Source organism: Mustelus asterias, chromosome 5 (assembly GCF_964213995.1).
Source record: "Mustelus asterias chromosome 5, sMusAst1.hap1.1, whole genome shotgun sequence".
NCBI lineage: Eukaryota > Metazoa > Chordata > Chondrichthyes > Carcharhiniformes > Triakidae > Mustelus > Mustelus asterias.
This window is the reverse complement of record NC_135805.1, coordinates 59,172,718-59,244,806: the sequence shown is the minus strand read 5'-3', so window position 1 is coordinate 59,244,806 and position 72,089 is coordinate 59,172,718. Positions and strand designations below refer to the sequence as shown.

General features: G+C 41.8%; 1 protein-coding gene across 1 annotated transcript; it reads left to right on the top strand.

Moving 5' to 3' along the window:
* The first annotated feature begins 18,132 nt into the window (after nucleotides 1-18,132).
* On the top strand, nucleotides 18,133-67,008 carry ufl1 (UFM1-specific ligase 1). The gene is made up of 19 exons (XM_078212645.1): nucleotides 18,133-18,350; nucleotides 22,337-22,482; nucleotides 24,213-24,241; nucleotides 24,941-25,038; nucleotides 27,859-27,973; nucleotides 29,324-29,454; nucleotides 30,337-30,395; nucleotides 34,870-35,016; nucleotides 41,566-41,741; nucleotides 42,716-42,895; nucleotides 44,605-44,728; nucleotides 45,362-45,478; nucleotides 47,960-48,080; nucleotides 53,203-53,369; nucleotides 59,622-59,752; nucleotides 60,263-60,343; nucleotides 63,862-63,947; nucleotides 65,506-65,686; nucleotides 66,586-67,008. Exons 1-19 carry the CDS (start codon nucleotides 18,274-18,276, stop codon nucleotides 66,808-66,810), a joined length of 2,391 nt encoding a protein of 796 aa, XP_078068771.1. The 5' UTR covers nucleotides 18,133-18,273; the 3' UTR covers nucleotides 66,811-67,008.
* The last annotated feature ends 5,081 nt before the right edge of the window (nucleotides 67,009-72,089 follow it).

Below are 72,089 nucleotides of genomic sequence, written 5' to 3'. Positions count from 1 at the left end.
TTTACAGCATGGAAACAGGCCCTTCGGCCCAGCTTGTCCATGCTGCCCTTTTTTTTAAAACCCCGAAGCTAATTCCAATTGCCCGCATTTGGCCCATATCCCTCTATACCCATCGTACTCGTGTAACTATCTAAATGTTTTTTCAAAGACAAAATTGTACCCGCCTCTACTACTATCTCTGGCAGCTTGTTCCAGACACTCACCACCCTCTGTGTGAAAAGGTTGCCCCTCTGGACATGCTAAAAAAAAAATTGCCCTTAGTGTCCTGAGATGCGTGGATTAGTGGATTAATATGTAGGGATATGGGGGTAGGGCCTAGGTGGGATTGTGGTCAGTGCAGACTCGATGGGCCGAATAGCCTCTTTCTGTACTGTAGGGTTTCTATGACTCTTCTATGATTAACTTCATTTTCCGCCTATCTGCCCACTCCACCAACTTGTCTATGCTTTTTTGAAGTTCTGCACTTCACAATGCTTCCAAGTTTTGTATCAGCTGCAAATAGAATCATAGAAACCCTACAGTACAGAAAGAGGCCATTCGGCACATCGAGTCTGCACTGACCACAATCCCACCCAGGCCCTACCCCCATATCCCTACATATTTACCCACTAATCCCTCTAACCTACGCATCTCAGGACACTAAGGGGCAATTTTTTTAGCATGGCCAATCAACGTAACCCGCACATCTTTGGACTGTGGGAGGAAACCGGAGCACCCGGAGGAAACCCACGCAGACACGAGGAGAATGTGCAAACTCCACACAGACAGTGACCCAAGCCGGGAATCAAACCCAGGTCCACTGGAGCTGTGAAGCAGCAGTGCTAACCACTGTGCTACCGTGCCACCCCAAACTTTGAAACTGTGTCCTGCGCATCAAGGGCTAAGTTATTATGAATCAGGAAGAGCAAGAGCGAATATTACCAATACTAATAATGCTTTACCAACACTAATAAAACTTCTTGCTATTAACAAACCTTACTAATACTTATAAACCTTACTAATACTGAGCACAACTTACCAGTGCTTAATTACATTTTACTTAAGAGCAAAAGATAAGACTCAGCCTCTACTCACTTGTTATTGTTGTTAAAAGTGAATATTAACTTTTAAACTCCTGGTTGTGTAGACTGGCTCTTATTGCTGCTTCGGGACTCAATCATCTAATGACTCTCCTACGATACCACCGTTCACCTATTTCAAAGTGAGGGCACTCTTTGGCCTCTCTTCCGGAAGGTAAGTGCTGTAGACCTCACTCTTAGGGCTTCATTTATTTGTTCCCACTCTTGCTTTTTCCTGAAAATCTGCCTCTCACCCTGAAGTTCCTTTGTTAATTTGTTTAAGTTAATTTTGTCAGTCCCAGTCCCTGATTCAATATTCATTTCCTTGCAATTTCTGGCAGGCTGTCCTCTCCCTCTACTGTAAATGCTGATGCAAAGTAATTATAATATGTCTGCATTTCCTTATTTTCATTGGACAAATCATTGCCAGTTTTCAATGGACTCAAAATGCTCCTGATCTGTCTCTGCTTCCTAACACAATACTTTGTAGTGTAATACCCTTTTCCGTTCTTTGTATCTCTCTCACTTGTGTAAGGGAAATTGTACTGGATATTGTATGAGTTTAGTATGAAATTCAGATTCACTTGTAAGGGAAATTGTACTGGATATTGTATGAGTTTAGTATGGAATTCAGATTCATAGGTTTTAGTGAAATAATAAAGCAGATTTAGATAAGTAGTGAAAATGGGTATATAACCTAAAATAACTTCGTGTGACCTAATATAATCAAGTGTAGTCGATATGATCAAAGTGGAGAAACTAGAGAAGTAATATAGCAATCACTAATTAAGGAAAGCAGACAATAGTCACTTAAGAAAACAAGGAAGACTGCTCGGTGGTTCAACTTAATAGTGGACCATAAATCAGCAGGGGGGATGTCTTTTCTTCTAAACACATTCGCCTTAGCCTACAAAACCACGATTATTGTACAAACAGAAAAGTTCAGATAAGAGCAAGAGTTATAACCACCATGGTTTAAGAGACAACGAGATATAACAGGGAGCGACCGATTGCAAAGAAAACAGATAAAGGGTCAACTAAAAATAATGGTGGCCAAAGAAAGATAGGGCTGTAGGGTAAGATAACAACCAAGGACAGGCTGTAAAAGGGAGAGGAGGATCTTGAAATATGAGGCTGAAATGTACATAAAAGACTGTAAGCCCAAGGGCTCTTTGGAGTGTTCCGGACGTTCCCGACTTTATCTCTTGTGCTGAGAAATAAAGTCTATTGCTTGGAAGATCGCTGCTCAGACTCTCTGTTTTAATTGATGTGAATAAATTGTCGTCCTGGGGAACCACGACAAAATTGGCGCTGCTTAGCAGGGTTGGTGAGAGATCGCCCAGAAAAGCATCTGGAAGGAGTAGCGGAGACGGTGGTCCGACCGGAACCGAGAGGTCCCCAGCCGGCCTTCTGTCAACAAGGTAAGCAGACTTGCATGCATGTAAATCCTTGTTGTCAGAAAGGGGTTTTCTCGAGGCCCGGTGCGCCCGGCTCTCTGCTGGTCCTGGATCTCCCCAACCCAAAAAGATATCCTGCACAGGTAAAACCAAATTGTGTAAAAATTTTGAGAGACTGAGTCTGATCCGAAGAGCAGAATTTTTGCATGCAAAAGCGCGCTGCGAATACTGTATTGTCTGTGAATGGGTAAAAAGTGAGACGGGAAAAAGGCCGAAAGCTAAAGTAATGCAATTAGGTTAAGTCAAGCGGTTTGGAGCGGGTTTTTCAGGTCACGACTTGCCCAGAAGAGAGTAAGTGTGGGAAAACCTGCCAGTCCAAACCTACCCAGGACCTCGGGTAAGGGACGTCAACCGAGAGGGAGAGAGATCAGTGAGAGATCACTCTCTGACCTAATACAGTAGTCAAAAGCACAGGAGTGGATTTTAAGCACAGGAAAGGGGAGTAGCAGCTAGAATAGAGGAAGTAAAAGACCAATTTGAACAAACTGGTCTGAGGTAACAGCGTGGAGAACAGAAATAAGAGGAGAGTCGGAATATAGGTAGGGTAATAACTAACAACTTGGAAAGATTACCCTGACAAAACTGCCTGGTGACAAGATTGAAAATAACTAATCTTTGAATAATAACAAAAACGGAAGCAACACTGGATTGGAAAAAGATTACACACATAATTAACTTAGAGGAGATAAAGAATGAGTGGCCGTATGTAAAATGGGAAAGAGTAGTCGATAGGAATTGGATAGACGAAATAAAATTGGAAACCCTAGAGAAATTAATAAAGGGATCTGACCGATACAGGATTCTTATACACATAGACGAGCAAGTGAAAACCTACTACCCTCTGGCCCGGGAGAGGAAAATAGTGCCGGGAAAGGGGACTACGGGGAAGTGGATATCAGGACCCCGGTTAGAATTACAGATAGTGGCAAAAGAAATCCAAAGGAAAGGTAAACAGGGGACTGAGCACGGAAAAACAATACAGCAAGTAATAATCACTGTGATACCTAACTCTGACAGATTAAGTGACAAAAATTGCGACAGTGATCCAAAAAGACGAGTAATGGCGCACCAAGTTAAGACACCAGTGGAGATATTAGGGGATAAGTTCCCAGCCCTTAGGGGAGATATAGAACACGTCTCTAAAAAATGGGCCAAAAGAACAATTAAGACCAATACACAGTGGCCGGAGGAAGGCACATGGTCCATAGAGAGGTGTGAGGACCAGAAGGGAATGATAAAGAACTATAAGATTAAGGATAAATCGAGCAAAAGAAGGGAAAAGCGAGAAAAGGAGTTAGAGATATTAGCCCTATTCCAACAAGGAGGGAAAGAGAGAAGAGGGGTATGGAGGGGAGGTAGAATGCAGATGCCAGTACAACTTGAGGAAAAAGCAAAATTGGAAGATCCAAACGTAGCCCCACCCCCATACTTAGAGAAACAGAGCTCCACGGGACTGTACCCAGTTATATCAGGCACAATGAATTTTGAGGGAGAATATGACATAGAACAGATGACGAAGGAGGGAAGGGCACAAAGGGAGAGAGAAAAGAGACAAGATATAGAGAGATGGAAGGAGAAACAGAAGAGAGTAGTGAAGACGAAGGGAGGCAATCAGTGTTAGGGGTGCAAAGAAAATCAAGGCGGGAAAGGCACCCACCTGTAAAGTTTCCAGATGTGGATAGGAGAGGGAAAAGGGTATTCCCGGTGATTCTGAAGGGTGGCAGACCGCAGTATATCCCTTGGTCAGGTCAGGATTTGCCTAATTTAATTAATGAATTACCCAATATTTTGGATGGGGCTGGAAGGTGGATTGGACAGTTGGAGGCAGGGATGGTGGGAAAAAGGATGGCACTGGGCGACATCAAAGCTCTCCTGACAAAGGTGCTAGGAATGGACCAAATGGCGGAAGTAATGAGACGTGCTGGCATCCCGACCGCAGCTTATGACCCAGCGGTGGATGGGACACTAATGGACCAGTACCGCCAAGACATCTGGCAGGCACTGCGGGATATGTACCCCAATCGAATGGATGTAAAAACCCTAAAGGGAGAGCCACTGGGTGAGGAGGAGAATGCAGCTGTGTATGTGGAGAATCAATTAAAAAGGTGGAGAAGGGACACGGAGAGGGACATTTTAATAGACCCACTGACCAACTCCATGTTCCGGGCTGCAATCCTAGAGGGCTTGCCAGCCCCAGCTAAGACAAGGCTGGAGGAAGTGGTGGGCTTGGACTCAAAAAATTACCGAGAGTTTGTGGATTATGTTGCCCATGCAGTAGAGAGACATCGCAAAGATGAAAAGAATGCAGACAAACAGCTGAAGGAGGTACAACGTAAACTCCTTCAGGCACAGTTGGAGGAGATCAAAAGCAAGGATAAACTGAAGGCAAAAGAGGATCTCGCACCCAGAAAAATAGCACCAATGATGGTGGAGCAAAAGCCAGAGGAAACACCTGCACTAATCAAAGGGGGGAGCGGAGATGGAGGCCAGCCCGTCATAACCTATAACATTTCTGCCTTCCCACTGTCCATGAACCCAGGAGCCTATGGCCTAAATTATCAAAACCCATATGCCCTGCAAAGTCAGACTGACTGGAATAGAAATGGGAAAGGACAGGGAGGTGGTAGGCCACCCTATCAGAATCAGAGAGGACAGGGACAGGTTAATCATCAGACTCCGAGACAGGGACCACTGCCTGGCCCTTCAGGTGTGTGTTGGGGGTGCGGGGAGGCAGGGCACATAAAAAGGAATTGCCCGCGGAATTTCCCCAGACAGGGAGAAAACCAGCAGCAGACAGGCCAACAACTGATCCAAGGATCGCCAAACAGCATCCCGATGTTTCAAGGGCCGGTAAACCATCAGAATTCCCCATAGGGAGGCCCAGAGAACCCCGAAATGGTAGGACAGTACGTACAGATAACAGAAACTGCAGAGCAGGAACCTATAGTTAACGTTAGAGTAGGAGGGATCGAGGTCCCCATGATGATAGACACCGGCGCCACATGTACGTGCATGCAAACGAAATATGCGGATCACTTACCATTGTCAAACCAGTTTGTAAAAACTGTGGGGTTCTCGGGGAAAGTAACATTAGCTCGAATGACGACGCCGGTGCCTGTTACCATTGGAAATAAGACAACCCATGTACCTATTTTAGTATGTGATAAAACTCCTTTAAATCTATTGGGAAGGGATGCAATCCTAGGTCTAGGACTAAAATTAGAATGCACCGAACAAGGAATTGATTTGATGGGAATGTATCCACTTGAAATACCAGGAAAGGAAGGGGTTAATGTATATTGGTTGGGAGATATAGAGGAACAAGTTAAAAAACAGATATGGGAAGTTTGGGGAAAGCTTATAAACACTTGGGTTCCACAAGCCAAATGGCCAAGAACAGAATTACACAGTACAATGATATTTGATGAAGGGCAGGAACCTGAGATACAGGAGAAATGGGAAAGGGAGGCAGGACGAGAACAGGAAATAAAGTCAGGAAGTATTTTAATCGGACTAGAGGGAGTAGCCCTCACCATTGTTAGGAATGAATGGGTTAACAAATGGTTCTCTGTATCTGGGGCGGAGCCACATGTCACATTGAAAGTGAATCCGGGATACAGATCAAAAGACCTAGGACCAATGGTGTTGAGAGCACAAGATTTAGAATTTGTCCAGACAGACAATGTAGATATTTGGACGTCCAGCAATGGACAAATGACGAAAATAATTTTGGATGTTAAAATGCTTGGGAAACCGAAGCAGATAACAATAGGAGTGCAAATCGAGAAACAGGAACTGGAGTGGAGAGAGAGGTTAGAGCAGGATTTGAACTCCCTCCCGCAGGAGTTGTGGTCCAGACAGGACACGGATGTAGGGAGGGTCAAAAACGCTAATCCAGTTGAAGTCAGATTAAAGACAGGATGCCAGGGGCCGTATAGGCCGCAGTACCCAATTAAGACAGAAGCAATTGAAGGAATTAGAGGGACGATTAAGGGATTGATAGAAGCAGGGGTATTAAAAGAAACCCGGAGCAGGTGTAATACACCGCTACTACCAGTGAAAAAGGCGGACGGAGAAAAATGGAGATTGGTGCATGACCTAAGGGCAATTAATGAGGTAGTGGAAGATATGCCAGCAGAGGTTCCAAACCCTTATACCTTGATGACAAATATACCACCTGAAAGTAGATGGTTTACTGTAATAGACCTATGTTCGGCATTTTTTAGTGTGCCACTAGCTCAAGAAAGTCAGTATCTCTTTGCATTTACGTACGAGGGGAAACAATACACATACAATAGGATGCCCCAAGGATTTAAACATTCCCCACATGTATTCAATCAGGTGTTGAGAGCAGATTTAGAAGGAATACAGTTGGAAGGAACACTAATACAATATGTGGATGATTTATTATTATGCACAGGAACACAAGAACAATGCAGGAAGGATAGTTTAAAACTATTGAAAAGACTAGCAGAAGGGGGCCATAAAGTTTCCAGGAAAAAGCTGCAGCTGTGCCAGAAAAAGGTAGAATACTTGGGAAGAGAAATATCAGCAGGACAGAAGGAGATAGCTTCACAGCAAATAGAAGCAGTACTAAAGGTTCCGAAACCACGGACGGTGGGACAAATGATGACATTTTTGGGAATGACAGGATTCAGTTCAGAATGGGTGGAAAGCTATGCCGAAAAAACGCAGGCACTACGAAAGATAATGAAGGAGGCAGGGTGTGACGAATTAAAAGCCAAACTAAAATGGGATAAAGATGCTTCAGACGCATTTGAAAACGTGAAAAGAGAAATGGCACAGGCACCAGCCTTGGCTTTACCGACCTATGACAAGCCCTTTGACTTATTTGTGAGGAACAGAGAAGCTGGATTTGCTACAGCAATGTTAATGCAGGAAAATTGCAAGGGTAGACGAAGGCAGGCTGTAGCATATTACAGTACCAAGCTAGACGACGTAGCGATGGGATACCCTCCGTGCTATCAAGGCCTGGCAGCAGCTTGGTGGGCGTACGAAAAGGCAGCTACGGTCACAATGGGATATCCGATAAACATACATGTATACCATAAGGTAGCTGAATTGATTGAGCAAGGAAAATTTGTGCTGACACCTGCTAGGATCCATCATTATCGAATGCTAACCACATTTCCAGATATCACGATAATAAAGTGCAACAGAGTAAATCCAGCTGATTACATGCCATTACCTCATGAAGGAGAAGAACATGAATGCTTAAGAGAAGCAAAAACATTTATGAAACTGAGAAAAGATTTAAGAGCAAGGGACTAGTGACAGAAGGGAAAAGGATACTGTATGTAGATGGCTCATGTTACAGGGATCACTTAGGAAACCACGCAGGCTATGCCATAGTTGAACAGAAAGGGGAAACACTTGAAGTTATAGAAGCAGAGAAATGTGAACAGCCCTGTTCAGCCCAATTAGCAGAGCTTAAAGCATTGACCAGACCATGTGAGCTAGCAAACGGGGAAGCATTGGAAATTTATACTGATTCGGCCTATGCCCACGGGGTCTGCCATCTGTTCGGGGCAATATGGAAGCAAAGGGGATTTATGAAAAGCGGAGGAGGACCAATACAACACGAAGGTCAAATCAGGGCTTTAATAAGGGCCATGATGGGTCCAAGGGAATTAGCCATAATTAAGTGTCAGGCGCATAAAAAGGGAGCAGACAGCATCACACAGGGAAACACCAAAGCCGACAAGGCAGCTAAAGAAGCGTCAGGATGCATTGAGGCTACGATAGCCCCAGTAGAAATAGCAAGGCCACACCCAGGGCCAGGTACGGGGGATATCGAACCTCAGATCACATTAGAGGATGTAGCACAGTTACAGGAGGAAACCTCTGTAGCTGAAAAGGCAATGTGGAAAGATAGAGGAGCACTACAGGGACAACAGGACAGGATATGGAGAAATGGGGAGGGATTAGTCATAGCACCCACATCATTACTAACCGTACTAATTAGCGAAGCGCATGGAGTGGACCACTGTGCGAGAGGAGAAGTGGCGAGAAAGATCAAGAAGGAAGGATTCTGGTCACCATACCTGCAAAACTCGATTGACTACATACTAAGTCAGTGTGAGGTGTGTGCTCAGAATAACATCAGGAAGGGCATTACTGCCCCAATAGGGCATATACCCATTCCTGAAGGACCATTTAAACATCTATGCATGGACTATGTGGATATGGGAAAGGTGGTAAGAGGGAAAAGATACATGCTAGTGATTATTGATAGATTCAGCAGATGGATAGAAGCAACGCCATCCAAAGATCAAGGATCTGGAACGGTGATTAACTTCCTGTCAAAAGAAATTATTCCAAGATTTGGCATACCTATGCAATTAAGTTCAGACAATGGATCTGCTTTTATAGGAAGGGCACTGAGAGAGACACTCTCGGCACTCCGAATAAAGCAGAAGTTTGGATGTGTATATCATCCTCAATCCCAAGGAATGGTGGAGAGAGCAAACGGGACCCTTAAGGCTAAAATAAGCAAAATTTGCAATGAAACAGGGAAAAACTGGATAGATGCTCTGCCATTGGCTCTAATGCAATACAGGAGTCAGGAAAACAGAATCACACATTTGAGCCCTCATGAAATGATGACAGGAAGAGTAATGCCGGTACCTAAGATCAGGGGATCAGGAGGTCCTACGCTAGAATGTTTAGATCAAAGCACAAAAGAATATATACAACAATTAACTGTTATACATAGAACTATATTTGAACAGGAAAAAGCCAAGGAGGAGGAGAATCCGGTAACAGAACATCAGATCAAACCTGGAGATCGAGTATACATCAGAAAGTTCCGGAGACGTTGGAACGAACCGAGACGAGAAGGACCGTTTGAAGTCACCAAAGTGTCTCCCACGGCTTTGCAAGTAGAAGGCAGTACACTGTGGTATCACTTAAACCATTGTACCAGAACGGTACCAGGGGTGGGGGAGAGAAGGGAAATTGAAGAAGTACACAGAGTGGACAGAAGTGATAGCGAGGAAGAAATAGAAATACACGGGGAGAATCGTGGGGAGGAGGAACAGAGCCAAGGAAGAACAAAAAGAATAGAGGATGATGAAAGTAGTTCTGTACATGAGCTGGCTGATGATACAAATGCCCAGCCTGAGCCTATTAGTCAAGGTGCCGAGGGAGGTGAGGACAGGGAAGGGGCCCCATTCCCCACCTGGGACTTGGAAACTATTTCCCTTAGGGACTTCCGTGACCCATAGAAAAGGAGAATGGGATACAGAAGACATAAGGGTGCAGAATCAGGAAGATAAAGTATTAAGACGAACAAAACGTGAACGATTTGTGAGCACAAATACTATTTGGGAAAAAGCGCAGAAAAACAAATGGTGGAAATGGGCTGAGTATACAGGTCAGAAAAACAGTGATGGGAAAGAGTGTGTAGTATGTGCATCAGAGAAACCTAACACCCAAGTAACTGATATACCATGGGGATCAGGAGACTGTAGAACCAGGAAACAAAGCTGGAGAAAGGAAAATTGCCGTCCATATACCACACATATACGGTATCATATGATAGGGAATCGGAACTACACGTATGAGATGATAAACTGTTCCGGATCCGCATGTGCTAACCTTTGTAAAGGTGAGCCGCCGTTGTGTCAATACCACTGCATCCTGTTTGCTGGGGTAAAAAGAGACATCCAAGAAGCCATCTACAATGTAACCCACAAATGTCCAAAGTGGCCAAAAACAGCAATGGACGCTGTCCCAAAGGAATGGAGGGTAGAGCCCGACTTACGAATCCAAGATTGCTATTGGAGGAGAAGCAGAACAGGAATTAGTATGGGAGAATACGCAGGGGAGTGTGTAAGGATTTGGAATACAACCGACATCCGTAGGCTGATCATGCCAATCAAAGGGGGAACGCCACCCCCTCCTTATGTGTTAGACTATCAAGAAAATCAACTGGCCGATCTCTGGTGGCTTTGTGGCCCGGAGAAAGGGCTATTGGCAAAATTACCACAGAATTGGAAGGGACTATGTGCTCGAGTTATGCTTGCCCAGAGCATTGTGATACTACCGGTGGAAAGAAAAATTAAATCACAAAAAGTTAAGAGGGCATATATCCCTGACCCTACGATAAAATTGGACGCAATCGGACAGCCCCGCGGCATCCCGAATGAGTTCAAAGCTAGGAACGAAATAGCTGCAGGGTTTGAATCCCTCTTTGTTTGGATCACACCCAGCAAGAATACTGAGTGGATCAATTACATCTATTATAATCAGCAGAGGTTTATTAATTATACGAATGATGCCCTGGAGGCCTTAGGAGAGCAGTTGGATGCGACCAGCAAAATGGCGTGGCAAAATCGACAGGCGTTAGATTGGCTCCTGGCAGAGAAAGGAGGAGTGTGTGTTATGTTTGGGGATCAGTGCTGCACATTTATCCCTAATAACACTAATCCAGAGGGGTCATTTACACAAGCCATGAATAAGTTAAAAAATCTTAAGAAAGAAGTGAAAGAAAATGCTGGGTTTGGGCATGAGGTATGGAGTTGGCTGGACAGAATATTAGGAAGATGGGGGGCGTGGTTTGCCAAAGCTGGAGCTGTAGCAATAGCAACAATAATCATTCTGGGATTGATATTTTGTTGTTTTTTACCCGCCCTGAGATCCTTCCTTACCAGAGTGGCAGCGCGGCAGATGGTGACGCGGGTGCTAAGCAGCTCACGCTCGAGAGAAAAAACAGAGGAATGGGAAAATCTTGAGCCGCCCCCGCTGAGTGGATTCACAATGACCTTGGTCGAAGTTGAAACTCGTCACTCTGTAAAATAACTACAATAGTGGAAGATCACCTTGTGGAAACAACAGCACCTTGCTGAAGTCCGCACGAAACCAGGAGAACTTAGTCTGTACACAGGAATCAGTCTTTTTCCCTTCCCTAGACAAGAGTGGGAAGGTTTTTGGCTGATGACTGTCAGGGGCAGGCAATCTGGAGGAGCAACCCAAAAATCAGAACCGGGATAGACAAATTATGATAAAGTTAGAATAGGGACACTGATCCCTGACCAAAATAGTCGGCTCCTCCACATCGCCTGCAAAGAGTGATTAAAATAAAATACAAATGGGATTGAGCGAGGGGATTATTTGAGCTTGGTAATTGGGATGAGGCTAGGGAATAGCCTCAAAGGGGGGACTTGTAAGGGAAATTGTACTGGATATTGTATGAGTTTAGTATGAAATTCAGATTCACTTGTAAGGGAAATTGTACTGGATATTGTATGAGTTTAGTATGGAATTCAGATTCATAGGTTTTAGTGAAATAATAAAGCAGATTTAGATAAGTAGTGAAAATGGGTATATAACCTAAAATAACTTCGTGTGACCTAATATAATCAAGTGTAGTCGATATGATCAAAGTGGAGAAACTAGAGAAGTAATATAGCAATCACTAATTAAGGAAAGCAGACAATAGTCACTTAAGAAAACAAGGAAGACTGCTCGGTGGTTCAACTTAATAGTGGACCATAAATCAGCAGGGGGGATGTCTTTTCTTCTAAACACATTCGCCTTAGCCTACAAAACCACGATTATTGTACAAACAGAAAAGTTCAGATAAGAGCAAGAGTTATAACCACCATGGTTTAAGAGACAACGAGATATAACAGGGAGCGACCGATTGCAAAGAAAACAGATAAAGGGTCAACTAAAAATAATGGTGGCCAAAGAAAGATAGGGCTGTAGGGTAAGATAACAACCAAGGACAGGCTGTAAAAGGGAGAGGAGGATCTTGAAATATGAGGCTGAAATGTACATAAAAGACTGTAAGCCCAAGGGCTCTTTGGAGTGTTCCGGACGTTCCCGACTTTATCTCTTGTGCTGAGAAATAAAGTCTATTGCTTGGAAGATCGCTGCTCAGACTCTCTGTTTTAATTGATGTGAATAAATTGTCGTCCTGGGGAACCACGACACTTGCCAGGATTTTTGTTTTTTTTTTCAGTTTTTATGCCTTTTCTTTTACTTTTATGTTGCCTCTTAATTCTTTCCACATCCATGGTTCTTTCTTTTGGCAAGTTGAGCTTTCAACTGTTTTAAGTTATCACATTATTTTATTAAACACCTCCCTTCTGTTGTTTTAGAAATTAACAGATTTGTTCAGTTTACAGTGGACTGTCTCTGACTCATTGCATTGAAGACAGGCTTCTCTAAATCTAGGGGATGAAGTCAAGAATCCAAGAAATGGATCCTGCTCATCATTTTTAAAGGGCTCCGGAGTCATCCTGACTTACTGAAAATCCAGACGCGTGTCTTAGTTGAATCTGCACCTGAAATTCATTCAATTTATTCCTCATACTCAGTGAATTTGTGTTGAGAACATTTACTTGAGGCACACAGGCTAACTTGTCCATCAACTTTAATGTTTTACTAAGGACAGTGAAAAGAGAGGGAGGGGAAGATTGAGAGAAGAGGAAGCATGAAAGAGATGAAGTGAGAGAAGAGATTGTGTGTGTGTGTGTAGTAAGAGGGGTGAGAATCTGGTGTTCAATGCATTCGAGAGAGAGATCAATAGGTCTTTGAATCCTAAGGGGTAATGTGGAAAGGTAAAATTGAGGTAGAAGATCAGCTGTGATAATAATGAAGGATGGAGCAGATTCAAAGCATTGAATGGCCTACTTTTCCTCCTGTTACTTTCTCATGAGATAATAGGGAATAAAAAGAAGAGCAGAGAAAGAGAGTGGCGGCACAGTGGCTAGCACTGCCATCTCACCGTGCCAGGGATCCGGCTTCAATTTTGGCCTTGGGTGACTGTCTGCGTGGAGTTTGCACTTTCTCCTCGTGTCTGCGTAGGTTTCCTCCGGGTGCTCCGGTTTCCTCCCACAGTCCAAAGATGTGCGGATTAGGTTGATTGGCCATGGTAAATTGCCCCATAGTGTCAGTGGCACTAGCAGGGTAAATACGTGGAGTTAGGGGATAGGGCCTTGGTGAATTGTGGTCATGCAGACTCGGGCCGAACAGCCTCCTTCTGCACTGTAGGCATTCTATAATAATTTCCAGCCTATCTATATCCTTCTGTAGCTTCTGACAATGCTCCTCACTATCTGCAAGTCCTGCCAATTTTGTGTCGTCCGCAAACTTACTGATCACCCAAGTTACACCTTCTTCCAGATCATTTATATAAATCACAAACAGCAGAGGTCCCAATACAGAGCCCTGCGGAACACCACTAGTCACAGGCCTCCAGCCGGAAAAAGACCCTTCCACTACCACCCTCTGTCTTCTGTGACCAAGCCAGTTCTCCACCCATCTAGCCACCTCCCCCTTTATCCCATGAGATCCAACCTTTTTCACCAGCCTACCATGAGGGACTTTGTCAAATGCTTTACTAAAGTCCATATAGACGACATCCACGGCCCTTCCCTCATCAGCCATTTTGGTTACTTCTTCAAAAAACTCCACCAGGTTAGTGAGGCATGACCTCCCTCTCACAAAACCATGCTGACTATCGTTAATGAGTTTATTCCTTTCTAAATGCGCATACATCCTATCTCTAAGAATCTTCTCCAACAACTTCCCCACCACGGACGTCAAGCTCACCGGCCTATAATTACCCGGGTTATCCTTCCTACCCTTCTTAAATAATGGGACCACATTAGCTATCCTCCAATCCTCTGGGACCTCACCTGCGTCCAGTGACGAGACAAAAGATTTGCGTCAGAGGCCCAGCGATTTCATCTCTCGTCTCCCTGAGCAGCCTTGGATAGATTCCATCAGGCCCTGGGGATTCGTCAGTCTTTAAATTCTCTAACAAACCTAACACTTCCTCCTTTGTAATGGAGATTTTCTCCAACGGTTCAACACTCCCCTCCGAGACACTCCCATTCAACACATCCCTCTCCTTTGTGAATACCGACGCAAAGTATTCATTTAGGATCTCCCCTACTTCTTTGGGCTCCAAGCACAATTCCCCACTTTTGTCCCTGAGAGGTCCGATTTTTTCCCTGACAACCCTTTTGTTCCTAACGTATGAATAAAATGCCTTGGGATTCTCCTTAATCCTGTCTGCCAAGAACATTTCATGACCCCTTTTTGCTCTTCTAATTCCCCGTTTGAGTTCTTTCCTACTTTCTTTGTACTCCTCCAGAGCTCCCTCCGTTTTTAGCTGCCTGTACCTAACATACGCCTCTCTTTTCTTTTTGACCAGTCCCTCAATTTCCCTGGTTATCCACGGTTCTCGAATCCTATCCTTTTTAACAGGCACATGCCTGTCCTGTAGCCCTAACAACTGTTCCTTAAAAGACTCCCACATGCCAGATGTGGATTTACCCTCAAACAGCCTCTCCCAATCAAGAGCTGCCAATTTCTGCCTAATCCCACTAAAGTTAGCCTTCCCCCAATCCAACACCTTACCCTTGGGACACCACTCATCCTTTTCCATCACTATCCTAAAGCTAACAGAATTGTGGTCACTATTTGCCACATGTTCCCCTACCGAAACTTTGAAGACCTGACCGGGCTCATTCCCCAGTACGAGGTCCAGTATAGTCCCCTCTCTAGTCGGGCTATCTACATATTGTTCCAAAGAACCCTCCTGTACGCATTTTACAAATTCCTCCCCATTCAGAGTCCCTGCTCTCAGCGATTTCCAGTCTATACCAGGGAAATTGAAGTCTCCCAATACAACAACCCTATTTTTCCTGCACCTATCCAGTATCTCCTGACATATCCGTTCTTCCACTTCCCTTGGGCTGTTGGGGGGCCTGTAGTACACCCCCAACATAGTGACTGCGCCCTTCCTGTTTCTAAGCTCCACCCAGAGTGACTCGTTACACGACCCCTCTGAATTGTCCTCCCTCTGCACCGCTGTAATATGCTCTCCAACTAATACTGCTACTCCCCCACCTCTTTTGGCCCCTCCTCTGTCTCGCCTAAAACACTTGTACCCCGGAATATTCAGCTGCCAGTCCTGTCCCTCTTTCAACCAAGTCTCTGTCACCGCAACCACATCCAAATTCCTCGTGAGCATTAAGGCCCTAAGTTCATCTGTCTTACCTGCTACCCTCCTTGCATTGAAGTATAAGCACTCCAGACCTCCAGGCCCAGTGAGGTCATCCTCCCCCAGAGTGCTCTTCTTCTTTGCCAGCCTTGTCCCAGCCCCAAGCTCGTCCCCAGCCTCTACACTTGTAGACCTAATATTTTGATCCCCTCCCCCCTGCCATACTAGTTTAAACCCCCCCGAACTGCACTAGCAAAACTCCCAGCCAGGATATTCGTGCCCTTCCAACTTAGTTGTGACCCGTCCTTCTTGTACAGGTGCCATCCTCTCCTGAAAACTTCCCATTGATCTAGGAAAATGAAGCCCTCCCTCCTGGACCAGTCCTTTAGCCAGGCATTCAATTTTACTAACTCCCTATTCTTAGCCTCACTGGCACGAGGCATTGGGAGCAGCCCAGAGATGGCCACCCTGGAGGCCCTACTTTTTAGTCTATTTCCCAACTCCCTGAATTGCTCTCGTAGGATCCCCCTGCTCTTCCTATCTACGTCATTTGCACCAATGTGTACAATGACATCCGTTTCTTTATCTTCCCCTTTTAATATGCCTCCTATCCGCTCGGAGACATCCATGACCCCAGCACCAGGTAGGCAGACTACCATCCTGGAGTCCCGTTCGCACCCACAGAATCGCCTGTCTGTGCCTCTAACCGACGCATCCCCCACCACTATTGCTCTCCTAACCCCTCTCTTTCCTTTCCGGGCCACAGAGCCTGACTGTGTGCCAGTGACCTGGTCACTGTGGCTTACCCCTGGAGAGTCATCCTCCTCCACACTATCCAAAACAAAACACTCTGTTCATCCACACTACCAAGTATCTTTCCATTAGCCCAGTACTCTGTATTCCTGTTACTCCTTCCAAAGTGAATCACCTCACACTTTTCCGCATTAAACTCCATTTACTACCTCTCAGCCCAGCTCTGCAGCTTGTCTATGTCCCTCTGTAACCTGCCACTTCCCTTCACACTGTCTACAACTCCACCGACTTTAGTGTCATCCGCAAATTTACTAATCCATCCTTCTACGCTCTCATCCAGGTCATTAATAAAAATGACAAACAGCAGTGGCCCCAAAACAGATCCTTGCGGTAAAGCAGGATATAGATCAGTTGGATACAGCAGGATATAGATCAGTTGGAGACTTGGACAGAGGGATGGCAGTTGGAGTTTAATCAGGACAAATGTGAGGTAATGCATTTTGGAAGGTCTAATACAGATAGGAAATATACAGTAAATGGCAGAACCCTTTTGAGTATTGATAGGCAAAGGGACCTGAGTGTACAGGTACACAGGTCACTGAAAGTGGTAATGCAGGTGAAGAAGTAGTCAAGAAGGCATATGGCATGCTTGCCTTCATCGGCCGGGGTATTGAGTTTAAAAATTGGCAAGTCATGTTGCAGCTTTATAGAACCTTATTTAGGCCGCACTTGGAATATAGTGTTCAATTCTGGTCGCCATACTACCGGAAGGATGTTTAGGCTTTGGCGAGGGTACAGAAAAGATTTACCAGGATGTTGCCAGGTATGGAAGGCATTAGCTATGAGGAGAGGTCGGAGAAACTTGGTTTGTTCTCACTGGAGCGACAGAGGTAGAGGGGAGACCTGATAGAAGTCTAAAGATTATGAGAGGCATGGACAGAATGGATAGTCAGAAGCTTTTTCCCAGGGTGGAACAGTCAATTAGTAGGGGGCATAGGTTTAAGGTGTGAGGGGCAAGGTTTAAAGGAGATGTACGAGGCAGATTTTGTCCACAGAGAGTAGTGGGTGCCTCCCTCCCACCCACTCTTTCCCCCTATTCTTACCTTTTCTCCCTCTTTGCTTCCTCCTCTTCTCAATTTTACCTCCCCCCCCCCCCCCACATCTTCATCTACCACAGCTTACCCTCTGATTTCAGCTTCTCTGCCATTTGGCCATTCACACCTTTTATTCTCTCTATTGACTGCCATTAGCAGCCTTTTCCCCTGGTTTCTGTCGCTATGGCTCATCTTTCATTCCCACACCCTGCAGTATAAATATCTCCCATTTTCTATGCCTTTTAGCTTTGACAAAGGGTCATCTGGACTCGAAACGTCAGCTCTTTTCTCTCCTTACAGATGCTGCCTGACCTGCTGAGATTTTCCAGCGTTTTCTCTTTGGGTTTATACGGAATCACGAGCATTCTTCTTCTTCACGTGAGAACAGTGGAGCACGGGAACAGGCCCTTCGGCCCACCAAGTCTGTGCCGACACAGATGCCTAATATTTTCTTGCCTCTATGTGGTCCATATCCCTCTAATCCCTGCCTATTCGTGTATCTGTCCAGATGCCTCTTGAACGTTGTTACAGAATTTGCTTCTATAACGTAATAATCACCACTCAAGATGTGATGATCCCATTTTCCCTCCAATTATTATCCCAATCCTTTCACCTCCAACAAATCACCAAGTCCAGGCCATATCCCGATCAACCAATCGGGATGCTCAACGGAACGGCCAATCAGAGCGCAGAGAGAACGGACCAATCAGAGCGCAAAGAGAGAATGACCAATCAGAGCACAAAGAGAGAATGACCAATCAGAGCGCAGTGCGAGCGGACCAATCGGAATACAGGGAATGACCGATCAGAGCACAGCGGAGTCGGGCCAATCAGAGCAGCGCACAGTGGTCCCATTGCGGCAGCTGCGCGGAGTGTTGACGTGTGGCTTGTGCTGAATGTGGGCCGAGGCTGAGGCCTAGGCTGGAGCTATGGCTGCGGACTGGGAGGAAATCAGGCGGCTGGCAGCCGATTTCCAGAGAGCGCAGTTCGCAAGCACCGTGCAGAGGTACCACTTGTACACCTTTAATCTCCCCCCACCGCGCCTGTTGTCCAGCTCAGGCCTACTGCTGGGTCGGCTTCCCCCAGGAACCGCAGCCTCCCTGTGGGCAAGGACTGGAGAGAGCTCCCTTCCCAGTCTGTAAACTCCCGGCCTAAAGACCTCTCTCCCTCGGAGGAGGATGTGTGAGTTTAGGGCAGGGAGACACTTCTACTGAACTTTGATGTGTGTGTCAAGTTATTTTCCTGGTTGTAACTCACGGCCTGTAGTTGTTTATGTTTTTTTTGACCAACATGGAAAGTCGAACATGACAGCAGCTTTGGAAATTCACAAACAATTGTATTGGCAGAAGACACAAAGCATTGGATTTATCCTTTTTTTTTAAATTAACAAACCTTACAAATCGAGGAAAAATAGAAACGTAGCTTAAATTAATTTGGAGGTTGTGGCTGCCACCATATGTTTGGAGAAAGTAATTTAAAGTTCTTGGGTATGTAACAGCGGCTTGTGTTAATAAGGGGGTTTAATGTAATAAAATGTCCCTCCAAGGGACTTCAAAAGCCTTATGAAAATAAATTACTGGTTCACATATTTAGTCAGAGGAAGATTTTAAGTGTCATAAAGGAGGATAATGAGGTAGAGAGGCAGATAGGGGTAGGCAGGATCATTCCTGAGCTTAGTGACTCACCAGCTGAAGGCACAGCTACTGATCGTGGAGTGATTCTAAAAATTGAGGGTGTTCAAGGTTTTGAACTGTCTAAGCTGAGTTACAAAGTAAATCAAATTCAGTGTATTAGATTGTGGCCTAAGTTTTCTCCATGGACGCCATTGGGAAGATGGATCCAAAAATTCCCCCATTGTTGGTACCCATTTTGCCAATCTCAAATTATTAAGTATCTTACCAATCTTTTTGGACAAAACTGAAATTAAAAATGAACACCAGGTTAAAGAGTAAGATCCCAATGAAAGCACCAAACCAACACCAGATAAGTCTCATTTTTTACATTTACATTTCAGCTCCTTTTAATCATCATTCATGCACAAGATGGACAGACAGAAATGACAATAGTCCATTTAGTCCTTATTACCTAGGGTTAACAAAAATCAGTAAATCTGATTTAAAAATTAGCAGTTCAGCTGAGTTAGAAACTTTCACTATTTGCATGTAGAAGTGCTCATTAAATCATAGAATCCGACAGTGCAGAAGAAGGCCATTCGGCCCATCGAGTCTGCATTGACCACAATCCCACCCAGACCCCATCCCCATCACCCATGCATTTACCCTAGTTAGTCACCCTGACAGTAAGGGGCAATTTAGCATAGCCTATCCACCTAACCCGCACATCTTTCGGACAGTGGGAGGAAACCAGAGCACCCGGAGGAAACCCAAACAGACACGGGGAGAATGTGCAAACTCCACACAGACAGTGACCCAAGCTGGGAATCGAACCCAGGTCCCTGGCGCTGTGAGGCAGCAGTGCTAACCACTGTGCCACCGTGCCGCTCCAACTTGGCTCCTGAAAGGCTCATAATGTTTAGGCTGTGTCCCTTAGTCCGAAGCTTGTTTGATTTTGATTTGATTTATTATTGTCACGTATTAGTATACAGTGAAAAGTATTGTTTCTTGCATGCTATACAGGCAAAGCATACTGTTCATAGAGAAGGAAAAGAGAGAGTGCAGAATGTAGTGTTACAGTCATAGCTAGGATGTAGCGAAAGATCGACAAAAGCGAGGTAGATCCATTCGAAAGTCTTATGGCAGCAAGGAAGAAGCTGTCCTTGAATTGGTTGGTATGTGACCTCAGACTTTTGTATCTTTTTCCTGAGGGAAGAAGGTAGAAGAGAGAATGTCCGATGTGCATGGAGTCCTTAATTATGCTGGCTGCTTTTCCGAGGCAGCGGGAACTGTAGACAGAGTCAATGGATGGGAGGCTGGTTTGTGTAATGGGCTGTGCTTCATTCACAACCCTTTTTAGTTTCTTGCGGTTTTGGGCAGTGCTGTGATACAACCAGAAAGAATGCTTTCTATGGTGCAACTGTAAAAGTTGGTGAGAGTCACAGCTGACATGCCAAATTTCCTTAGCCTTCTAACAATCGTAAGAGTTTGGACTTTATCAAATGCCTTCTGGAAGCCCATGTAAAATACTTCAGTCACCTTTTTAAAAATATACAATTGAGGTTTGTTGGTCATAATCTATCCTTTCCAAATCAAATAGTTCCATAGAATAGGAATCAAAGAATTCCATAGAATAGAATCCATACAGTGCAGAAGGAGGCCATTTGGCCCATCAAATCTGAACCAACTCTCCTGAAAGAGCATCTTACACAGCACCCGCCCCTGCATATTTACCATGTGTATCCACCTAACCTGTACACTTTTGGATACTAAGGGGAAGGATTTAGCATCTTAATATCTTTGGAAACTATGGGGCAATCCACCTAACCTGCACATCCTTTGCACTGTAGGAGGAAACCGGAGCACCTGGAGGATAGCCAAACAGACTCACAGAGAATGTGCAAATTCCACACAGCTAGTCACCCAAGGCTGGAATGGAACCTGGCTGAGAGGCAGCATTGATAACCACTGCTGCCCACGTTCAGTAATTTCATGGCAGCAGATGTTAAACCAACTGACCTATAGTTCTCTGGTTTCCATCTCTCTGCTTTCTTAAAGAACAGAGTGATGTGCAGTTTTCAATCTGAAGAAATGGTTCTTGAATCGAGAACTTTGAAAGTTTGTAGTTTGTGCATCAGCAGTGCTCCAATCACTTCCTTTGGATGGGAACTGTTTGGTCCTGTACTGGCCCATATAAGCACAGTGGGAGCATGCTTAAATTCAAGAGTTGAGTGCATAAGCCAGCTTTATTTTTATTTGTTCAAGGGATGTGGGCTTCACTGGCTAGGCAAGCGTTTATTGCCCATCTTGTGTTGCCCTTGAGAAGGTGGCGGTGAGCTGCCACTTTGAACTGCTGCAGTCCTTGAGGTGTAGGTACACCGACCATGCTGTTCAGAGAGAGTTCCAAGATTTTAATCCAATAGTAGTGAAGGAGCAGCGATATATTTCCAAGTCAGGATGGTGAGTGGCTTGGAAGGGAATTTTCAAGGGAAGGTGGTGTTCCCATGTATCTGCTGCCATTGTCCTTCTCGCGGATAGTAGTCATGGGTTTGGAATATGCCGCCCGCATCTTGCAGTTGTGTACGTACGGCTGCTACAGTGCATTGGTTGTGGAGGAGTTGAATGTTTGTGGAAGGGGTGCCAATCAACAGGCTACTTTTCCCTGGATAGTGTTAAGTATCTTGTGTGTTATTGGAACTGCACTCATTCCAGGTAAGTGGAGCATATTCCATCACATTCCTGACTTGTGCCTTGTAGATGGTGAACAGGCTTTGGGGAGTCAGGAGGTGAGTTACTTGCTGCAGGATTCCTAGCCTTTGACTTGCTCTTGTAGCTACAATATTTATCTAGCTAGTCCAGTTCAGTTTCTGGTCAATGGTAACCCCAGGACATTTGAGAGTGGGGGATTCAGCAATGGTAAGTGGTTTGTTGACAGCAATCCATCCAAGTGAAGAGTTTGATGAATAGATAAAAATACTCAAATTGTGAAAATTGTTGTCATACGCAGTAATAGTTTTCAGCAAAGTTCCAAAATCTTTTAAGCCATGTAAATTATTTGTTCCCAGGTTACATGTCTGCCTTGGCATGTGAATACAGAGGAGCGTTTGGGCACCCATTTGAAATGGAAATAATGATAAAATCTCATGAAAAGTTGTAACATAATTCTGGTTACAAAATATATCTTTTTATGAATACCAATGCCAACTTATGGAAGTAGTGTGAAATCCTTAACACTTATTTAAGGGCTTACTAATGCAAACTAACGTCCCATTTATTTTATGGTTATAATAGCTGACTTCTATGTTTCATAAGCATCCCCTTGAGAACTGAAATACATGGCTTGTACTTCAATCTTGTATTTCAAATTTCATTTGTACAGGTTGTCTGAACGAAATTGTATTGAAATTGTTGCTAAATTGATAGCAGACAAACAGCTGGATGTGGTGCACACACTGGATGGAAAGGAGTACATCACTCCTGCACAAATTGCCAGAGAGATACGGGATGAATTATATGTTAACGGAGGTGAGTTTTGCATGTTGCTTGAAAACTAGATTTTAATTAACCTTAAAAGAAATTGTGCAAGATCTACATAAAGTTAAACATGAAAACTGCAATTGAGTATTAGTGTGGGTCCAGCCCAAGGATAAGTGTGCGGAATAATAGTGACAGTTGTTACATTTTTATTTTTTTGCCGTAACCTCCTTGCTATTTTATTACCAGTCTTAAACTTGTTGGGCATTGTTAAAACAAAGAAGGAATTTGAAAGCATTTACCAAATTTGCTGATTATTGATGAGAGTATTTATATTGTTAAACGTGTTACATGGGCTCTGTTCCATTTGAGGACATCTTTGTCAACCCGCACTTCATGGGAAATTCCCCTGAAAAAGAATCCACATTTTACTGCAATATGCTATGATAGGAAATCCAATGTTGAAAACATTCCCTTATTCTCCCCCGTCTCTCAATATTTGCTATTTTAGTAGGTGCAATCCAGCAAACAGTATGCTTTATTTTTACCCATATACGAGATGTGGGTGTCACTGGCTCACCAGCAATTATTGCCCATCCCTAATTGCCCTTTGAAGGTGGTGGTGAGCTCCCTTCTCCAACCACTGTAGTCCATGTGGTGTAGGTATATCCACAGTGCTATTTGGGAGGGGGCTGCAGGATTTTGACCCAGTGAAGGGACGGCAATATATTTCCAAGTCAGGATGCTGAATGATTTTGAGGGCAACTTGCGTGTTCCCATTTGTCCCCTGCCTTTGCCCTTCTAAATGATAATAGTCATGGGTTTGGAAAGTACTACCTAAGCAGCATCTTGTAGATGGTATACAGTATTGCCATTGTTGATTGATGGTGGAGGGAGTGAATGTTTGTGCAAGCGGTACCAATTTGTCCTGGATGGTGTTAAGCATCTTGAGTGTTGTTGGAGCTGCACTCAACCAGGCAAGTGGAGAGTATTCCATCACACCCCTGATTTGTGCCTTGCAGATGGTGGACAGACTTTGGGGAGTTGCTTACCGCAGAACTCCTCGCCTCTGACCTGCTTTTGTAGCCACTGTATTTATATAGCTAGTCCAGTTCAGTTTCTGGTCAATGGTAACTCCCGGCATTGTGATAGTAGGTGATTCAGTGATGGTAATGCCATAGAATGTCAAAGGGTGATAAGATCCTCTCTTATTGGGGATGGACATTGCCTGGCACTTCTGTGAAGCGCATGTCACTTGTTAGCCCAAGCCTGGCTATTGTACAGATCTTGCTGCATTTAGACACGGATTGCTCATTTTCCCAAATCATTGATTTCTGTAATATTTGATTTTTTTTCTCTAATTAAAATTTCTCTGATCCAATGTCATAATTCAGAAAAATTAGATATTTTATAATAAATGTACTATATATACCTATTGAGTTGCCATTTACATATTTCATGACCATTGACCAGAAATGCATTTTTTTAAAAATTTGCTCAGAGATCTTTGCTTGAACTTGATATTTTTGTCCTGAGCTATGAGTTAAGTTTAGGATGTACCAGCACTGCATGTGGATTATTTTCTGTTAGTTTCTAGCAATTTATATATAGTTATTTCTCAAAATTATATGCTTTTTTAAAAAAAAAGCTAGCAGACAGATTTCTAAAGTTTGTTCAGGTAAAATTTTATGTTTAAAAACAGGGGTGAGCTTATTTTAATAGTTTTTGTGGCATAGTTGTAAATTCTCCATATATATATATATATTTCCTTTACATTTCAGGTAGGATAAATATCGTGGATCTGCAGAATGTGAGTATGCTTATTTGGACCATTTATTTAAGTTTTAGTTATGTACATTGAATATCTACTTTTAACCATGAAGGTTATAGCCATTAATATAACCTCCAAAATATAATCCTTAGAATAATGCGGATTATCAGTAATTGAAACACTGCTGTACTAGCAAACATGCCTGTTTTAGAGTTCAGATGGAACCTGAATGTGATATTAGATCTTCAAAAGGTCTTGAAATGTCTAGCGCTGTCTTTAGTAACCAAAAGCTGGGGGTTTCTTTCCAACCAGCACCTTTACCCTTAACACTTTTTGGATTGATTGAGGGCAAATTACCTTACGTGTTTAAGAAAACTAAAGGAGAACTCATAAAAGCCCCATGTAAGTGCACTAGTTTCTAATGGTTTGTAAATAGTCCCTACGCCTCATGAAATTCAAATTGATTCCGTCTGCAATTTATTTCAAAGGGATTATGCACCAAAAGTTGGTTATGCAATTTTCTGTGGCAAATGTATGCTATCAAACATTTCAGCAAATACTTAAAGGGCAAAACTGAACATACATTCAGTGATTGTATGTCATTTCATCTGTAAACAAATCTACTAAACCTTTGCTATTCAAATGATGCATTTTCCCCCAATTACTTGTGTTTTATTATTCATTGATTTGTGCAGTCCAAAACTAAAAATCTTAAAACTTTTTAAAACATTTTCTTAGATTCTCAATGTGGATCTAACTCACGTTGAGAGCAGAGCAAATGACATTGTTAAATCCGACAGAAGCGTTCAGCTTGTCTTGGGCCAGCTGATTGATGAGTAAGTATTGACAATCTCTTCATTCTAGTGGGCATTTGCTTTATCTTTTTCCCAAAACAACTCGAGGATTTAAGTAATGGTGACAGGATTTCAGAATCATAGTGACCTCTGCTTCTTTCATCTGTAACCTAGACACACAAATTCTTAAGTCTTTCAGATTTCCTGACTGAGTTCGTTTTCGGCACTGTCTCCTTTAACGGCCCCCTCCAGTCTTTAAATTAACGTTGTCATCAAGCCTACTGTCACATCATCCCCACCACCAGCTCTGAGTCCCTGACTTGCCTCTACTGGGCCATCTCCAACCTTCTCTCTCTGAAGTCCTGGAGTACATCAAGCTCCCTGCTATGCTTCCACTTTTTTAACCTCTCCCTCTTGAAGACTCTTCAGTTGGATACCAACTTGTTCAATACAGTTAGAATGTATGGATAGCAATCCATGCACCTGGTGACCATTGTTTATTGTTCATTCTTGCCCTTCCTGCCAGCTTCAGCACTGTCTAACACTTCTCCTCTATCACTGTCTCTCTTCCACTGTCTATATTCATGATACTGCTCTTGTATTTCCATTTGTTTCAACAAAACTGCCTCATCTCGTGTGCCAACTCCTCCCAAATATGCATGGTTAATTACTGCAGGCAATTTGTAAGACCAGATGTTTCCAGTAGTTAATGTAGAAGCGATATATTTATCCTGGGCTAACAATGGTGAGATTAGTGGAGATAACTAAATGTTTGGCCAGTAATGTTAATTTACTATGACCTTTAAAGGAGGATATCGAAATAAAGCAGGTGAGGGGTTGAAGAAAGGAATTCGAGAAGGTGGGCCCATGTCCATCAGCACAGGCAAGGCGATGGGTGAATGGGACTTAATGTGGAATTACATAAGATTAGGAAAACATTGGATTATTTTAAATGGATAAATTGGAGGCTGGCCAATGGAACATTTGAGTCTGGATGTGACAACGGCATAGAAACATAGAAGATAGGAGCAGGAGGAGGCCATTTGGCCCTTCATCACGATCATGCCTGTTTGTCCAACTCTACAGCCTAATCCTGCATGTTTGAGGTTTGATTAGAGGATGGGCAATGAAAAAGTTAGTAACGGGTAACATTAAGGAGATGGAAGTTAAAAGTATTTTTGATGAAAAGGATGTGTGGTTGAAAGCTCAGCGCAAAGGCAATTAAGATGTGGAACTTACATTCTAATTTAACCCTGAGGTTGTGGCTGGGTATGAGATTGAATCTCCATTGCAAGGGCCAAAGACAGTGGCTCCAGTCTTTCCAATGTTTACTTCAGTGGGAGAGGAAATTAGGTACAAAGTAAGTAGCAAGTTTGCTACAGGTATTCTTCATCTGTAATTCAAAAAAACATTTTTGAACTTCAAAGAACAATACAGCACAGGAACAGGCCCTTCGGGCCTCCAAGCCCGTGCCGCTCCCTGGTCCAAACTAGACCATTCTTTTGTATCCCTCCATTCCCACTCCATTCATATGGCTGTCTAGATAAATCTTAAACGTTCCCAGTGTGTCCGCCTCCACCACCTTGCCTGGCAGCGCATTCCAGGCCCCCACCACCCTCTGTGTAAAATATGTCCTTCTGATATCTGTGTAAACCTCCCCCCCCCCCCCCCCCCCCCCCCCCCCTTCACCTTGAACCTATGACCCCTCGTGAACGTCACCACCGACCTGGGGAAAAGCTTCCCACCGTTCACCCTATCTATGCCTTTCATAATTTTATACACCTCCATTAAGTCTCCCCTCATCCTCCGTCTTTCCAGGGAGAACAACCCCAGTTTACCCAATCTCTCCTCATAACTAAGCCCCTCCATACCAGGCAACATCCTGGTAAACCACCTCTGTACTCTCTCCAAAGCCTCCACGTCCTTCTGGTAGTGTGGCGACCAGAACTGGACGCAGTATTCCAAATGCGGCCGAACCAACGTTCTATACATCTGCAACATCAGACCCCAACTTTTATACTCTATGCCCCGTCCTATAAAGGCAAGCATGCCATATGCCTTCACCACCTTCTCCACCTGTGACGTCACCTTCAAGGATCTGTGGACTTGCACACCCAGGTCCCTCCGCGTATCTACACCCTTTATGGTTCTGCCATTTATCGTATAGCTCCTCCCTACATTATTTCTACCAAAATGCATCACTTCGCATTTATCAGGATTGAACTCCGTCTGCCATTTCTTTGCCCAAATTTCCAGCCTATCTATATCCTTCTGAAGCTTCTGACAATGCTCCTCACTATCTGCAAGTCCTGCCAATTTTGTGTCGTCCACAAACTTACTGATCATTGATCTTTATCGCACACGGCAGGTCTAGTTGTTTGTCTGCACTGTTTACCTTGTGATTTTTCTGGTGAACACGTCATAAAGAAACTTATTACAGGTACCCTGTATTTATTATTCAGTTATAAGTCTTACTTTTCGAGCCATTTTCTTTACTTAACTAGGTTATTGCAATGTAATTTCTTTGAGGTGTCCAAAGCCCCGAGGATAAAGAATACTCAACCTGTATTACCCGTTTATCAGCAAAACGCTAAAGTAACCCCAACAGATTTTTTACCTCCAACATTTTATCTCAATAAATTAAACATTATGAACGAATGGATCTGAGGAAAACTGGCAAATATTTAATAATGCAGCTATCACAGCATTTTGAAAAGTTTTATTTCACAATGTAGTATTGGTGCACATTCATAATTCTAGAAATCTATGCTTGTTTTAAGTACATGTGTATCTGCAGTCAAATTAATATTTTAAATAAACTCAAAGTAAGGACTGAATGTAATATTGCTGTCCCTTAATCAGAACCTACCTGGATCAGATGGCTGAAGAGGTAAATGACCGACTGCAGGAAGCTGGACAAGTGACTCTAGCAGAGCTTTGTAAATTGTATGACCTTCCAGCTGACTTTCTAACAGAGGTGAGTAAATACTATCCCATTGCAATTATAATATATTTTGGATAGCTAATGTACAGCAGTAAGGAAAGGGATCGAGCAGTAAATGCTTCACTGACAATTTCTAGTAATTTTAAAATACCTCCGATTTCACAGGTAATAAAACTGGCATTATGTGATCAATGGCTTTGAGTAACCGGTTAGAAGAAGGAATGTTGTAATGGGACCAGAAGCATTAATAAGTTGGAATTCTTATATGTGTACTTGAAAATTAAGAGATGAAGAGCATTGGAAACGAGGGATGTTAGAGCTGCTGATGCTGCGTAGCCTATCCTTGGCCCTTAAATGGGTCCCTTTCGGGTCATATGTTGTACACATGAGATGCTCAGTGTATACAAGATATGCTAAATGGAGAAAGATCAAGGTCCATCTAGTTTTCCTTCTGTCATTCGGATGATGACATGAAATATGAGCTGACCTTAAATATTAGAGAGAGGCAAGTTCAATTTGGTCCCATGAAGTGCTTACACTTTCACCCCCTGCACCCGATACCCAGTGGGAACAGTGTGCACCATCTACAAGGTGCACTACAGCAACTTAGCCTAGTGGAAAGGAAAAATGGTCAAGGCAAATGGGTAGAAGAAATCAGGGAGAAAAAGAAAGGAAGGCAACAAGGGAGTTGTATGGGACAGAAAAATGAACAGTGAAAAAGGGAGTAGAATTATTTGAGAAAGAGGATAGCATTGATACAAATTGTGGATGAAAATGCAATGAGACCTGAGAAAAAACTGAGGCTATTAAGAGATGGAAGCTAAGGTGGAGACATGAATCGAGGGGAAAGGAGGGAGGAACTCTCAGAAATCCAGGCCAAAAGCTGAGAGATGGGCAGCATGTGGGTATCAAAGGGATTGGAAATGAGTTGGACTTAACGGCAACACAATTTTATGGGTGGGATTTTTTAATGCAAGCCGCCACGTGTTTTGCAGCGATGGGAGGTGGCCCACCGTTGGCTGTTGGCGGGATCTTCTGCCCCTGCTGTTGTCAAAGGACTTTCCCGTTGAATGCACCCCTCAGCCAGGAAACCTGTGGAGGGGATGTGCGAAGAGCGGGACCGGAAAATCCTATCGGCATGAGCAGCGGGAAAGTTCCAACCTATGACTTCAAGTTTGAAATTAAGTTTGCATTATAATATTATTGTCTTTATAAAATGGCACGTCCTTAGCCTGGGCAGGTAAATGGCTAAATCATAGCTAAATTGGACACTTTCCAAAATGCAATCAACAAACATTTTTGTTTTTAAATCTTGTCTTTCTGCAAAGTCTGAATTGTTTCTGTGCATCAATAATATTTTCATATTTTAATTTAAATTTTGAGGTATTGTCACAGCGCCTCGGCAGAATTATAAATGGACAGATGGATGCCTATGATCGAGGAGTCATCTTTACTGATGCTTTTGTTGCTCAACATAAGGCACGGGTTCGTGGGCTTTTCAGTGCAGTAACCAGGTCTGGTTCAAGACATTGTACTTTCTTATCGATACAATTAAAGAGTAAAGCGAATAAATTCATGTTCAAGTTAATACTTGCAGTAAGACTGTGTAATATGATGAACTAATATAGCTGCAATGTGCCTTTTCCAATTACTATTGCTAAAACATTTTATATGAATGTGATAGAACCCTGCTCACAATGTGAATACCAGTAATTTTTGCTTCATGTTTATCTTTGAAGTCGGCTCTTTTCTGAGGCTAGCTATTCATTTTCCACCTGTCATTTGGTATTATCGACTGCATTTGTTGACTTGCATTATTTATGTACACTTGATTCTGATGTTTTTTCCCTGCGCCATTATAATCAGAATGTACAGTACCAAGTTTATTTTGTACTGGTTGTGTGTTAGAGTGAATTCCTGTTGCTACTTTTGTTGGCCTGATTAAACGAGTGGTAAAGGAATCTTATGTGCGGGATAGCCTGTTCAGGTTATCAATTACAATTTAAATGATCTCTCTCTAATGTTTCCTCATCAACTATATTGCATGGTTAGTAATTTGAGTCTTTAAAATGGTTTTTGTCCCTATGTTGCACCTTTTTGGAGATTGGTTTTTACTGATAGCGTAACTTCTTTTGAAAGACAAAAGGACATTTGTTAGAGTTACTTCAAGGACATTGTGGTCTAGTTTTATTTACCACTTTATTTATATATTCAGTTAATTACCATTACTGTAAATGAGATTATCAGGTGTTTTGATTTGAAAACCATAGTTTGTTAATCAGTTTTTGAGGATTAATATGTTGCGCTTGAATTCAGAGGGAAGTATGTTTCTATGTGTGTTGCACTTAAAATGTACTTTATTTTTAAATGGGATTTTTAATGTTCTTTGTCAACAGGCCAACACCTCTAAGCTCTTTGATAACTCAATATAAATTTCAGGAGCATCTCCTTTACTGTAAGTTGGCAATGGAATTACACAATGTTACAAAGAGAGAGAATTAGTATTGAAATGCAGTTAAGTGGGCAAAACCTATTTATAAGCAGAAGTGCATCTTCTGATGGAGTAGCATAAGGCTGGAAGTAATACCGTTCAATTAAAAATGTTGTGCCTCAAGTATGATAACCTATTAAAAACATTCCCAGTGAAATCATTTTATTTCGTTGTCGGCATACAGAGAAATAAATCACAGGACAATGAGAAACACTATAATACCTTGATAAAAATACAGTCACTACATTGTTTTGGTATTGAGCTCAGGTTCCATGTTTGCACTCGAATAAACTGTAGGTTATTTGAGTATGAGCAATTTTTGAACTAACTGAAATGTGATTTTAGATCTGGTGTCAAACACAGATAGTAACAAAAGGAAATTTCATAGAGATACAACAGAGATTGCTGAAACTAAAGCCATGAAGCTCATTGATTTGACAAGTTAGTGTTTCCCGCTTCTCAAGTATTATCTCCCTCTCCTCAAGTATTATCTCCCTCTCCCAATGGTCATTATCACCCTCTTGCCTTTTTTTTAAAAGCTCAATCGTCTGACCTCTCTGCAATCTTTAACACAATCTACTGCACTATCCTCCTCCAACGCCCAGTTCAGTGTGACACTATCCTCATTTGGTTCCATTCTTCCCTAACCAATCATAGTGAGAGGATCTCCATCAATGACTTCTCTTCCACCTTGATACCAAAATCTCAGGAATTCCACAAGGATCCATCTTTGGCTGTCTCCTTTTATTTGTTAACACTCAGTCCCTTCACTACATCATCCTCCTTTTCATCTCCTGTTTTGACCTCTCCACTACTTCTGTGTTGTCATAGTTTGCACAATGCCTTCGCTTGGATGAGCTTCAGTTTCTTCCATTTAAACATTGGAAAGATCAAGTCATCATAAATCTCTAACCTTCTTTATTCTGAGCAATCGTTTCAGGCTGGAGAGACTTTTCACAGCCTCAGCATTCAGTGTGGTCTTAAGTTGAGCTTCTGACTCCATATCCTCTCCATTGTAAAGGCTGCTTATTTCCACCTTCATAACGTGGCTTGCCACCACTCCTTCCTCAGTCCATCTGTTGCTGAAACCTTCACTCCTTCCTTTGTTACTCCAAAGCTCAACTATTTCAATACAGAAGCAAATATTACAAGTGCTGAAAATCTGAAATTTAAAAAGAAATGGGCGGCACCGTGGTTAGCACTGCTGCCTCACAGCACCTGGAACCTAGATTCAATACCGGCCTTGGGTGACTGTGTGGAGCTTGCATGTTCTCCCCGTGTCTGCGTGGCTTTCCTCCCGGGTCCTCCGGTTTCCTCCCACAGTCAAAAGATGTGTAGGTTAGGTGTTTTGGCCATGCTAAATTGCCTCTTAGTGTTCCAAGATGTGTAGGTTAAACGGATTAGCCATGGTAAATGTGTGCAGTTACAGGAATGGGGTGGGGTAGAGGGCCTGGGTAAGATGCTCCGTCAGAGAGTTGGTGCCGACTCGATGGGCTAAATGGCCTCTTCTGCACTGTTGAGAATCTGTTCTATGAGTCTAAAAGGAATTGCTGGAGATATTCTGAGCTGGGGTCATTGGAGAGAAACAGATAGAGTTAAGACGCTGCCTAAGTTGCTGAGTATTTCCAGCATTCTCTGCTTTTATTTAAATTATTCCAATGCTTGCTGATCACTCCTCTTGATTATTTTCTACTTGCTGCAAAGCTCTGCTAGCTATAGCCAATTCCACAGCAGCCTGTTCATCCAATTGCTTAATGCCTGTTCTAGTCTGCACTGGCTGCTACTTCCCCCAACCTAAAATCCTAATTTTCATGTTTAAATGCCTTCTCAATTTCTCTCTATCTCCCCCTGCACTAAACTCTGTTCCCCTCTTCTCATCCTCCCTCTTGTCAGCTTGGCCCCAGAATTTTCCTGCTTTAAGCCCCTTTACCTTCCTCTTGAAACCCCTTCATGGTTTTGTCACACTCCATCTCTGTAATCTCCTCATCCTCTGTCTCCAAAAATACACCATTCCTCTATCTCTAGTCATTGGGTATTTCATATAGACCACAAAACACGAGCAAAAGTAGGCCATTCAACCCATCGAGTCTGTTGTACCATTCAATGAGATCATGACTGAACTGATGTGATAATCCTCAACTCCACTTTCCCACCTTATCTCCATAACCCTTGATTCCCTTATTGATTAAAAATCTGTTTTACCTCAGTCTTGAACATATTGAACAACGCAGCCTCTACAGCTCAACCTCCCCTCATAAGAAAATCCCTCCATGGCTGAGATCAACTTGGTGAACCTTCTCTGGTCTGCCTCCAATGCTAGCATATCTTTCTTTAGATAAGGGGACCAAGCCTCTTCACAGTATTCCAGGTGTGGTCTAACTAGTGCCTTATATAGTTTTAGCAAGACTTTCCTATTTTAATATTCCATTCCCTTTGAAATAAAGACCAGCATCCATTTGCCAAAAACCTGCCGAACCTGCATACTAGCTCTGTGTTTTATGCATGAGGACCCCCAAATCCCGCTGTGCCGCAGCTTTCTTTAAATAATGTTCACCTCCTTTATTCTCCCTACCAATGTTCATTACTTAACATTTTCTTACATTCCATCTACCAAGTTTTTACCCACTCATTTCACCTGTCCACATCCCTCTGCAGACTCTGTGTGTTATCCGCACCACTTGCCTTCCCACCTATTTTTGTGTCAACCACAAACTTGAACGAGGGATGTGAATGTACTAATGCCAAGTCATTAATGTTTGCTCTTCACCCCACCCTTAGCTGTAGCGCCTTTAGCTGCCTGGAGCCCACATTTGGGAATTTCTATGCAAATCCCACCTCTTTGCCCTCTAAAGGCCTCTTTAAAATCCACCTCTTTGACCAAACTGGATCAACCCCAGTCTTAATATCAGTTGCTTTGCTTTAACATTGATGTATTTTTGATTGCAGCTCTTTGAAGCCCCTTGGTCTATTTTCCTATGTTAAAAGGTGCCATAAATCTTTTTGATTAATTGAAGAGAACCAGAAAACTATGCTGCGGTCAGGTCAATTGCTATAGGACCTGATTTTGTCACTAGAGGGAGTTCTGATATGCTAGAAACAGATGTATACTTGTTGCCTTCTAGAATGTTTTTATATCACGGACCCTTGTGGGCTCCATTTGGATGTAAACATATTGACTGAGTCAAATAGAGTAAGATCACCACAGTCTATTTAATATGAATAATGTTTGGGTAATGTTGTGCTTAACAGATTAATGCTGAAAAATGATCAGAATGTGGCCTTTCTTTGCACTTTGACTCTCATTTTTACTAAAATACAATTAAAAAATATTCTTATAATTGACTTCTCATACTCTTATTCACACCGGATTAATTGTTAAAAGTGCAGGTTACCCCAAGGAATTTGGTGCTTCCTTTGCTATCCACTTTTTGAAAGATTTCAGCTCTAGCATTCTGGTAGATGTGACAAAAATATGTTGAAACAATTATAAAATCGATTTTGAGCTCTTTGCTGATGGTCAGCCTGTCCTTGTTCCTTATTTTCTCTCCTTAACTGCCCTCTCCTTTACTTTTTGCATTTTTATTTTGTAATACATATTTAGCAAACACAATAACAGTAAGAATGCAATGTTGAGTGCCCATAGCTCTGATGTTTAACAAGTACCAACCCTGGATTCTGGGAAACTGACATCTCTCGATGCTACGCTTGTCCGATGCTTTAGCCCAAGTTGTCTGTGGGCCGACCACTTCCTATGGTGACAGTTCCTCATAACTCTAGTCTTAGATGAGGGATCCACCCCAGCGTATAGCTGGAGTGCCAACACAATATTTTTCAAAGCTCAATGCCCTAGAAGAATTACAGACAAGAGCAGCAATATATAATAAGTGGTATTATGCTTTCCAGGTGACTCAGCATGGGTGTCCATTCTTCCTGGACCTTGCTTCTTGACCTCCGGACACCACTCTTTCAAAGGAATCGTGCGCCTTGTTTTTAAGAAGAACAAAATGGCGGCAGTGTAGGAACAGCTAAGCTCTAACATTCTAGCCCCTGACAGATTGGTGCTCGTGGCAAGTAATTCCCTATAGCCTCAGTGGAGAAAGTGGTGCCAGAGCCGCAAATAAGGGCTGAAGGCAGGTACGCCTTGTGCAGGAATTTCTGCTTGACCTTTCTTGTTGAGTGAAGTCTCAATCTCCTGTTGTTGGACTCCTCGAGATCCCGTGACTTGGTGCCAGATTCCGACAGATATCAGGAAAGGGGATGTTCAGGTCACTGATCTTTGTGGGCAGTTTTCTTCGAGGTCTGTGGCAAATGATGTCTGTCCACCGCCGACTGCGAAATCCAGGCCGTACCTGTTGCTAGAGCGTTTCATAAGGCTGAAATCATAAAATGTTTGAGCATTTCTTACAATCACTATCCGCATGGATTATTATTTTTGCAGCTTTCCTTGAAGAGTTTATAACCAGTGGTCGTTTGAATGGAGCAGTGATTGGTGGCAGACAGGATAAGGCTGTTTATATCCCTGATATCTACTCGAGAACACAAAATAACTGGGTGGATTCCTTTCTCAAACAAAATGGCTACTTGGGTAACTATATTTAATATTTGCTGTCACAATTATTAGAAAACTTGGTTAAAGTTAAGATCTTGAAGTTTTGGGTGATCATTTTGTGATGTATCATCGAAGGACACATTTAGATCAATGTAGACTTAAACTTCAGACTAGCTAGTACTCAGCATAGGCCAAATTTAAAGCAGAGGTTGCAAATCGTCCTCTGGATGCTTATATGGAATTAAATGTAAATTTGTCAAGAGTAGCTTGTAGTTTGGTTTGGTCTGCCTCAGCCAGAGAGTTTTCAGTCTGACATTATCTCGATGATGTGTTGCTAAGCTGTTTTTTGCTAAAGATGTGCAACAACTTTATTGGAAAGATAAAATTTCTCCTGTTAACCTTGGCCCTTTACCTAGCTGGTTTTATAATTAAAAATTAAAGTTGTCTTGCTGCCAACTTTTTTTTTGTTTGCTTTTTCATTTCATTTTGCACGTGATAGAAAAAATAAAGAATTGAACATGCAGAATACCAGCCAGAAAACCTATAACATAAAATTTGAAAGTAATAAAATTCAGACCCATCTTTCACTGGCCTCTCTTTTCTAAGCTCAGCTTTTTAAGTCTTGTAGAAATCTTGTACTGAGTATAAACCTAGTTTTAAAAAGGGTCTTACTTAAAGATGTAGCCTTGGAGATCACATTCCTAAAATGTCGCAGGTCAATGGGGCAAAGAGAAAAATCATAATTCTCTTCTACCTGTCAGCACTGGACTGAGTAAATATAAATGGGTAAGCAACAGAAAAATGAAGAGTTGAGCCCTTCAAATCAATTAACTTTATTTATACTGCTCTCAGTCTTTGATTTCTTTCTTTACTCGGGCCTATTCATAAATGCAAAAATAAGGAACATATTTTGGAGCGTTTGTCTATTTTTGTTTTGCTGAGGGAGACAAATGAGATGAGGCAAGAGAGAAAGGTATTTGTATGGGAAATGATAAACAGTTCTTGACAGGAAGAGGTAGGGAGTACAAATCAGACGACTACAGGTTACAAAAATAGTAACAGGACAAAACTGGCACTCTATCTAAATGCGCACAGCATTTGAAACAAAACAAATGAACAGTGCAAATAAAAATTAATAAGTATAATCTGATAACCGTTACAGAGACATGGCTGCAGGATGGCATACATTGGAACCTGAATATTGATCGGTACACGTTATTTAGGAAGGACAGGAAGCTAGGAAAAGGTGGAGGGGTGACTCTGTTAATTAAATCATGATGTTAGTACAGTAGAAAAGGGTGGCTTAAGTTCAGAAAACCAGGATGAAGAGGCAGTTTGGGTAAACATACATAGAACAGTACAGCACAGAACAGGCCCTTCGGCCTACGATGTTGTGCCGAGCTTTATCTGAAACCAAGATCAAGCTATCCCACTCCCTATCATCCTGGTGTGCTCCATGTGCCTATCCAATAATCGCTTAAATGTTCCTAAAGTGTCTGACTCCACTATCACTGCGGGCAGTCCATTCCACACCCCAACCACTCTCTGCGTAAAGAACCTACCTCTGATATCCTTCCTATATCTCCCACCACGAACCCTATAGTTATGCCCCCTTGTAATAGCTCCATCCACCCGAGGAAATAGTCTTTGAACGTTCACTCTATGTATTCCCTTCATCATTTTATAAACCTCTATTAAGTCTCCCCTCAGCCTCCTCCGCTCCAGAGAGAACAGCCCGAGCTCCCTCAACCTTTCCTCATAAGACCTACCCTCCAAACCAGGCAGCATCCTGGTAAATCTCCTCTGCGCTTCCACATCCTTCTTATAGTGAGGCGACCAGAACTGCACACAATATTCCAAATGTGGTCTCACGAAGGTCCTGTACAGTTGCAGCATAACCCCACGGCTCTTAAACTCCAACCCCCTGTTAATAAAAGCTAACACACTATAGGCCTTCTTCACAGCTCTATCCACTTGAGTGGCAACCTTTAGAGATCTGTGGATATGAACCCCAAGATCTCTCTGTTCCTCCACAGTCTTCAGAACCCTACCTTTGACCCTGTAATCCACATTTAAATTAGTCCTACCAAAATGAATCACCTCACATTTATCAGGGTTAAACTCCATTTGCCATTTTTCAGCCCGGCTTTGCATCCTATCTATGTCTCTTTGCAGCCTACAACAGCCCTCCACCTCATCCACTACTCCACCAATCTTGGTGTCATCAGCAAATTTACTGATCCACCCTTCAGCCCCCTCTAAGTCATTAATAAAAATCACAAAGAGCAGAGGACCAAGCACCGATCCCTGTGGCACTCCGCTAGCAACCTGCCTCCAATCCGAAAATTTTCCATCCACCACCACCCTCTGTCATCGATCAGACAGCCAGTTACCTATCCAATCGGCCAACTTTCCCTCTATCCCACACCACCTCACTTTCATCATAAGCCGACCATGGGGGACCTTATCAAACGCCTTACTAAAATCCATGTATATGACATCAACTGCCCTACCTTCATCAACACACTTAGTTATCTCCTCAAAAAATATTTGGGTAGAGGTGAGAAATGATAAAGAAAAGAAGTCACATGTAGGAGTGGTGTATAGGCCTCCTAAGAGTATTCGCAGGTGAGGATGGAGCATAAAGGAAGAAGTGACAGACATTTCAAGGGATATTTCAGAATACACAGAATAGATACATTCCAATGAAAAAGAAAAATTTCAAGGAGGAACCCACCATCCGTAGTTAATCAAAAAAGTTAAAGATGGTATCAAACTTAAAGAAAAACAAATAATGATTGGTAGATCAGAAGATTGGATAGAATATTAAAAAAGCAAAGAATGACTAAAAGGATTAGCAAGGAGAGAAAAATTAGAGTAAGAGAGAAACCTGGCTCGAAGTATGAAAACAAGTAAGAGTTACTATAAATATTTTAAAAAGAAAAGAGTTAACACAGTGACTGTAGGTTCTATAGAAAGTAAGTCTGAGGATGAAATAATGGAAAATAAGGAGATGGCAGATGAATTCAACAGGTATTTTGCATTGTCCTTCACTATAGAGGACACAAGTAACATCCCAGAAATAGCTGTAGATCAGGAAATGGAAGAGAGGGAGAAACTCAAAATTACATCACCATAGAGTCATAAAGATATACAGCATAGAAACATGTCCTTTGGTCCAACTCGTCCATGCCAATCAGGTTTCCTAAATTGAACTAGTCCCATTTGCCTGCATTTGGCCCATATCCTTCTAAACCTTTCCTATCCATGTGCCTATCCAAATTTATTTTAAATGTTGTAATTGTACCCGCCTCTGCCACCTCCTCTGGCAGCTCATTCCATTTACGCACCACCCTCTGTGTGGAAAAAGTTGCCCCTTGGGTTCCTTTTATGTCTTTTCCCTCTCACCTTAAACCTATGCCCTCTAGTTTTGGACTCCCCTACACTGGTTAGAAAAAAACCTTGGCTATTCACCTTATCGATTCCCCTCATGGTTTTATAATCTTCTATAAGGTTACACCCCTCATCCTCCTGCACTCCAGGGGAAAAGTCCCAGCCTCTCCTTATAATTCAAACCTTCCAGTCCCGGTAACATTTTTGTAAAGCTTTTTTGCACCCTTTCCAGTTTTACGTTTTTAGGTTTTAAGTTTTTTTATTCGTGTCACAAGTAGGCTTACATTAACACGGCAATGAAGTTACTGTGAAAATCCCCTAGTCGCCACACTCTGGCACCTATTTGGGTACACTGAGGGAGAATTTAGCATGACCAATGTGCCTAACCAGCATGTCTTTCGGACTTCATTGGATTTCATCCTAGTTTCTTGAAAGAAGTGGCTGGTGAGATAGTTGATGCATTGGTTTTAATTTTTCAGAATTCACTAGATTTGGGGGGAGTTCCATTAGATTGGAAAATAACGAATGTAACTCCTTTGTTCAAAATGGGAGGGAGGCAAGTAGAAAATACATCCAATTAGCTTAACATCTGTCATAGGAAAAACGTAAGAAACTTTTATTAAAGGCGTTATAGGGTACTTAGAAAAATTCAAGGTAATCGAACAGAGTCAACATGGTTTTGTGAAAGGGAGATCATGTTAATCAATTTATTAGAGTTCTTTGAAGGAGTCATGTGTGCTGTGAATTAAGGGTGGATTGACCAGTGGATGTACTGTACTTAGCTTTCGAGAAGGAATTTGATAAAGTGCCACATCAAAGGTTATTACTGAAAATAAAAGCTCATGGTGTAGAGGATAACTTATTGGCATGGATAGAAAATTAGCTAACTAACGGGAACAGAGGATACACACAAATGGGCCTTTTCTGGTCGGCAGGTTGTAACGAGTGGTGTGCCATAGGAATCCGTGCTGGGGCCTCAACTATTTATAATTTATGTAAATGACTTGGATGAAGGGACCAAAGGTATGATTGCTAAATTTGCTGATGACATAAAGATAGATTAGAAAGTAAGTTGTAAAGAGGACATGAGGCTACAAAAGGATATCGATAAGTTAAATGAGTGGTCAAAGATTTGACAAATGGAGTATTACGTGGAAAAGGTGAAATTGTCCATTTTGGCAGGAAGAATAAAAAAGAGGAATGTCTAAATGAAAGCTTGAGATACAGAAGGATCGAGGTGTTCTTGTGCACAAATCACAAACTCTTGGCATGCAAGTAATCAGGAAATCTAATAAACTGTTGTCCTTTGTTTTGAGGGGAATTGAGTACCAAAGTAGAGAGGGCAAGTTTCATTTATACAGGACGTTGGTGAGACCATATCTGGCGTACTGTGTACAGTATTGATTTCCTTAAGGATAGATGTAAATACATTGGAAGGAGTTCAGAGAAGGTTTAGAGGACGAATACCTGGAATGGGAGGTTGGCTTATGAGGAAAGCTTAGACAGGGCAGGCTTGCATCTGTTGGAATTTAGAAGAGTAAAAAGCAACTTGAATAAAACATGGAATATCCTGAGGGGTCTTCACAGGTGGATGTGGAAAAGATGTTTCCCCTTGTGGGAGCATCTAGAACCTTAAAAATAAGGGTTCACTCATTTAAGACAGATTAGAAGTTTTTTCTCTTGAGGGTTATGTATCTTTGGAACTCTTCCTCGAAAGGCAGTGGAAGCAGAAGCTTTGAATGTTTTTAAGACAGAGCTAGATTCTTGATGGCAAGGAGGTGAAAGATTATCCGGGGTAGGTGCAGTGCGGAGTTGAGGTTACAATCGGATCAGTTATCTTGTTGAATAGCGGAGCAAGCTTGAGCGGTCGAGTGGCCTGCTCTTCCTAACTCGTAGTTCGTGCAAGCGTAGAGGCAGATTGTTGCAAAATGTTTTGATGCTGACAAATACTGCGCAGGAGTTAATCACTTAGCCGTGGAATGTTAAAAGACAGAATAAGGTCATTTCACCCATGTGACGCAGCCAAGAGCTGCCTGGCCTGATCTCACTTTTCTGCTCATTCCACATATCCTTAAAAAGTCCTCTCAAACAAGTTCCCATTTTTTTTAATGAATCCACATCTACTTACAAATAAAATCAGGGACCAAGAATTTCTCCTGAGCTGTTCGCACTCTACTGTTGTAACTTTGTCAGAAACATGGCACCTCAGAGGCAATGTGAATAAGAGTTGGTTTATTGTTGTGAATTGTTTAGTTTTCATGAGATTTTTGTTTTCCAAATGTTATTTTTAATCAATAAATATCAGTGAAAAATTCCAGTTAACAGCTTAAAGCAACTGCACCAGACTAGTTTAGTGTTTTGATTCACTGTTTCCAACTTCTCGCCAGTTTATGTTTGGTTCCAATTGAACAATTTCTTTGTATTTTCATTCACCTTTGGCCTTATCAGACAAATGGCTTTTGATTTACATACATGTAATCAATCAGATATTTGATCAGTTAAGCCTTCATTTCAATGGTTTATTGCATTTTGCCGTTCAGTGGCATGACATGAGGGATCAGAACTCGACACAAGATTTGACTTTACATTGATTGACGTAGCCAGTTTATTTCTAGTTACTTGGACTGACTTTCAGTTCGTTTTGATATTATTAACTGTTATATCAGTAATTATGCTGAAATGAATATAGCTCTTGAAACTGACATTGGCGAGGATGAAATTACTGCGTTTGTAGAATTTCGTATTGGGATCATGTGGTTTTACTTTGCTCCGTTTTTCAATCTAGAATGAAAAGTTTTTGGTGAAAGAAGTTGAGAGACAAAAGTGGCCAGTGGAAATCCTTTTGTTAAGTTTATCTTTGTTCTCTATGGGTAATCAGAAACTGAGCTAATAAATTAATATATTTTCACTGAATAGACCAGTGTCTTTAAACCCAAACTATAATTCATGCCGGCATTTACTCAGCACAGCCTAGTGAGTTTTATTGACCTATATTTTCCGGGAATTATATTGCTGAGCTTGAAGTACTTCACCCACATTTATGAAGAAAATCATTGTTACTGTGTGAGAATGATATAGTAGCATGTCTGCATTCCCATAATAAAATCAGGAGTTATTGGTAACTCGAGGGCAGATAGCATTTAGATAGAACACTGTTCTTTTAAGGAAATTGTTTGTCTTCCTCTGTTCTAGAATTTGACACTTTGTGCAGACTGGGCATCCCAGACCCTGTGAATTACATAAAGAAGCGATACAAATCTGCACCAATGATCACCTTGAAGGCTGTTTGTGTTGGACGTACTATTGTAGATCAGGTGGAAGCTTCAGTCGAGGAGGCTATCCGATCAGGCACCTGGGTGGATGTACAGGTACTGCTTTTCTGACACGCTCCTATTAATCAAGCTTTCAAACCAATGGTTGTACAATGAGGGAACAAAGCTCATTTTACAAAAGAAGGGATGATATACACTTTAATAATACATTGAGCTGTGAGACTCTATTCATCAGCAAACTCATGTGAGGGAAAATAACTATCAGTGGTTGCCAAATATTTGTTGAGTTGCGTTTTGGCATTTATTGCTCCTTTGTCCATAAAGTGAAATTGAAACACTATTTGTCATTTTATGAACTTGTGCTCCCAGTATGAAATGTATATCAACACTTTGAGCTGGTGCTCCCTTACCTCCCCCAAGCATTTTCTAAAATTATCCTTACTGTGTTGTGTGTGGCAAGAAAGAGTGCAATAATGCACACATTGTTTCTGGGCCAAACAATAATAGCCCTTGTTCAATAAAACTACTGTACATAATTGCATTTGTAATCAATATGTGCTGTGGTTTTGTGTTGAAAATTTTCAAAAAGAATCTGTTAAAATTTTAAAACAAAGAAGTATTAGCATAATTTAATTGCGGAGTTTGGCCCATCTGGAGAATGAGGTGAACTGTCATGGTTTACAGTAATGAACAGTTCCTAATTTTGTTCCCTTGAGGATTTACTATCTGTTGATGGTCATATACTTGCGGAAAGTTGTTAGTAACAGTAACACCAGTCTTCCTTGCCTCTTCCCGGTAAATATTGTTTCATGATATGGTCAGGATTTTTTTTTCAGCTGAGTTCATTCAAGGTAAATGGCATTTTTCAGTTCTAGTATAACTGCGATAAGAAAATGTACCCAACTCCAAGTTTAGGAACTTGCACCCCAAATAAATGTAGATGCAGTAAGAAGAGGAAAGTCTCAGATTAAATCTAAAGTTTACTGACTACTTCTGTGGTAGAAATTGTACAAATCCTGTTGTCTGAGTAGGTCCACCAACATGATTTGAATACATTGCTTTGTGTACAGCCCCTGTTGCCCAGTTCATTCTCCGTGGAAGATGCCTCCATTTTGCTCCAGCAGATGATGAGGACAATGCAAAAACATTCTGCTTCCAGGATTTTTGGGGACACTATCGTAGTCAGTGAGCAGTTCATCGGCAGCTGTGTATCTCTGTTTGAGCAAATGATGCAGCAGAAGGCTGAAAAGGTAAAAAAGCTTTTATTCAGGTCCTATTCAATATTGCAGCAGTAGAAACAGGGCCAATGATGAAAGGTATTTTACAACTAAAATTAGCACAGTGCGCTTAAAGATTGATATTGTAGTTTCATTTTCTCATGATGACTTGTTGATTGGAACTTCAAGCCATATTTGTCACTCCCAGCACTCTTTCCCTTTTGCATTTGGTGGCAGAGTCCGTTAATCTGCCTTGTTCCAAGTCTGAAGTTTCCTGAGTTGACCTTCAACTCATCTTTCTCAGTTCCACTCTCCCTGCCTTTAAAAGCCTCCTTGAGGTCATACATTTTCACTTTTTTGTTCAGGTATCTAAATCCTTCCCTGTTTGGCATCTGTTTTACTCCTGTAAAACACCTTGGGAGGTTTGTCACAGTAAGGGCCCTAAATAAATGCAGGTAAATGTTGACTATTGCCAGAGATTAAAGCACCAATGTTCATGCAGAATTATCCTGTCACTGTGACAATCTGTGCTGGACTGGTGCTTGTGGGAGCTTTCATTGGTGAGTGCAGTCACAAAATTGTTCCCGTACAGAAGATCTTTTGGTTCATTGCACTGGCTCTCTGTCAAACCAATTTACAAAGTGTCATTCCCTTGCCTTCATCCTGTACCCTTGTACTTTCTACCTTTTCAGATAACAATCCAATTCCCTAGTGAATGCTTTGATTGAATCTGCCACCGCCATAGTCTCAGACAGTGCACTCCAGGTCTTGAAACTCACTGTGTGATGAAGTTTTTCTTCAGGTCACCATTGCTTCTGCCAATGATCCAAATCTGTACTCTCTGGTTCTCCATCCTTCCACCAGTGGAATCATTTTTTACCTGTCTATCCAAACCCTTCATGATTTTAACATCTCTCTCTTCTCAACCTTTTGGAAAACAGTCCCAACTTCAAGTTTCAAACTTTCAATTTCAAGTTCAAAGCAAAGTATTCAGTCCCAACAGTCCCAGGTTCAAGTTTTTATGTGCGCACATCACCAACAACCTTTCCTGGTCCCTCCACGCTGACAGTATAGCTAAGAAAGCCCACCAATGCCTCTACTTTCTCAGAAGATTAAGGAAATTTGGCATGTCAGCACATGTACAGATGCATCATAGAAAGCATTCTTTCTGGTTGTATCACAGCTTTGTATGGCTCCTGCTCTGCCCAAGACCGTACCGACAGGCCAATTCTACATTGTTCAGCTATATTTAGCACATGCAACACCCCACCCAGTTTTTTAGACACTCATTCACTAAAAACTAGATTGATATTTTGAAATATTTTTATAGGCAGAACACAGAAACATTTGAGCAGTGTTATACAATCCCACCCTTCCTCCACCCCAAAGCCACACCAACTGAATTAATTCTTTTGATTCAAATGTACTAATCTTCTGCAATATATTGCCAACAGAATCTAAGTTGCATCTCCCTTGAACTTTTCTCTTTTTCTTTACATTTCATGAAATTTCATGAAATTAAAGATTGTGTCTTTCAGGTGACTGGTTTTAACTCCATTATATGCCATTTGACATTGTTCTGTTTTTAATTTTGCTGCATGGAATTTGCTTGTTCATGTTCATGACTCTTGGGTTTGTACATTCTTTGCTTGGAATCTTTAAACAACGCTACTTTTGTCTTCTTTTTTAATTTGAGCTGTGTTCACATATTGTATTTATCCATTGGTTTGCCTTTTTCTTAGGAGGTACAGAACAACCATGCCCATGTGTTAACAGAGGAGGACCTGAAGCAGGCTGCTATTATTGCAGAAAGTATGATTTCAGTTAAGAAGGACAAGCGAGAGGACAGGAAGAAAAAGGCAACAGGTGGGTGGGTTTATAAGTAACGGGTTCATGTATGTGTCCTTTTACTGACTTTGTTTAGCAGCTTTTAAAGTCCGGATAGATTCCAAAATATTCAAAACTATTAATATTTTCCCCATAGATATTTAAGCACTGGTGTCATTTTGACTTTTTTTAAACCAGTAGCTAGTTTTTTTTGGCATGGCGGTACTTTCAACTGTCTAGGTGGCAAGCTGTAGAATTTTCCTCCTTAAACAGTCCAAAGATGTGCGGGTTAGGTTGATTGGCCAGGTTAAAATTGCCCCTGAGATGCGTAGGTTAGAGGGATTAGCGGGTAAATATGTGGGGGTAGGGCCTGGGTGGGATTGTGGTCGGTGCAGACTCGATGGGCCGAATGGCCTCCTTCTGCACTGTAGGGTTTCTATGATAAACCTCTTGTTTTTTTTCTCTCTCTTTGACACTCTCTTTAAAGCCCACCCCTTAGACAGGGTTTTTGTCCACTCCTCATTTTGTTCCTCCTTTGGCTCAGTTGAGAGCACCTTAAGATGCTTTCCTATGGTAAAGATGCCATATAAATACAAGCTTTTTTTTAACAGCCTGAGTTGAGTTTATCTTGGGTGCAGATTCAGTGCCTGTGTTTTAACCTTTCTCCATTAGATGGCAGTGGAAGTCTCCGAGCAGGAGGTGGTGGTAATGCTCGAGAAATCAAGACCAGAAAAAACAAGAAGAAGGGAAAGAGAGATGAAGATAGTGACGAAGAGATGTCAACTGCAAGTATGTCATGAGAAAACTGAGATTAATTATCGATTTTTTTTTTCTTTGACCTTTAATCTAGCAAAGTAATACAATCAGTGATTTGGTTGCTCACGCAACATTGCTTAATACGATTGTACAGCTCTGATTCATTATGTTTGTTGGAACTTAAAGCAGTCAATATTGAAGATTATTGATGTATAATTGTCAGTTTTTGGTTCAGTAACAATAGAAACATTAATTAAAATTGTTCAGTTAGATTTCTGGGTTATGGATTTCCATGCAAAGAGGGTAATGGTGATTTTGCCGCTGTATCTTATTTACATACAAAGGTAAAAATTAGGAATAGGCCATTCGGCCCCTCGAACCTACTGTGCCATATGATAAGATCATGGCTGATCTTATTGTGGCCCCAACTCCACATTGTTCTTTGTCCCGAAACCTGTGTTCCCCTCCAGCTGCCCCTCTGTTATGTGACTGTATCCATTCTCTGCCACAAAAGGGACTAAGAGCTCCGAAAGCTTGTGTGGCTTTTGCTACCAAATAAACCTGTTGGACTTTAACCTGGTGTTGTTAAACTTCTTACTGTGTTTACCCCAGTCCAACGCCGGCATCTCCACATCATGACAGAAAATATTAGACAGCCTTGAAAAGTTCCTATTGCATGAATCTTTAACCTTCTCTGTTGAAACATTTTCTGTTACAATTAGAAATCCTGTTGTTATCTTATTAAATCTTTGCAATAATTATACCCTACTTTAATAAATCTCTAATAATTGGATGGCTATAACTGCGAGATATTTCAACCTTTGGCTGAACTAGTATCTTACAGAAAATCAATACTACAATTTTTACATTCGAATGCTGCTGTGTATGAAAACCATAATTCTGTTTGTTTTTTTAAATGACCTTTACTGGCTGCATTCCCACTTTTAAACATGTATTGGCTCGCTGGATCAATCTGTACTTCCACCATTAAAAATATGAGTATTAGGTTATGCTTTTGCAGTCACTCCTAGAATGCATCACTTCCCATTTCTCCACATTGAACTGCATTTGTCACCTCTATGCCCATTCTACTCATGTGTCTTTGCCCTTGTTGTCTGGAAATTTAAAGGTGGCCAATTGTGTCTTGACTTGAACAATTCAAAACTCGCAAGGCAAATATCTCTGTGCAAAGACGTAACAAAATTTATTTAACATAAAGCAAACAAACATACAGCCGACTGGAGACTTCCAAAGAGTTAAATAGTTCTAGGAATAGAGCGACACAACCTCTCTGAAAGATCTAAAATGCATAGTCAAATACAGATCAATTATAGTTTCTTCTAATCAATAGTTTGGCTTTTCATTAGCTTAAAATCAATTTCATTTAGTAATCATACATCAAAACAAATCTCTGCCAAGTACCTCAGCCAACCATATGATACTTAAAAGCATGCTGATATTATATCGTCCTTCAAATCCAGACATGACCACCCTTCTTGGCTCTGACTACAGATAACGGCAGGCGCCACCGTAAGGTCAAAGTGAATATTCCCACCGGCTCACTGCCAAGTTGAATAGACATGGGTTCCTGCGTCCAGGGGCATATCTATCCTTGTGTCTGGGCAATGAATGCATCTGTTCATAAATGTTGCAGAATACGTACCCGCAGAGGAATCCTCCTGATAAGACTACTGCTGACTAACCGATTCCCAGACCTTTGGCTTTAAATATTGATATTTACCAACATGCCTTTTGGTAGCTTTGCTTGACCAAAGTGAACAATACATTTAAAATATCAGCATATGTTTTAAAATCATAACTACTTATTCTGATTCACTTACTGCATTCGCATACGTGTAAACTGTTTGCATTGGCTTGCCTAGTAATCATTTAACTCTTTACTGATCCCTTGTCCTCTTAAGGACTGCATTCTGCCTATGAAGTTGTTTTCTTTAACCATTTGCCATCCTCCTTAATATGGTATCAGCAAACCACTGTATTATTTCTCTGTGCCTTTGTTCACATTCAGTATATAAGTAAAAATGTTAGCTCCAAACACTCAATATCTGGGGCATTCAGTTCTCTGCATCCTGCTAATCTGAAAGCACCCATTTATCTCAGAGAGGACTACTTCCAAATAACCTAGTAACTGACACAAATGAGCATTATCAGGTAGTAGGTTAGTGTTCCTTTGTATTTAGGAATAAGGTTCTGTTACTTTGATACTCGGGAAATGTATATTTGTTTGTGCCGGGGGGTATGCTATGATTTCATTGCTGTTGTTGTGCTGTAGTCATGATGTGGAGATGCCGGCGTTGGACTGGGGTAAACACAGTAAGAAGTTTAACAACACCAGGTTAAAGTCCAACAGGTTTATTTGCTGTAGTCCAGAGAACAATGCATCTGTAAACCTAAATTACTGAGAGGCTGGAACTGAAATTATACTATGTCATTAGGGAGATGAGAACCAGGCTTTGGTTGATGATTTAAAGTTTTGTTCTCTGCCTTTGTTAGGTAAACACAAACAAAAGGAGATACTTTTCATGGCACAGGAAGAAATTGAAGGCATTTTGAGAAATCATCTTCAAGAATGTCCAGAGGAACTGATAAGTGAACTTGCGGAACATTTGATCAGGTGAAGCCAATCATATAGCCTCTTTCATCACCTAAGGACATCTAAAAGCGTACAAATAAGTATTTTGGAAGTGAAATCATTATTGTAATTTAGGGAAATATAACAGTTAATTTGCACACACCAATATCCCACAAACAGCAATGAGATAAATTACTAAATAATTTTGGGGCGGCATGGTGGCACAGTGGCACTGCTGCCTCACAGCGCCAGGGACCTGGGTTTGCACATTCTCCCCGTGTCTGTGTGGGTTTCCTCCAGGTGCTCCGGTTTCCTCCCACAGTCCAAAGATGCGCGGGTTAGGTGAATTGGCCATGCTAAATTGCCCTTTGTATCAGGGGGACTAGCTCGGGTAAATGTATGGGGTTATTGGGATAGGGCCTGGGTGGAATCGTGGTCGGTGCAGACTCGATGGACTGAATAGGTTCCTTCTGCACTACAGGGACTCTATGATTCTTGTATTCCACAAACAGCAATGAAATAAATGACCAAATTAACTTAAGTGATGCAAGCACAGAGGACACTGGAAAAGCTCAACAGGTCTGCCAGCATCTATTAGGAGAGAAACAGTTAAAATTTAGAGTCCTTAGACTATTTGTCAGAATTGAAGGGAGGGAGAAGGTGTTAGTACTGAAGAAACTGCATCAAACAGTAGCAACTTTAAGAATGAGTAACAGGCTATGTTGAGGTTTGTATTGAGGTAGTACACGTATGGGATATTTAAAAAGGGGGATTTAAAATGGAGGTGCAAGTTCAAAATCTAAAGTTGCTGAACTCGACGTTGAGTTCAGAGGGCTGCAGCAGGTCCAGCCAGAAGATGAGATGCTGCTCCTCCAGCTTGCACCGGGCTTCACTGAACCATTTCAGAAAGCCAAGGATGGACATATGGGTATGAGAGCAAGGTGCTGATTTAAAATGGCATTCAACAGGAAGATTGGAGTCATGCTTGCGGACTGAGCGAAGGTGTTCTGCAAAGCGGTCACACAGTCTGTGTTTGGTCTCCCCAACGTAGAGGTGACCGCATTAAGGTGCAGTTCTGACGAAGAGTCTAAGGATTCAAAACATTAACTCTGTCTCTCCCCTAGTGGATGCTGGCAGACCTGCTGAGTTTTTCCAGCATTCTCTGTTCTTGTTTCAGATTCCAGCATCCGCAGTGTTTTGCTTATTTTAATCTTACATGATGATGGGTGAAAAATAAATATTCACCAAGACACTGAAAGAACTCATCTGCTGTTCATCAAATAGCATGTTTAATATTTATAATGTATCATTATTTATAACCACAGTGGAACATTTACGTTAAAAACATTTATAAAAGAGATGCAAGCTGAGAAGGAATAGGTTATGCAATAGAATTGCTAACTGAAGGAGTTTAATTTTTGATATCTTAGTGAAATGCAAAATGTGTTTCTAATTTATAGAAGTGCATTTGGTGGGCAGTGCCAGATTTGTTTTTCACGTAACTGGTTGATTCACACAAACATACATGTTCACTGATACCTTCAGATATCACTATAATTATATGCTATGTGTCCCCAAGGGCTCATGAAGACAGATGATCTTACTGCATATATACAAGGAGTTGACACTTCAACCTAATTCATCAATCATTGTGTTCTCCTTCCCTGATTGAATCTAATGTACAAAATGCGTAACCACTTGAATGTTAGCTAGATATTTATTGAATTTTTCTTTCTCTATTAAAAAGACAGTGCAGTCTTGGTTAAAAATGGAAATTCAGGGGACAAATTACACCAAAGGAATCATAGAATCCTTACAGTGCAGAGGGAAGCCATTTGGCCCATCAAGTCTGCACCAACTCACTGAGAGAGCATCCCAAGCCCACCTCAGCCCTATTCCCATATATTTACCCCACTAATCCCCCAATCTACACATCTTGGGACAATAAGGCAATTTAGCATGGCCAAACCACTTAACCTGCACATCTTTGGATTGTGGGAGGAAACCGGAGCATTTGGCGGAAGCCCACGTAGACATGGGGAGAATGTGCAAACTCCACACTGATTCCACACCCAAGGCCAGAATTGAACTCTGGTCACTGGCTGTGCTAACCACTGTGCCCACCCTCTTTACCTGTAGCTGTCCTCCAAATGCTGGAGTTCAAAATCCTTTTATTCTCAGCTATTCTGAAAGAAACAAGTAATGAATGTGTACCAGCAATGGGAGGCAACTCAAGGGAGAAGTGAGGATAATTTGAAAAACACAAAAAACCTACAGACCAGGCCTGGAATTAAAGATAACGTCAATAAAACAGGGTGGGCCTGGCAACCTCAGGATTTGATTAATAGGGTCAATGTTAAAGAAAAATATTTGATTCCCAGTATTGGGTTCTGAAGAAAGCTTTCAACCCCAAGTATCAAGCCAACTCCCCCCTTAAGGCAGATCCTGCATTCGGAAGATCTAGCTAAAACCTGAGATAACTGTAATGTTCTTTCATGTAGATTACTATGTTAGGTTAAAGCGCATGGGATTGCGGGTAGTGTCTTGAGATGGATTGAAAGCTGGTTAGCAGACTGAATGCAAAGAGTTTGGAATAAATGGGTCTTTTTCTGATTGGCAGGCAGTGACTAGTAGGTATTGCAGGGATCTGTGCTAGGACCCTACCTGTTTACATTATATATTAATAATTTGGGCATGGGAACTAAATGTATTACCTCCAAATTTGCAGATGATACAAAGTTGGATGGGAGGTTGAGCTGTGAAGAGGATGCAGAGATGCTTCAGCATAATTTGGACAAGCTGAGTATGTGGGCATGTGCATGGCAGATGCAGTATAATGTGGATGAATGTAAGATTATCTTCTTGAGTAGCATTAGGGTAGCATTGATAGCCACAGGTGAGGTGCCTGAAGATTGGAGGATAGCAAATGTTGTGCCTTTGTTTAAGAAGGGCTGTGGGGAAAAGCCTGGGAACTACAGGCCAGTGAGTCTCTCATCTTACAGTGGGTAAGTTGTTAGAAGGTATTCTGATCTACAGGCATTTAGAGGGACAAGGACTGATTAAGGACAGTAAGCATGGCTTTGTGAGAGGAAAATCATGTCTCACGAATTTGATTGAGTGTTCTGAAAGGGGTAACCAAGAAGGTAGATGAGGGTAGTGCAGTCGACGTTGTCGACATGGACTTTAGCAAATCCTTTGACAAGGTATCGCATGGTAGGTTGTTGCATAAGGTTAAATCTCACAGGATCCAGGGTGAGGTATCTAAATTGATACAAAATTGTCTTGACGACAGAAGACAGATTTTGGTCGTATAGGGTTGTTTTTCAAACTGGAGGCTTGTGACCAGTGGTGTGCCTCAGGGATCGTGCTGGGTCCACTGTTTGTTATTTATATTAATGATTTGGATCAGAATTTATTGTTCAGGGTTAGTAAGTTTGCAGATGATACCAAGATTGGTGGCATTGTGGACAGTGAAGAAGGTTATCTAGGATTGCAATGGGATCTTGATCAATTGGGCCAGTGGGCCAATGAATGGCAGATGGAGTTTAATTTAGATAAATGTGAGGTGATGCATTTTGGTGGATCGAATCAGGGCAGGACCTACTCAGTTGATGGTAGGGTGTTGGGGAGAGTTAAAGAACAAAGCAATCTAGCAATACAGGTTGATAGCTCCTTGAAAGTGGAGCCACAGGTGAACAGGGTGGTGAAGAAGGCTTTCGGCATGCTTGGTTTCATTTTCAGAACTTTTAATACAGGAGTTGGGCTGTCTTGTTGACGTTATACAAGACATTGGTAAGGCCACACTTGGAATACTGTGTACAGTTCTGGTCACCCTATTATAGAAAGGATATTATTAAACTAGAAAGAGTGTAGAAAAGATTTACTAGGATGCTACCGGGACTTGAGGCATAGATCAGGTAGATACTACACATCTTTCACCAAAGGTAGGTGAGTCTAAAACTAGAGGGCATACATTTAAGATGAGAAGTGAGAGAAGCAGAAGGGTCCAGAGGGGCAGTTTTTTCACTCTGGGTGGTAAGTGTCTGGAGCGAGCTGCAAGAGGCAGTAGTAGAGGCGGGTACAGTTTTGTCTTTTAAAAAGCATTTAGACAGTTACATGGGTAAGATAGGTACAGAGGGATATGGGCTAAATTGGGACTAGCTTAATGGTAATAACTGGGTGGCATGGACAAGTTGGGCTGAAGGTCTTGTTTCCATGCAATAAACCTCTAACTCTCTGCTGCTCCTGCCTCACTGCTTATGATGTGGAGATGCTGGCATTGGACTGGGGTAAACACAGTAAGAAGTCTCACTACACCAGGTTAAAGTCCAACAGGTTTATTTGGTAGCAAAAGCCACTAGTTTTCAGAGCGCTGCCCCTTTGTCAGGTAAGTGGGAGTTCTGTTCACAAACAGTGCATATAAAGACACAAACTCAATTTAGAAACTTGATGTCTGTGTCACTATGTGCGATCTTCTTGGAGATCCTCTCCACTTGGAGCCGGCAGTTTGCGGTGTCGATGGTAGTCATGATGTGGAGATGCCGGCGTTGGACTGGGATAAACACAGTAAGAAGTCTCACAACGCCAGGAAGAGCCCTCACGGCCAGGATTCAGGAGAGGGAAGCAGCGAGTCAAAGCATTTGGGAAAAAAAACATGGGTTATAATAGCCCAGCCCTGCACTTTTGCACCATAGGGGACCCGCATGTTCACAACCCTGGTTCTCCAGCATTGGATCTGAATCTTGAATGGGAACGCATGTTCAGGAGAGGGAAGTGGTGACAGGATGAGTCAGGAAGCGGGAGGTTCAGCGAGAGGGTAAGTTGGGCACAGGGAGAGGCCGCAAATCAGAAGGTCAAGAAAGGGAAGGATCTACAGGGAGTGGGAGGTTCAGAAAGCAGAATCAGAGCTACTGTAAATAAAAAATTACTTTATAATTTTAAAACTATAGAGAAGTAATCTCATTTACCACTTTGGAAATTTAGCAATAGCAGAGTATAGTTATTTTCCCCAATAAAGAAGGTCCTGCCAAACCTAACTGCAGTTTTAACCTTGATTCTATGGGAACCTACTTTCCTCTTAAAGTATCAATTTTCAGGAACACAAACACAATTTTAAAGTGGGAACCTACAAAGAAAGAGATTTAGAATTTTTTTCTTTTAACAGACCTTTGAATAAAAGCTATCAGGAAGTGTTACGTTCGGTGTTCGTGTCCACTGTCACCTCTGCCTCGGGTGTCAGTAGGAAAAAGACTGTGAAGGAACTGCAGGAGGAGGTCTCGAACTTTCATAACAATGTGAGATTGTTCGAGAAAGGAGCCAAGCTCTTTCCAGGTAAAAACCCCATTCTGTTAATGCTGTGAATGAAATGTGTTTCCAGCTGAGTTCCCTGCAGCTTGATAGTGATGTACTTCCATTGCATTACCTTATTGCACAAGTCGTCAGTGAATTATTTTAAGCAGCAGTCCTGATATTTGCTGCAACGACGCAGCATGGGTCAGTGAAAATCAGGTTGTCTTCCTTCCGCTGGCCATGATGGTAAGTGAAAATTGTGATGAATTCTGGTGCAAACCATGTCCAGTTTCCTCATTATCTGGAAAACCAGAATGTGGATTAATTTTGGGAGGGTGTGGGTTACCTATTTGGAATGTAGGTCGATAGAAGTATGTGAAAACAAATGGATGAAATGAAGTAAAATCATAAAAAAGGTAAAATGGAAGAGAAGCACAGGGCCCTTCCACCCTCGAATCAGTTGCACCATTCAATTAGGTGCTGTCTAGTTTGTATTTCCATTTATCCACCATCGCTCCATACCCCTGAAACCACTTGCCTAACAAAAATTGACCCAACATACATGGTCTATTGGGGCAAGATTTCCCTTACACATTATGCACACTTGTTATGGATTTCCCCAAAAGAGAAAATTGTTTCTTTATAACGGAGAGATAGGCTGGGTCTTGGAGGGTGAGAGAGATTTAGGGCGAGAATTTCTCAGCTTATGATCTGACCCACTGCTGCAATAGTGGGGCGATGAAATATGGGGAACACACTGGAGGCCGGACTTAGAGAAATGTATACTTATAGAACCATAAAATAGTACAAAACAGAAAGATTGTTTGGTCCATTAAGTCTATGTTAATACTGTCCAAGAGCATTTCAGTTAGTCCCACTCTCAAGCTCTTTATATTAGGTTTGGCATTACTTCCTGACTTTCGTACCCTGTTTTCCATTTATAAATCCCAGCATACCATATGCTTGATTAACTGCAATGTTAACCTGTCCTATCACCTTCGCCATTTTCTGCAGAAACGATACCCACCCAACCCCACCCATCCCTCTGATCCAATATCTTTTTGTCTGACTGTACCACGTTTTGATTGGTGATGCTCCTCTGAATGTCTTCCGGCATTCAAGGTGATATAGAAATGCAAGCTGTTATTGTATGTTTGTTCTTATATGGCTCTTAATATCTCTCTGTTAAGAAGATGGGGGAAGGATTATAGCAAATAACTAACATTTAGTTCAGAGGAAGCATGGATAAGAGGCAACACAAAGCAAATGTTATGACTTTTTATTTCGCTTTATGGTATTTATAGTATAACAAATATTAGAATGCACCCTTGACAGAGTAACATTTCAATAATGTGTGGTGACTTCTCAGATACGGTGCATGTTATATAAGAACGAGGATCAGGAGTAGGCAATTAAGCCCCTCGAGCCTGCTCTGCCATTCAATATGATCATGGCTGATCTCATCTCAGCCTCATCTCCACCTTCCTGCCTGCTTCCCTTCATCCCTCTGCTAATTTAAAAACCTATCCATCTCCTCAAATTTGTTTAATGTTCTGGCATCCACTGCACTCTGGGATAGAGAATTCCACAGATGTACGGCCCTTTGAGTGAAGTGATTCCTCCTCATTTCTGTTTTAAATCTGCTACCCCCAGCCTAAAACTATGGCCTTTTATTCTAGAATGTTCAACAAGGGAAATTTGCTCTACGTCTACCCTATTTAATCCCCTTTAGCATCTTGCACACCTCGATTAGATCTCTTATTCTTCTTAACTCCAGCGAATATAGGCCTAAACTACTCAATCTCTCTTCAATAGACAAATCCTTCATCCCTGGAATCAATCTAGTGAACCTTCTCTGAACCGCCTGTAATGCATTTACGTCCTTCCTCAAGTCAGGGGACCAAAATTGTGCGCAGTACTCCAGCTGCGGTCTTACCAATGTCCTATCCATTTGCAACAGCGCCTCTCTACTTTTATACTCTCTTCCATTGTTGGAATCTCAATGGTCAACTCAACCAGCACCAAAAGTTCCTTAGCTCTGCTCAGACTTTTAGGATTAAATCTTTGGGAAAATGAAAATATCATTGATTTTGGTAATATTTATTCATAGATTTTTATCAAAACATTTCCTTTTTCTGGTTGCTATGTTTCATATTCTGTCAAAAACACTTCTGTCACATCTGCCTTTTTCACAGCAGCAAAGTCTATTGGGAAGCATGGCCTCGTTATTCTGACCTGTCCAGAGGTAGCACTTCCTGAATCTGTAACCTAGAGCTGGGAGAATACAAATGTACATTACATAAACATCCCAGGCAGACAAGAGAGAAGCTGCAAGTCATCAGAGTGCTAATAAGTGCTTGAACCTGAATGGGTATTAGCTATTAAGTGAGGAAGGAGAATACACCTTAAAGGGGCATTTGGTGGAAAAAACTGATCTCAGGCAGATCTAGAGTTGGAACAGTGATTGGTCTCAGCAACTCCAGATAAGAGAAGCTTAAAATTGTCTGGGAATTTGCTCCTGATTGCTATCTAACAAACTCTTTTGATAATGTGACATGAATTAATAGAGACAGTTGATGTGAATGGTGCAGTTAATAGTGTGTATATGGATGTACAAAAAGCTTTTGACTAAGGGCACAAAATAGACTTGGGTTCACCGGCATTATGGCACAGAAAGAGGCCATTCAGCCCATTGAGTCCATGCTGTCTCTAGAGCAATCCAAACAATTCCATTCCCCATCCTATTTCCATGGCCTGTAAGTTTATTTCCCTCAAGTGCCTATTTGTAAATCATTCACCGTCTCCACTTCCAACACCCTTGTAGCCAGAGAGTTCCAGGTCATTACCACTGCATGGAAAGGTCCTTGCTCACATTCCCCTACAACTCTTGCCTAAGACATTATATCTGTGTCCACCTTATCGAAACATTTCATAATCTTGTACACCTCTATCAGATCTCCCCACAATCTCCTTTGCTGTAAGGAGGGGAGAAAACACTTTCTCCAACCTAACCTTGTAGCTAAAGTCCATCATCCCTGTAACTATTCTTGTTACTCTCCTCTGCACTTCCTCGAGGACCCTGGCATCTCTCCTAAAGTGTGGCGACCAGCACGAGGTGCTATACTATAGTTATTACCTGACCAGAGCTTTATAAAGGTTGAGCATACTTTCCTTTCTTTTGTACATAATACCTCTATGAAGTCTAAGAACCCTTAACTATTCTTTCAATATGCCCTGCCCCCTTCAAAGACCAGTGCGCACACCCTAGATCATTCGATTTTCACAGTAACTTCATTGCAGTGTTAATGTAAGCCTACTTGTGACAATAAATGCATGAACTTTCAAACTTTTTAAATAAACTTTTAAGCTGTTCCTGCATACTATTTGGAACTATGCCATTTAGAATATATTGCCTCTTGGTATCTTTCTACCAAAATGCATCATCTCATACTTCTCTATTAATTTCCAACTGCCAGTCCATTCTGGTAGTCTATTGTATAGTCCTGTTTGCAGTCGATTGGTATCATCATCACTGTCTGCCCTACCTCCAAGTTTTATATTGTAAGTGAATTTTGAAATTTTACTCTATTTCAATATCCACGTCATTTGCAAAAATAAGTGATCCGAGCACAGAACCTTGAAGTCCACTTGTTTACCATCTTCCAGTCTGTAAAACAACCTTTTTATTGCAGTTAATTTGCAGGTTTTTTTGTCCTTCAGCCAGTTGTTTTATCCACATTGACACTGGCCCTCTTGTTACATGGGCCTCAATTTTTGTTAATCAACCTTTTATGTGATACTTTTTGAAGGATTTGGTGAAATTCATCTAAACAAGTTCTATTGCTTTCCTTTCATCAACCGTCTGATATTTCATCGAAAAATCAATTAGGTTAGTGAAGCACAGTATGCCTTTTACAGGCCTTTTGCCTGTAACAAATCCGTGCTGGTTCTTAATTAATTCGACTGTCTCCAAGTGCGTGTTGTTTGTTTTTCCTGCTTGTTATTTTTTTAAACTTTACCCACTACTGATGCTAAACTGACTGGCCTGTAGTTGCTAGGAATGTCTTTTCTTCAACAAGATTGTTACATTTGCCACTTTCTAACCCACTGGCAGCTCCCCCTGTATTAGGGAAGATTGGAGGATTATGACATGCTCTTCCCATATCTCCACTTTTCTTTTAAACTTTTGGACAAATTATTTATTAGTCACAAGCAAGGCTTACATTAACACTGCAATGAAGTTATTGTGAAATTCCCCTAGTCGCCACAGTCCGGCGCCTGTTTGGGTCAATCCACCTAACCAGCACGTCTTTGAGAATGTGGGAGGAAACTGGCGCACCCAGAGGAAACCCATGCAGACATGAGGAGAATGTGCAAACTCCATATAGACAATGACCCAAGCCGGGAATCGAACCGGGGTCCCTGACGTTGAGAGGCAGCAGTGTTTGCCACTGTGCCACCCACTTCCACTTCCTTTAGCAAACTGGGATGCAAGCCATTGGGACCTAAAAGCACAACCAGCCTTTCTTGTACCTCCTTCCAACAATTTTTACCCCGTCCATTATTCCTACTACCTCTGCCAATATGATATTTTATCCACATCTTCTTTAGGAGTATTCAATACTCATCAGATATTCTAGCCTTGCCCTGCCCCTCACCTTTGTCCCAAAAAGGCTCCACCCCACCTCTTAATTACCCAAATGGTAATCACATGCTGGTAGAAGAACTTTGGATTACTTTTTATGTTAACTGCCATTCTATTCCCATATTCTCTCGACCAGTCATAATTTCCTCTTAATTTCATCTCTGAATCTATTGTAATCAGCCTGGTCTTGCTTGAAAGAATTCACTTGATATCCATCTTATTTTTATTTCACCTATTTATTTTGTTTCACCTATTCTCTACCTCCCTGACATCTGAGGAGCCCTATCTTTCGTTCGGTTTACCTTTCCCCCTTGTTGAAATGTACCTAACCTGTACCTGAAACATTCCTCTTTAAAGATCTTTCTTTGTGATTGATAGATTTTCCTGTCAATCTTTGGTTCCGTTTTATCCTGGCCAGATTCCCCCTTATCCCATTGAAACTAGACTTGTTAACGAAATTGAAACTCATGGGATTAAAGGGGCTGTAGTTGTGTGAATACAAAGTTGGTGAATGGTTGCTTTTCAGACTGGAGAGAAGTATACAGTGCACCGCATCCCCTTTTGCTTTGCAAAATCATCCTCTTTGTCATTCAAACTCTCCTGCCTTCCACCATATCACAGACTTTGTTGTTGTTCTTCCCACCCCCAATTCCCCTACTCTCATTTCTCAACCCTATACTCTAAAATGTGATGCATCTCTTTACAGCTCTGGCAAAAGGTCATCAAACTGACACATGTTGGCCAGGATTTTTGATTACTAGTGGGATCAGGAAGGGATGTGTGCTTGATGCTATAGTCACGTCCCCAGAGCGAACTACTATCCCCGGAATGCAGTTTTCAGACAGAGGGACGGACCAGGGAACTCGCTCATTTCCGATTAAAATCTCATTAAGCTCCTTGAGGAGCTTGTAATCTGGTACAGTGGGGATGCAATTTTGAAAGCTGAAGTCACCAAACCCAAAAGTTCTGATGCACATTAGTGCGCAGCTTTTTGCTTCAAAGCAGACAAATGTTAATTATCTTTTTTAACGTTGAACAATTGCAGGAGCTGGTGGATCTTAATCTGAATTGTGCACTTTCGCTTGCATTTGGCTCCATCATGGCTACAGTCTGCACTCTCCAGGCAACTCGTTCATCCTGCTGATGCTCGGCGCCACTAATTGGGTGCTGAGCTCTCCTTTAGTCCAATTAGGACATTTACATTTCAAAAAAGCACCACAGGGTTGGGACCCAGAAATAATCCAATCACTATTTGGAAATTTAGCCCATTAATTCTGTTCCTCTCCAAAAAGTGCTGCCAGATGGTCTAAGGATTTCGTTTTTTTTCTTTCAGATGTCCAGCTTTTGTATACAGCCGCAATGATGCGAGATCTTTATGGGATTGAATGTATTTGTGGATCAAGCTTATCTCTGCACTTGGCATTTCACTAGCTGTAAACTTCATCAACAGCCTTTTTTACAGCAAATGTTTATTATGTATTAGTGCAGTGACCATTACACTGTGCATCCAGGAAGTGCAGCTGTTTGCCTACTGTGATGTGCTGAGAATTTGTCAATGAGTCAACATATGCTTGATAATCACATCTGCCTGGTGGTGTTCCCTTTGATAGTTATGTCACACAAGCAAATAATGTTCTTGGATATTTTAGATGACACGCACATTCAACTAGGAAAGCATTTATTGAAGACAATGTGCACCGATATTTCCAACCTTCTTTTCAACTTCCTGGCTGGGGACTTAATGATGGCAGTAGAAAACTACACTACAATAACGGCTGAGGTATGGAGAGCTGAGTTACTGTGTGTGGAGAAGAGTTTAAATATCCCTCGTGACATGTTGTTTCATCATCATCAGCTGTGGAGATTTGTCTGTAATTATGATGTTTGCAGCTGTAGCTTTCAAGCTGTTTTCGATCCGCAACGTAAAAAGGCCTTGTCTTTTTCGAAATAACCCTGGGTCGAAGGTGGGAAGATCGTGTGATTGTATATTTTGGGCTAAAGCACAAAGATTAAATAATTGAGCAGCACATGGTTTGCAAATCAAGTGTGATTACTGACGTAGAGAGGGAAGACGGCTTATATTCTCCAGCATTATTGATCTTTAGCCAACTATGGTGTGTGTGTTATCTCACTATGGCATCACCTGGTAGTTCCAGGATGGTTGTTTGAAAGTAGTGTTTGCAAGTGAAGCATTTCTTGATATATCGGTTTATATTTGTTCTTTGCGTAAATGCAGACTTTTGATTTTAAAAAAATTGTGGGAATTCTAATTTTTTTTTCAAATGCTCAGCTTAGATTGAAAATCTTGGCAAAACTACCCGAGGAAACCAGAGATCCCCTCTCAAAGCTCCATAATGCACTGAATGGCAAAGTAAGTCTTGACTTTTCAGCTATTGTTCAGTAAAGTACAATTAACCTTGACTAACAGAGGTAGAATTGTAAAAATCACTTCCACCTGTCTTGTGCCATTGTGTACAAGCTGACTGGCAGTGCAGTTAGAAGTTCATAGTAGCTAGGGATCAACTCTTAATGTAAGCTGCACCATCGAGATCACCCTCTTACAGTAGGTTGGAATGCAAGCTCTCCCTCTAGTAAGCTGCTTCTACGACTATCCAATTCCCTGCTCGTGCTCCTTTGTACTAGTCCTTTGTACTAGAAGGTTTACCAGGATGTTGCCTGGTATGGAGGGTCTTAGCTATGAGGAGAGATTGGGTAAACTGAGGTTGTTCTCCCTGGAAAGACGGAGAATGAGGGGAGATCTAATAGAGGTGTACAAGATTATGAAGGGGATAGATAGGGTGAACGGTGGGAAGCTTTTTCCCAGATCAGAAGTGACGTTCACGAGGGGTCACGGGCTCAAGGTGAGAGGGGCGAAGTATAACTCAGATATTAGAGGGATGTTTTTTACACAGAGGGTGGTGGGGGCCTGGAATGCGCTGCCAAGTAGGGTGGTGGAGGCAGACACGCTGACATCGTTTAAGACTTACCTGGATAGTCACATGAGCAGCCTGGGAATGGAGGGATACAAACGATTGGTCTAGTTGGACCAAGGAGCGGCACAGGCTTGGAGGGCCGAAGGGCCTGTTTCCTGTGCTGTACTGTTCTTTGTTCTTTGTTCCCGTTGATTCTCCCAGTGCAAAACCTTCCAGCTTACTCAGTAAGGAATATGTGGTGCCAGTCTCTGAGCTAGTACTTGCTAGGTTATGGTTAAATGAGAGGGTGTCTTTCCTCTGAGTGCTTAGTCCTCCGTGTTGTTTCACCTGAAGGCGAGAGGGCTAAGGATTAGCACTTGGTGTCAAGAATAAACAGAGAGACACAAGTATCTGCTGAAAGCAACTATACTTTGTATTGCATATTGTGAGTGTGAGATTTCAGTGAGCAAAGAGAGTACGAACCCTGTAGGATGCAACCCCAAGCCGTACTGCATCCTGACTCAACCCACCCCCATGATCTGCACACCATCCTTCTCAACTGGGGAGAGCTGGTTAAGGCATGCTCTCTCCACCTATCCTCACCTGCTCCCTGTTAGTGCTTGTGAGCTTGTCCTGCAAGAAAGAATGGAAACTCCTGGTGCAGGCTTGGCAAGATGCTTTGAGGATATGCACTTCAAATTTGTATCGTGATGCTAGTATGTGAAGGTTGGTGGAGGCAGAAATAGTGAGGAGAGTAGCAGATAAAGTTTGGCATGAGAAGTGGTAAAGTGAGGTGTGCTCCAGCAATTGGAGGAGAGTGAAGGTTTTATTTCCCTTTTATTCATTTACAGGATGTGGATGTTGCTGGCAAGGGGCCAGCATTTATTACTCATCCTTAGTTGCCCTTGAGAAGGTGGTGATGAGGTGATTTCTTGAACTGTTACAGTCCATGAGGTGTAGGTACACCCACAATGCTATTACGGAGGGAGATCCAGAATTTTGACCCAACAACAGTGAAGGAACGGTGATATATTTCCAAGTCAGGATGGTGAGTGACTTGGAGGGGAACCTCCAGGTTGTGGTATTCCCTGCACTCATCCAGACAAGGAAGATTATTCTGACTTGTGCCTTGTAGATGATGAACGGTCCTTGGGGAGTCAGGAGGTGAGTTACTCACTGGAGGATTCCTAGCCTCTGACCTGCTCTTGTAGCCACAGTATTTATATGGCTAGTCTGGTTAAGTTTCTGGTCAAAGGTATTCCTCAGGATGTTGATAGTGGGGGGATTTGGCGATGGTAATGTCATTGAATGTCAAGGAGTGATAGTTAGATCCCCTCTTGTTGGAGATGGTGATTGCCTTGCATGTGTGTGGTTACTTGCCACTTGTCAGCTCAAGTCTGGATATTGTCCACGGCTTGGTGCATTTGGACATGAGTAGAATGTTGGACATGGACTGCTTCAGTATCTGAGGGGTTGAGTTGAGCAGAACATTGTGCAATCATTAGCAAACATCCATACTTCTGACCTTATGACGGAAGGAAGGTCATTGATGAAGCAGCTGAAGATGGTTAACCCTAGGACCAGGCCTAGGGACGGTTTGAAAGTGCTGAAACAGAAAGTAATGAGAGATCTGTGATGGGGATCTTGCCTCAGCAATCCTGGTCAAGTCACGAAAGTTCTTCCGGAATTGCAGTCAAGTCTGTGGTGTGTTAACTGAAGCTGAGCAGCTTGTCTAAACGTCTTTATGCTGCCTAGTGGGAAGAGAACATTCCTTCTGGACTTCTCTACCAATATCGCCAGAGTAGTTTCTTGGAACCAGGGGAGCTTTGTACCATTCTTTTTCCTTTTGTGGTTAGAAACATACAGTGACAATTATCTGCAACCAAACTTAACCCCCTTTAAGAAATGTTGGCTGCTTTTAAATAGTCTCAAGGGCATCTGATATTCTCACCTCCCTTTAGAAGAGCGATAATTGATAGTACTAGTAATGGTGGCAGCCTGCCTGTATAATGAAAGTAGGTCTTCTGACCAATTTCAGCTCCTTGTTGTGCCCACTTGATTTGATGTTACCACTTACACAGCACTAACGTCTGGTCCAAAATCGCAACAAATTTCTACTCAAGTCATTGGGTATGATGTCTAAACTTGTTAAACCAAGTTAGAAATCTGCTTAATTGTCATTGACAGTTTTACTATATAATTTTGAGGCTTTTCACTTAATGATCACTATATTGAAAGTGATAAGTTTCAAAGAGGACAATGTTTCAGGGTTGATCCTGACTGAGGCTATCTCCAGCGCCCAATCTGCAAGTCATTTTAAAGGGCAAATAACAAAATGTTCACAAAGGAGAAGATGGACGGCACGGTGGCACAGTGGTTAGCACTGCTGCCTCACAGCACCAGGGACCCGGGTTCGATTCCTGACATGGGTCATTGTCTGTGCAGAGTCTGCATGTTCCCCCCATGTCTGTGTGGGTTTTCTCCGGGTGCTCTGGTTTCCTCCCACAGTTCGAAAGACGTGCTGGTTAGATTCATTGGCCACGCTAAAATTCTCCCTCCGTATATCTGAACGTGTGGCGACTAGGGGATTTTCACAGTAATTTCATTGCAGTGTTAACGTAGGCCTACTTGTGGCACTAATAAATGAACTTTAAAACTTTTAAGACCTAACAGAAGTTTTCTGAACCAACGCAGAGCAGTCGATAATGTTAAATGGGTGTGGCAAACATGTCCCATACCTTTGGTAATAGATCAAGAGGACAGCAAATGCTGCCCTGTTAACTTTGCGCATATTGAGAAAGTTAGACCCAGCTCAGTAATCTTAAACCTGCGCTTGCACATGGTGAAACATCAACATCCAGAAGCCATTGGGAGTAAGGTAATGTATTTAAAACAGGATTAACTCTTGAGGAAACTTTCTCGTTGAGTGAAGGGGAGCTTTTGATTAACTGGCTGCTTTTCTTTGTTTTCCACCAAGAGTATTGAAGAGTTCCTGACCATATTGGATGGTGTGGCAGAAGTCTGTGGAATTATGCTCAAAAAGGGAGATAAAAAGAAAGAAAGGTATAACTCAGTAACTCAGTAAGAACTAGAAAATGTAAATTAAGAAGTGAATCTTCAGCTATCATAGTTAATATTATTGTGGTTCTGGACAATCTTCATGCAGGTAACTGATTATTCTGACAAAAGGACATTGCCCTGAAACATTAACTCTGTTCCTCTCTCCGTAGATGCTGCCAGACCTGCTGAGCATTTCCTGTTTTTATTTCCAAATCTTCTTTTGTTTTAAAGATTCTGATATGATGAGTAACATATCTTTGACAGACATTTGAATTGCCATGAGATAGTTCATTTCAGAGGATAATTGTTTTGCAATTTCTCAATCTTTCCAAATATTCTTAGGACAAGGTCAAAATGTTGTAGGTACTGGAAGTCCGAAATATAATAGAAAATGCAGGAAATTCTCAGCATTCTGGCTGCATCTGTGGAGAGAGACACAGTTAACATTTCAGATCACTGACACTTGGTTGTTGGCATAGTAAGGATTGTATTTCTGCAGTATTACCATTGAATTATGGTGCTTGTAAAATGGGTTTTTCACAGCAGTACAATTTCAGTGCCGATCTGATTTTTTAAATTTTTGTTCATTCTTGAAATGTGAGCTAACAAGAGCAACATTTATTGCCCTTCTCTCATTGCCTGCGAAAGCTGGTGGTGAGGCAACTTCTTGAACCCCCATGCAGTCCATATGGTGTAGGTCCACCTACAGTGCTGTTAGAGAGGGTGGGGACAGGGTGGTTCCAGGGTTTTGACCCAACGGCAGTGAAGAACAGCAATACATCTCCAAGTGAGAATGGCGTGTGACTTGGAGAGGAGCCTGTAAGTGTTGGTGTCCATTGCCTTTGTTATTCTAGCTGGTAGGGGCCATGGGTTTTGAAGATGCTCTTGAAGGAGTCTTCGTAAGTTGTATCTTGTATCCGCTACCACTGTGCACCAGTGGTAGAGGGAGTGGATGTTTTGAGGTAGGAGACAAGTGCCAATCAAGCAGGCTGCTTTGTCCTGGATTATGTTGAGCTTCGCGTATGTTGTTGGAGCTGTATACAAGGCATGCCCCGCCGTTAAATACGATCATGGCTGATCTGTGCCGGCCTCGACTCCTTTCCTATGCCATTTCCCCATAGCCCTCTATTCCTCGATCTATCATATTTCTAATGATTCAGCCTCCACTACCCTTTGGGGCAGATAATTCCAGAGATTCACCACCCTCTGCAAGATGGAATTTCTATGCACCTTAGTTTTAAATGACTGGCCCTTTATCTTGTAGCTATGTCCCCTTGTTTGAGACTCTCCCACTAGTGAAAACATCTCACCATCTAACCTGTCAAGCCCCCTCAGGATCTTGTATGTTTGAATAAGGTCACCCCTCACTCTCCTAAACTCCAAGGAATGCAGACCCAGACTATTTAGTATCTTTTGATAGGACAACCCTCTCATCCCAGGAATTAGAATGGTGAATCTCCTTTGGAATCTTAGCGATTCTATTAGTTCTGTACTTATCTGTGTCTTAAAATGACTTTGTGCACATTTGCTGACTGTTATCCAACATGCTCTTGTGTCCTAGGCAAGTCATTTTCCAGCACAGACAGGCATTACTTGAGCAAGTTAGGGGCACTGAGGATCCAGCGCTCGTTTTGCATCTGACATCGGTTCTGCTGTTCCAGTTGTCGACACACCACATGCTTCACGCACCTGGCAGATGTGTACCACAGGTTATAACTTTCCTCGCCACAAAGATTCCTGAGGTAACATGCAATCTTAACGCAACTGTTCGGTGTTAAAACAAACCGTTTATTTTTAGTAAATAACAAAATCAAATGCCGTGTACCTGTTTTTAAATAAAAATATAAATCATGTCATTTATTAGATCAGTGCCAATTTTCCTAATAGTTCTTAACATCAAATGCTGGATGACTGTTTATAATGCTTGTTAATCTTTAGGGAGCAGTGAGTATTTGTGTGTATTGTGCAGGATTATCCAGTCAGCATGCTTGCTAAGCCCAAATAGCTTTTCTCAGTCCATGGCTCCTTATAATTTTAGGGAAATTAATAATGAAGTAGCATAAATGACCAAGAGCCATTGGATACTTAAGTTGCATCATCTTGCTTTAAAGTATTGAAATGATCACCTTGGCTCTCCTTGGTGGGACTTTCCTGCATCTTTAAATGGTTACCATAAATTCATGTCAGGCACAACATGGATGAAATGAATTTCAGCATCATTGCTGATCTTTCGGATCCATTATGTATCTCTTGTGCTGATTTATGGGAAGCAATAGATTTAGAAACTAGTGGCACAATGGTACCACACTGAGTTCCAACCTGAGGGCATGCATTGTTGATTCAAAGTCTGCAGCAGTCATAGACCATATCCCATTGGTACCTGGGAGGAAGAAATAAATATTTTGATTAATTCAACCCCAAAGATATGTGGATTGTTCTGATCACCCTGCTTTTCTTATGGCACAACTTTAAAAATAGTTTAAAACCTTGCCCACAATGTGTTATACAATTTTTAGATGAGAGTACTCTTGTATTAAAATCCATGGCCACATAAAGAACATCTTGGGTGTTCAGTTGGAAAAAATAGCTGTAGCTGGTAACATGAAGAATTGTTTAAGTTGGATCTCGTTCTTTTCCTCAGGATCAGTACAAACTCCTACTGAAGTACCAAGGTCTAGTAGTGAAACAACTCGTAGGTCAACACAAAAAAGGAGGCCAAGGAGATGATGACCCGGGTGAATGCAACAGCATTGAGAAAGAGGGTGAATGTGACGTAGAGACAATTCGAAAGGAACTGCAAGAATTAACACCATTTGTCAAAGACCTTGTACTGAAACCCAGAAAAACCTCTCTGACGGAAGAGTGAAATGCCAGTTGAAATGTGATCTTGTGGAATAGTCCACGCTTAGAAAGCAACTTATGCATTAAACAGTTATAATTACATATCTAAAAAAATTCCACCTGTATCTGAGGCACAATGAACTTCTGAGTTGAAATATATTTTATTGATTAAATGTGACTTAAAGGTAACAAGCCAATAATTCTATTAAAATTAATCAATCTACCAGCCTCTTTTTTACAATTTGAAATGAAAGGACATTTTAATGACTAGAGATAACGGCACTTAATTTCTTTATTAACCAGAAATGGATACATATAAAATTTCAACGAAAGGGGCTTGAATGCTGATGTGCTAAACTAATGGGTTGCCATTTGCATTGGTTTTTTTCCCCCCAAGGTTGGGGGGGGGGGGCATTTTTATTCAACTGTGAGAAAGAGTAGCGGGCAGTAGAATTTCCTTTGCACAGTGCTCAAACATTCCAAGTGGTGAATGAAAGAGAGGCATCCTGATGAGGGCCTCAGTCACACTTTCCAAACCCATGTCCTCTGCTGCCAAGAAGGGCAAGGGCAGCAGATGGATGGAATGCCCCCCTCCCCCCACTCCTAATTTCCCCTCCAAGCCATATGCCATCCTGATTTGGAACTATATCACTGTTCCTTCAATGTCACTATCAAAATACTGGAACTCCCTTCCTAATAGCACTGCGGATGTGAACCGCCATCACATGGACAGCAGCGGTGCAAGGAGGGGTGTTATCAAAGGAAATTAGGGATGGGCAATAAATACGATCCAACGAAAGAACTCTAAAAATGCAGCTAATGCACCTGTGCTGCTTGCACAGAAGTGGGTTGCTTCCACTATCTGCTTCATCAGCCTGCATTCAGGGTGTGTCTTGTGCATTGTATTTTTCACCACACCATTGTCCTATCAGCCTCATCACCTATCCTAGTAGCCTCTGTTGGTCTAAGTGGAGCAGATGCAAATTACGTTGGAATAAAGGGTGGGCAACGAATGTGGGTAAGAAAAGGTGGAGAGGTTTTTAAAAAGCTTTGTGCCAACTTCTACAGCAGTGTTTAGTTTAAAATGGTCTCCAATATGGCTCCTGCACGAAAACAAGAAATAAGAGCAGGAGGAGACCAAATGGCCCTTCGGGCCTGCTCTGCCAGGCAATGCAAGCATGGCTGATCTTGGGCTTCAACTCCACTTCCCTGCCATTCCCCATACTCCTTGATTCTCTCAGAAACCTGTTTATCCCGGTCTTAAATATATTCAACAATGCCCACTGGACAGAGAATTTCAAAGATTCACAACCCTTTGAAGTAATTTCCCCTCAATCCTAAATGATCGGTCCCTTAATCCTGAGACTGTGCTCCTTTTGTTTTAGATTCTCTGACCAGTGGAAACAATCTCTTGGTATCTACCCTATCATGTCCCTTCAGAATCCTGTGCATTTCAATGAGATTGCCCCTCATTTTTCTGAACTCCAGAGGGAATAGAGGCAATTTGTTCAGCCTCTCATAGGGATAACCCCCTCATCCCAGGGACCAATTTATTGAACTTTGCCACCTCCAATGCAACTATATTTTATATAAAATGTGGAGATAAAAACTGCACACGTTACTCACTACTCCAGATGTGGTCTCACCAAAGCCCTGCACAGGTACCCTATTCCCTTTGGCAATAATGGCTACACAAGTACATCATATGCTATTGCTGCTGTGAAGATAGTACTGTGAACATGCATTTTGTGTAAATGTGGGCAATCTAACCAGGTAATACAATGATTGACTTGATTTAAAATATCCAGTTTACATCACTGGCTTCATTGAGCACTTCCTTACCAGGATCCCCTTGAGAATGAGTTTGAGTGTCTGTGATTGAGGCAGGAAGGGGGACTTAATGATTGTGCATGACTAATTATAGGAATGCAAGGACTGATGTCATCAGATCTGTGTACACAGTTTGGCCTGTTGTACTTTGACCAAGAAAGGCAACTTAAATGTATGGAGAGGCAGTTGTTTTGAATTAATTAAATTCAAAAATCTATCTTTAGCCAAACCTGATTTATTTCAATTTAAACAAAAATAAACTAAACAACAATATTTTATTTATTGGATGCTTAATATATAAATGCATTTTCTAAGGCTCCATACCGTTGTGGGACTTTGCAGAATTTATCCTAAAACTTAATAAATGGGCGCAGATATATATATGTGTTAACCCCTGGACAAGAATTCCAAGGTATATTGTGAAGCCAGACTGGACACCAACAATTTTTCTATTTTAGCATAAATGTGAGGAAAGGATACTTCCTTTCAGGAATGATTCCACGGACAAAGTTGGGACTTTTTGATACTAAAATAAACTTGTATTCAATAACACAGTTTAAATATAACTCTTAACAAATAAAGCAACATAACTATTAACAGTTGAACAATACTTAAAAATGAAAAGGAAACATCATCACTGTTTCAGTTCCAAATAAGCAACATTCCTCTTAGAGACTTAAATGCCACTTCAAATACAGTTAGCAACCATAAATATACTTGCTATAATGATTGTAGCCAGTCCTGAAGCTTTCAGGGAGCAATAGAGTTCCAGAAGCCTGCAAAATCCTTCTAACTTTAACCAGGCTTCAGCTGAAAAATAAACTGCTTTCTGCAAAAGCCTTTTATTTCTCTCTGAGACAGACGCAGATCTGCACATAAACCACACCATCACATGACCCTGTCAATCACTAATCAAAATCCCAGGGCAGCATAAGTAAACAAACATCCATTAACTCGACTAAAATAAACACTTGCATGATTAAAATGAGCAATTATTCTGCTCTCCCAGCATCTGAGGTGCATTCTTTCCAGATATACTGGGCACTAGTAGGGTAAAGCTGAATTTTTAAACAGTCCCCTAAAACAAAAAAACGACATCAATTGCACTATTATTATCACATGTATATGTCTTATATTGTCATAAACATTGAGATAGGTTATCAAAATGAGCCTGTACATTTAACTAACATAAAAATAGAAAGAGCTGGAAAAGGAAGAATGGTAATATTGTAACTCCTCTTGCAAAATTGGGACATGAAAAATAAACCTACAAAACACTAAAAAGGAGGAGAATGGGTGGAATCAAATCGAGATGTTGACTCCAGGTTGTTACTATGTTCTTTTGCTAACATATTTTGAAGATATAGACAAGGGTAAAAAAAAATGGTGAAATGCAAAGATTGTGCATATTTGATGCACAAGGAGAGTTTGGATGCAACAGGATGTTTAAGGTCCTGTAAAGTAGATAAGGCTAGAAACCTTGCATGAGCCTGCCCGCTTCCAAGTTTAATTGGGACAGGTTTGAAGGTGAACAGGAACCCCTATTGGAGCAGTTGGATAAGTCATTTCAACATTTAATAGGTTTAACAAGTTTCCTGAGGTGTATGGATCTCCAGAGTTAAGGTGGTGAGAACACAGCAAGGAGTCATTGTTCAATTAAACTGACAGGCTGGTGAGGCTGCAAGGGATTGATTAAGAAGGGAAAAATAGAGCATGAAAGTAGGCTAGCGGGGAGCATAAAAACTGACAGTAAAAGTTTTTATCGATGTGTAAAGAGAAAAAGATTGACAAAAATTAATGTAGGCCCCTTACAGTATGTTGCAAGGTCCTCTGGAGGCTAGGTGTCGCCAGAACTTTAGCCAATACAAAGGCCCACGAAAGCCAGTGTCCCGGTTCACAGACGTATCTTTATTGACAAAGGATCGATGGGAGAATGAGCATTGGCAGTCCAATGCCTCACTACAAGAGAAGGCTTTGAGCATTCCAACACCACTCAGAGGTTACAATGCACAGATCAATCAGTTATACATTTTTCATACCAAATTTTCCTGCCTTCCATTAGTTATGATCAAATTATCTTCAATATAGACCTCTATGACTCTATAAATCAATCATTTATAACATTTGTCACATACTTTAGCCAATTGCATTCTACCCTCTGACATCATGGGATTTCATTGGTCTGTAGAATCCAGATACTTCCTGCCCCTATTGCTAATGCTTCTTCCTCTTGCCTAGTAACCCCCGATGTTTAGCTACAAAGGTCAAAGTTAACATTCCCACCACCAACTCCTGCTACGTCACTGGCCAAACGAGACAGATGTACATTCTCACATCTGAGAAGGGACCTGTCTTATCTGGATAGTATAAAAACCTCTATTCATAAGTAGCCCTGAGAACCTTACTGCGAGCAACGTTCACTGATAAGAACTTGCACATTCTGAGGTTTTATTGTTTCCGGAGAATGTGGTTCTGTCTGCTAAGGCTTCATCACATGTGAGCAGTAGCCTGCTCTTGGCTAAAGTGCACAATTACTTTTATAAAATACAGTTAATACATTTAAAATACCAAAATACATGTTTAAATCAGAAATACTTGTTTAAATCTCATTCTTTTGTGCCTTCATGCAGGCGGTTTCCCTGTTAAACTGTTAGTCTGATCAGAGGTAATTTCACTTATTGCTAGTATTTTATTGGTGACTTAAATCCCTGATTATTTGAAATTTTTCTAACCTACTAGGATTTTCTCTCCAACACAGTCAGAAACGGGGGAATTCATAACAGGGAATAAAGAAATGGCTGAGGAATTAAATTTGTACTTCAGTCTTCACAAAGGAAGGCATGCATAATGTACCAGAAGTGCTGAGACAAACATGTTTTAATGAGCTGAAGGAAATCAACATTAGTAGAGAAATGGTTTTGGGAGAATTGATCGGGCTGAAGGCAGATAAATCTTCAGGTCCTGATAATCTTCATCTCAGAGAACTTAAGGAAGTGGCCCTGGAAATAGTAGGTCCATTGGTGGTTATTTTCCAAAATTCTTTGGACTCTGGAATAGTTCCTACAGATTGGAGGGTAGCTAATGTAAGCCCGCTATTCAAAAAGGGAGGTCGAGAGAAAACAGGGAACTATAGACCAGTGAGCCCAACGTTGGTACTGAGGGAGTTGCTAGAGTCTATTTATTATCTGATTGGTTCTGGGTCTTTTTCTGATTGGCAGTCAGTGACTCGTGGGGTTTCGCAGGGATTTGTGCCAGGACCCCAACTGTTCAGGTCATATATTAATGATATGGAAGAGGGAACTAATGTATTATCTCCATAACTCAGCATTTGGAAGGCAGTGGTATAATCAGACAAAGTCAGCATGGATTTACAAAATGGAAATCATGCTTGACGAATCTATTGGAATTCTTTGAGAATGTAACTAGTGGAGTTGATCGAGGAGAACCAGTAGGTGTTTATTTAGACTTTCAGAA

What these genes read in the sequence shown, in the direction of transcription:
- ufl1 (XM_078212645.1), top strand. Translation starts at nt 18,274, where the DNA reads ATGGCTGCGGACTGGGAGGAAATCAGGCGGCTGGCAGCCGATTTCCAG. An exon ending in CAGGAAGAAAAAGGCAACAG is followed by an intron (nt 44,729 to 45,361) that starts GTGGGTGGGTTT and finishes TTTCTCCATTAG; the next exon opens with ATGGCAGTGGAAGTCTCCGA. An exon ending in CGAAGAGATGTCAACTGCAA is followed by an intron (nt 45,479 to 47,959) that starts GTATGTCATGAG and finishes TGCCTTTGTTAG; the next exon opens with GTAAACACAAACAAAAGGAG.